Raw genomic sequence first — 60,948 nt, 5'->3', positions numbered from 1 at the left:
AACGGTAAACGCAACTGGCGCTGTAGTCGTGCGTAATTTTGATTTTATCGACAAGTGTGACTATAATGTGGCACGGGCATTATTGTGCAGGTTCTATCTACAAAAGAACTTATAGGATAATAAAATCGTAAAAAATATGAAACGGTCCCATGAAGTGTTCCAGATTTCCCAGAACCGCTCGTCTGAGGGAAGTTAAAATTAAGTTTTTGGTTAATACGAAAATACTGTTTGAGCAGGAGTGCGAAGATTGAAAATACTTGATCTACGTGATTGAAAAAAGTTGGTTTTGCCTGGAAATAGATCCTACAAGTAAAATGCTATTTTGGCTTTTTCTTTAAATAGAAAGACCTTCAGAGGTACCAAGATTAAAAATAGACACAAGGAAAATAGGTAGCGATAGTGAAAACCTTACGATTTTAAGGCAACAAATATAAATCATGAAAAAGTGATTAAGAACACTATCGCCTTCAAATATTGAGAGCTACTTAAAATTTCGGTGATTAAACTGTTTAATTCTATTTCATAGGAGTAAGCTTGAACTTTGAATAATGCTTATAAATCATTTTGGTAAAATTCTGCTTTAGCTACTTTTGACTATCTTGGAAAGGGGTTAGGTTAGGAAAATGAAACTTTTAGGGATGGGTTTACCAGCTAAATATGTCCTGGGAAGGTATTTTGAAGCACCTACCTCCACTCCTTCTCCCTCTAGAGAGTCCTGACCTTTGATGACCTTTAAAAAATCCATGAGCTATAGAAGTGAAACCTTGCAAAATAGATCTTCTGCTTAAATGAAGTAGGCCTATAACAAAATTGTTTTCAGCTTCACAACTTTGCTCAATCTCAATTTATAAGGTTTTAAAGATATGCAAATACATTTTCTAAATTTTGGGAATAAAAGATTGATATAGGCTAGCTCAAAAATTCTGCTCAAATAGCCTAACTGAAAATTAAGGTAAAATGTTGTTTTGTCAAAATTTGGTCAATATATACCAAATCATATTATTGAGTTTCAAATAAAGTGAATACACCATTCGATGCCTTTTTTTATGCTGATTACGAATATAATAAGTATTTCTATCGGAAATTAATTTCAGCCCCCCCTATATAGGCTATACCTATACCTAACCCAACCTAACCCTGAAGTGGCATATATAGGGGGGGGGGGGCTGAAATTAATTTCTAATAGAAACGCTTATTATATTCGTAATCAGCAGAAAAAACGGAATTAAATAGCACATTCACTTTATTCCTAACTCAATAATATGATTTGGTATATATTGACCCAAAATTTCAATGGGTATATAGACCTGTCATGTAGGAAAATTTCAGGACCCTCTAGAGGGAGAAAGAGTGGAGGTAGGTACTTCAAAATGCCTTCCCGGGACATACTTTAGCCTATAGACCTATCCCTGAAAGTTTCATTTTCCTAACCTAACCCCATTCCAAGATAGCCAAAAGTAGCTAAAGTAGAATTTTACCAATGTCTAGCCTAGGATATTTTGGCTATTTTTTTTTTTTTTTTATTGAATATTTTAATATCAAAAGATATCTGATGTCTTTTAATATCTAAGAACTAGGGTAGAATACTGAACATAGTAATGATGTATTTTTGGCAATTCTTAAGCCTTAGGCTATAGCTAATTACTTGGCTAGTAGCCTAGGCTAATTTATTAAATCTAGCTTATACTAAATGTACACATGATCAGTAAAATTCGATACAAGCTATAATTTGCAATCTTAAAAGGTGGTTAGGTTAGGAAAATAAGACTTTCAGTATTGAATCTTAGGCCAAAAATAAAGTTCAGGAAGGTATTTCCAAGCTTCTATGTAAACTCTTTTCTGATTTCTTAGTATTAGAAATTTGCCTACTTGACAGGTCCATACCTATTGGAATTTTGACAAAACAACATTTTACCATAATTTTCAGTTTCCTTTTTTCTGGTTTTAGACTTTAAAAATGCAATTTCTGTTATTTGAGTAGAATTTTAAGCCATATCAAGGAGATTTAGGAAATGTATTTGTGGATCTTTGAAACCTTGTAGATTGGGATAGAGCAAAGTTATGAAGCTAACAGTTTACTTATACTTCATTTGGCAAGACTCCCAGTACTCAGCCAGTGCCTAATCTTGGCCATATGTTCTGATTAAAATCTTTTCTATAGCCTACATAGACAGAAGGCTCCTAATCTTCAATCCTATGTGTGTAGGGTTAGATAGTTGTGATTAGCTGATAATTAGGACTAGATGAGTTATAATCTTGGAAAACATCTGGTCTTTGAATTTAGACAAAAGTTAGCTCCCAACCCTAGTTTATATTAATACAATTATTTTGTTTCACATCATTTGTCTCACATTAAGTCCACCCAAGACTGACTGTGTCTGTCATTAGGTTATATTGTATAAACTTTAAGATCCTGTGTCAAAGATTAGACAGCATTTTCTATGATTATGCTCAAGCTTTAAATATGTGGCTGCTGTTGCCTATCAGTAAATTTGATATTGTGAGTATTCTGTATGGTTAAAATATTCAAACTAATCACATGCTTGTTAAAAAGATTTTGACACATCCAATGGTGAAACAATCCAATTTCAAGGTGATATGATAGAGATTTTACAATGATTTTGCTATTAAACAGTGGATTAACTGGCTGACTGCTGGGTATCCTACCTAAGCAGACAATTTATTTTGCAAGGTTTCATTTATATTACAAAGATTTTTAAAGGTCATGAAAGGTTAGTACCCTTTAGAAGGAGTTGAGGTAGGTACTTTAAAACACCTTCTGGGGGCATATTTTGGTCTGTAGATTCATCCCTGAAAGTTTCATTTTCCTAACCTAACCCATTTCCCAGATAGTGAAAAGAAGCTTATCTAAAATTTTACCCTCTGTGTTTTTGTTTTCTCTGTAAGACATATATAATGTTGACCAGAATAAATATATAGCCTACTCTTTGTATACTAAATAAATGCTTATTTATAAGCTAGAAAATAGGAAATATTCATGTTGTTGGCCATTGCCTACTAATTGCATTTGTATATATGTATGTAGGCCTGATTAAATTATTCATTACCATATTTTTTCAAGGAACTATAATTTGATTATAATGATTTTTAAATCAATTACAGATATTTTTCAATTAAAACTAGTAAAAAAAGCAATGATAATTCATACCTTACTCTATGTGATGCTTAGAATATACACTCAATAAATTTATAATGACCAGTTTGTTTGTTTAGGAATATATCTTTTACATTAAAATGTAACTTTTGTGTAAAGAAAGTAGGATAGCAAGGGTTGTGAAGTTACATCTATTTTATAGGCTGATTAATATTTACCAAGGAGCAACATTTTTTATGCTTTAAATTTAGGCTTCCTTTGGTATATAATAAGTCACTGTTGATAAAGGACAGATTTATGTCTGACATTATTTTTATGATTCACATACCAAGTGTGTCAGCTTTTGTATTCCAATAATCTGGGTTCTGAATACCCCAGGGAACATTCAGAGTTATAAAATACATGCACACTCTCAAGGTTAATTGCAGTTCATATCAGCAGTACCATCCTATAGTAAGTTATTTTCATCTAGCATAACAACCAGCTCCAAAGGTTGGAGCTGCTCTGGTATTACAAGATAGTTTGGGTTTGTGTTCCATCACAAACTCCTTTTTCCATACCTATCCTCAGTGGTGGCATTAGGCATATGTGCATGCATCTCAGTGTAGGCATAAGCTAAAAATACAAGTCCATGTGAATTCTCTGCCATTTCTATGCAGCATGGAAGCAGCATGCACAGCACATAAATTTTACTTGAGACCACAAGAATACCCACATAGCAAGATTTAATGAAATGAATGACATAAATGTGATTCTCTGGTCTCTAGTAATAACCCTTGTGCCCTGCAAACTGATTTTGTACAAGGCTCAAAAAGATCTAGCACCATCACTACCAATCTCCTAATGGGAAATCCTGCTGACCAGGCCTCATAGTGGCATCAGGGCAAACATTTCACAAGTTTGCCTAACCAGAGCTATGATGACAAACAGTTCTGTCATGGGATCTTGAGGGGTGGTGCACCTCAAGGAAATCATAGCCTAGTAAACAACACTGTGTTTGTACTGTATTTTAATGAATTCTTCTGGGTTTGTTTGTTTTAGTTGCTTTTTTTTGGGTTGAGAAACCTTTTCCTAGTTAAGTTATCTATTATGGGTTGCCACCCCATAGTAGCACAATATTTGTAGGCATGAAAATAGAATGAGTCAGAGGGAATAAGCTTGAGATTGCTTGTGGAGGATTTTGACTCCTGTTGATGGAAGAGCATTGCCACATGTGGAAAACCATGTTTTGATCAAGACGTGTAGGTGGTCTCTTAAAGAGGAAATTTAGAAACTTAGCTATGGATGCTAGTGAAAATGCTTTAAGTCATGTAGAGAAGAGACAGGAAAGTATAGAAAGCTTGAACATGTGAATTTAAAATATATGAAGGGAAGGCCATGGATAAAATTACTGGATATCTAGAAAATGTAGCCAGACAGCAACAGTAAAATATTGTATTGACATTTTAAAAAATTAAGAGGGAGTGCTTGTCCCTGTTAAAGATAGGAACAGGACCACAATTCTTGATAAGGAAGATTTAAAGAGAGATGGGCAGGACATTTTGAGAATGTGCTAAACTGTGATATAGTTACAGGAAATGGTATAGAAAAGAATGAAAAAGTTACAACCCTTTGGAACTGAAGAAAGATTTATTTTCTACGGAAGAAATAGAGACAGTTCTAAAAGGATTAAAAATAATAAGGTCCCAGGTGCTGATAGTGTGGTAAATGAAAATTTCTTAAATAGGGCAGTTTTGCAGTTAGAGATAAATTACTGAAGATTGTGAATATGATTAAAAAAAGGGTAAGTACTAAACAATTTAGGAAAACTTTATTGAAACTCCTCTATAAGAAAGGTGCTAAGAGTGAGTGTGGCAATTATAGAGGCATTAGATTGGTTTCTGCAGGAAGCCAATTGCTTAGTAGGATGATACTATTTAGACTTATAGAGACTGTAGATTAATTTTTAAGGGAAGAATAGTGTTGTTTGTGGAAGGAGAGAGGATGCATTAACCAAATTTGCACTCTAAGGTTAATAATTGGGCAGTGCCCAAGTCATCAAACCCTTTTGTCCTTAGTTTTATATGTGATGAGCAAGCATTTGATTTAGCCAATAGAAGAGCTTTGATTAACATCCTATCCTTGTAAAGTATTCCAAATAAATGCATTAAAGTGATTACTGCTATGTACAAGAATAACATTGCTACAGTTAAGGTAGGGAATGAGGTTAGTAGCTGGTTTTGTATTAAATTAGGAGTTAAGCAGGGTTGGGTTTTATCCCAATTTATATGCATCATTTTGATGGACTTTGTCCTAAGGAGCACAATAAAGGATATAGGATAGCATGAAATCCAATGGGAAAGTAAAACTCTCTTAGACTTAGATTATGTTGATGCTTTTGAGTGTCTTAAATGAAAATGTTAGAAAAATGATAGATCTTTTGGAGGTTTTGAGAGTTCAGGGCATAAGAATAGGTAAGAAAAAGACGAAAAAAGACTAAGTTGATTAAATTGGGAATAAGTGAGAGTGATGAAATACTGTTGGGTGACAAGAAGATTGAAAAAGGTCATCCCTGAATGGAGTGAGAGGAGATGGCATGGAAGGATTTAATAGAAATTGGAACTTTGTGGGAGGGTGTAAAGAGGAAGGCTTTGAATAGATTGGGGGGGGGGGGGAAGTGTGCATAGGTGTGTTGGCCTTAACAGCTTGGTGCTGCAGTGAGTTGTTAGTAGTAGTAGTAGTAGTATAACCAACAAATTATTGAAAAAAAAAATTCAATTCTGGTTCCATTACCATTAATGTTCATCTGACAAAATTGACTACAATTCAATTGAAAAACAAAGAATTACTTGCAACAGCAGTGAATTAGGGTATGAGTGGTGCTTCCTACCCTAAATTTTTGTGAGTTGATGCTGCAATTGGATAATTATTTGATAAACTGAGCATTATCTCTGCTTGAATTCTTTAAACTTCTTTATTGGGCCTTTAATCAGCGTGTATTGAGTGTATAAAATAGCCTATGAAATGCCAAAATACAAAAATCTTTAGGCAGGCTTGTAAGCTAAAAGCTTAATCTGTTCCTGATGCTGAGGGCATTCTAGCATAGGCTTTTGGTGCTTGAATCTGAACTGTTGATCCCTTAGAAACTCATGTATATCTAGGTGGGCCTGTTGATAAAGTGCTGTTTTGAAAAGGCTCTGAAAGGTACAAACACCTTTCTCCATTGTATTTTGTCCCTATTTATTTTCATCTGACAACCTAAAAAGTAATATTTGAAATGTTGCTGATTACCCTTTAAACTATTATCTATAAAGACATATGTGTTACAAAGACTAATGGTCTGAATGTCATTATTATTATTATTTTTTTATTTATTTTTTTGAGATGTAGATGCTAAGGCAGCTAATCCCAGCCTATGATATGGGCATCTCTTGGAGACTAAGGTGAGGTAGTTGGATGGAAATAAAATAATAATCCAAATAAACCAAAACTAAAAAAATGCAGACATAAAAAAAACTTATTGGTGATTCAGCATAGTCTTATTTTCAGTTGTTGGTTTACCCCCTTTGATACTTATGTTTTCCTTTCTAGCTTATATCTTGTACTGCCTTCAAGTTAAAGACTAGTCAAAAAATGAGAGTTGGAATATCACCTCGTAAGTTAATTTATTGGTATTCCATAGTTTTTCATTGTCCTTACTGTCTATAACTGCACAAATGCATAGACTGCTTCCAAATCTTACAACCCACTCCTGCCTTTTAGGTCTAGACTGTGTGGACTTGTAACTGTGAAGTATCAGTAGGCAGTGTGGGTTTAACACTATCCTGTATGTTTTACCATTTATTTTTGCCAATTCTCAAATAGGGGTATGAATTGGAGTTGGGTGAAAGGAGAATTTTCAGCCCCTGGACCCTTTGCCATCCTTTTAAACTTTTAAAAAATGCCTTTTTTGGTATTTCATTGAAACAAACAGTAAAATTGCCCCATCCACCTCTAGATTTTGAAAAGTACATCCCTAATTTTTTGTGGATTGATCCCAGTATTATCAAATCTGAATGCTTGTAAGGGAAACATAAAACTCTTCAATGAATTTAAGAAAGGGCTAGGGTTGTTCTTGGTTGTCATGGTGACAAAAAAAGTAAGAAGATTCAAGCCTCTGAGAACTAACATGCTAGTATTCGTTTGTATTTTTGCCTTCACTGTACTTATTTCTTCTTAGGCACCAAATGACAAGAATATAATCAAAGTCTTCTCTTTATTTAAAATCACCATTCTTCTCCCTGTTTTTTGGGATATACTAACCAAATTTCTTTTGTGAATTATTTAATAGCTAAATTAAGGCTAATTTTTGCATTCATGACCTTGTACAAAACGAGTAAAAGGAGACGAGATTTTAACCGAAAAATAAGACCTTGAGTTCAGTGACCAAAAGAACACACAAATCAATTGGTTTAAGAAGTGTAAGGAGAGATTAACTATTAACTTGCATTGATCTGTTACTCAATTTCAGGGTCAAATATCTAGATATTTTGTTATAGCATTCCAGAAGATCAAGATTCTTGCTTTTAATTATTGCAGTTTAAGAAAAAAACTTAAGCCTGAGTTTGATGTATCTTTCCTGAACAAAATAATTGTTTACCTTTTGCTTGGATTTGCTATAAAGTGTTGATAAGATTTTGCTTACTACTAAACCATTTATTAGACTAAACTGCCTTTCTGTTTCCATAAAAACTCTGGACATTCCGGCTTCATGCTCAGAAGGCTATACCAATGGGAATAAAGAGAGAGAGAGAAATAAAAACAAATTAATTTAAAATAAAGCAAATATTTAAAGAAAAGTGGAAAAGAAAAACCCGAAGTTCTTTCTTTTCTTTTTTTCCTGTTGACAAAAGCTTCTGGGCGTGAAGTCAAAATATTCTAACTTTTATTTTGATTAGAGAAAAAAGTTTTTTTTTTGTTATTTTTCCAATGCCTTAATAGAAATTATACACGTTTTTCTATATTTTCATTTTGTTTTAATTGCTTACTGTGTTATTAATAAAAAAAAAGATTGTCATGTATTCCCATGAGTACAGATGTCCGGAAAATTGTCCTTCAGTGCATTCTACATTCCAAAAAATTATTTTTCTTAATTTTTTCTCAGCCAAGAGAATAAACCTAGAGAATACAGCACAGGAGGCAAATAAGACACTGGTTGCTTATAAGACACTCAGGATTCTGCTTTAAAATCTCTAAAAAAAAAATACCGCCTGTTTTAGCACTAGGTAAAACACCCCCCCCCCCTGAGAGTACACTAAGTTCCCAAATAATTTAGTTGAAAGGAAACTTGCATTATTGGAATCAAAGTTGGAATCTATACTTTTAGTTATTAATTTAAAAAACAACTTTTCACAAAATAAGTTTTTCAAAAAAATAGTAAAGAGTTCCATTAAGCCAAAAATGTGCAGAAATAACGTCAAATAATCTTCCAATCGTAAAACTACCACAAATCACTATCAATAAATAAATGAAACCCAAAACCAACAGAAATTAGAATAAATAGTCAAGTCAAACTCAAAACAAGTAAAAATTAACATGAATAGTTAACCCCCATGCCTTCTCAGGATCAGAACATAATTTGCGCTTTACTGAAAAAACAAGAAAAATGACCATGGATTGTCAGTTTAATTTATATATACTGATATTTATTCCTTAAGGTTTTAATAAGTTTATATTCCTTAAAGTAAAAAAGGGAAAACATTAAAATGTACTTTGTTTTCAGTAAAGTGCAAATTATGTTCTGATCTTGAGACCAGAGAGGCCTGGAGAAAAACTGAAACAAAAATAGCTTTTATTTTTTTTAAATCAGTATTGATCGGAGCGAAAAGAATTAAAGTATTAAAGATCAGATCAGTCCAAAGATCGGATTTATACTCTTTTAATCAGAATTTATACTATACGTATTCTGGTTGACAAAATTGAACTAATATTAGGAGATTATTGTTTCCTCCGTAATATTAGGAGGAAACAATATATATATATATATATATATATATATATATATATATATATATATATATATATATATATATATATATATATATATATATGTAGTACACTGCTACTGTTACTATTACTACTAACAGCTCACCGCAGCACCAAGCCGCCTGGGGCCAAAAACAGCTACGCACGCTCCTCTTCCATCTCAATGTATTCAAAGCCTCCCTTTTTACACCCTCCCACGAAGTTCCCATTTCCTTTGAATCTTTTTTTATGACATCCTCCGACCCCAGGCGAGGACGACCTGCTTTCCGTTTAGCCCTAGTCGGTTGGCCGAAAAGAACAATGTTCGGCAATCTGTCATCCTTCATCCTCATAACACGCCCTAGCCACCTCAACTTTTCTTTCATTATAGCCCTAGAGAGTGGTATTGAACCACATTTTTCGTACAGCCTATTGTTTGAAATGCGGTCAGTCAGCCAGGTACCCAGAACAATCCTTAAGCTATCTCTCTGGAAAATATCTAGCAAATCTTCATCCACTTTTCGGAGCGCCCTTGCTTCAGAACCATATTTGACCACTGTCATCACTGTAGCTTCTAATAATCTAATCTTGGTTTGCAGACTTATATTTCTTTTCTTCCAAACTTTTTTTAACTGCGAAAAAACACCCTGAGCCTTGGCTATTCTACTTGTAACATCTTCACTGCTCCCACCAAATCTACTAATAATACTACTAAGGTAAATGAAGCTGCCCACCTGATCAATCTTTTTATTACCCAACGTCACCTTTTCCTCACTTATTCCTAGTCTTAGTGATTTAGTCTTTAAAAAATTTATTTTTCGAACCTATTCTAGCACCTTGAGCTTCCAAAACCTCTAAAACTTCATTTATCTTGCTCAAACCTTCCTCTTGGATGCTTAAATCATCAGTATAATATAATTCCAGGAGAGTTTTTCCTCTCCATTTGATTACGTGGTCTCCCATTGCTGTTCCTGTACTCCTTAATACAAAGTCCATTAAAATAATCCATATAAAGGGGGATAGAAACACAACCCTACTTAATTCCTGATTTAATACAAAACCAGTTGCTAACCTCATTTCCTAGCTTAACCGCAGCAGTGTTAATCTTGTACATAGCACTAATCAATTTAATGTATTTGTCCGGTATACCATACAAGGATAAAACCTTTACTTAAGTTCTTCTATCAACAGAATCGAACGCTTGCTCATAATCTATAAAACTGAAAACTAAAGGTGTTTGACAACTCAGGCACTTCTCAATTATTAACCTAAGAGTGAAAATTTTGTCGACACATCCTCTATCGCACTGTTCTTCTCTTAAAACTTTGTCTACGACATCTCTCAGTCTAAAAAGTATCATATTACTAAGTAACTTGCTACCTACAGAGACCAGACTAATGCCTCGACAATTATCACACTCACTTTTAAGACCTTTCTTATAAAGTGGCTTACTTAAGGTTTTCCTAAAATCGTTAGGTACTTCTCCTTTTTCAAAAATCATATTCATAATCTTCATTAACTTATTTCTAACCTCAGACCCACCATATTTAGGAAACTGATTTACCACACTATCAGCACCTGGAATTACTATTTTTAATCTTTTTAGTACTGTCACTAATTCTCCCTCGTCAAAAAAATCTTACTTTACATCCTAGGCATCACAAACTTTCTAATTTTCTATTATATATATTACTGCACCTCCATCTTGCTTTAGCAAATTCCCAAAATCTTCTGCTCATCTCTCTTTAATTCTTTCCTTATCGCTAATTGTGGCCCCATTCCTATGTTTAACTGGACCAAGTCTGGATTGACTACTCCCTCTAAATTTATAAAAAAGTCAGCACAATATTTTACAATTATGCCATCTAGCTGCATCTTCCAGATCTTTGGCACTTTCATCAAAGGCTTCCACCTCACACCTCCTTAGTTACATATTTTAATGCTTTTTTCACTTTCTTTCCATTCCTTTGGTTTTTATATGATCTATCACTAAGATAATACTTGTTCAAGTCCTTTCTCCTTTCTATTAAACATAAAGCTTTTTCAGTAATATTCCTAGCTGCAGTCCTAGCTTTCTTTTCTAAGACACCTTCAGCGACTTCACAAATTATTTTTCTAAAATTATCCCAACCATCTTCCACATTATAAAATTTTAAACACATTATTAAATTTTAAGTATTGTATTCAACGGTTCCTGGAAAGTTTCTCTCAAATTCTTATCCTTGAGTCTACCAACATCATAACTTCCCGGGAGGTAGCTACCCTTCAAAAATTTCAGCTTTAAATTAACCCTTGACATCACTAGATGGTGATCTTTACTTTTAACATCAATAACAGAACTCCTATATACCCTAGTATCTTGTATTGATCCTGCCAGTCTTCCGTTTACTATAACATAATCAATAAGGTTTGCTGTCTTACTATCACGTGAATACCATGTTAAATTATGGGCCATTTTATGACCAAACACCATATTGGTTATAACTTGACTGTTATACCTACAAAATTGCAAAAGTCTGTAGCCATTACTGTTTTCTTTTCCTACACCAAATTTACCTAGGCTAGGATACCATCTATCCCTATTTCTACCGACCTGGGCATTAAAATCTCCTAGTAAAACATCATATTTCTACCTGGGAACCTGTCTATTTGCTCCTGTAACTGTAAATAGAATTCACCTGAGTCAATAGTATCTCTGTCAGTCGATTCTACAGGGGCATATACTACTATAACTGATAACCTGAACTTTTTAGTCATAAAATGAGCAATTATTATTCTATTATTAATACCTTCCCAGCCTAAACAAGACTTGGCAGCTTCCTTATTCATCATGAGCCCTACTGCCTGTCTGCACACCATCCTTCCTGCCTGAATAAACAAATTCTATATCACCTAATTTCATGCTTCCTACCCCTGGGATAAGAGATTCTGAAACTCCTAATAAATCCAGATCGAATCGTCTGAATTCGCCTGTCAAAATTGCGATACGATGGTCATTTTTTAACGACGTAATATTCCAAGTTCCAATTTTCATGTTCTTTAAATCATTGAAATTATTTTGGCCTCAGAAAAAGCAGTGATGCTGGATACCAGTGCAGGACGGGGATCACATATCTTCTCAAGTCTACACCGAAGTGTTTAAGCCGGCTTAGAACCGGACAGTAAGAAGTCACTGGGACCTCCATGAATGGGGACTTTGTGCAATTCTGGGCCCATCTTGGTCACAACATGGTTTTCAGCACTTGGCGATGCTGTTCTATCAACAAGAGTCGAAATCCTGCACAAAGTCTCAAGCCTATTACCTCCGACTCATTATATATTCATGCATACAAATATTATGCTACTACGGGGAGGCAGCCCATGGTAGATAAATCAGATAGGAAGAGGTTTTTCACCCCGAAGACGCCCCTCAAAACAAACCAAGCCCAGAAGAATTGTCCATTAATCATAATCTCATGCGAATGCTGTATCGTTTACTAGGCTGTAATTTCCTTGAGGGGGTTCCACTTCTCAAGTGGGGATAGAGTTGACCGCAAGGTCCCCAGTCTTGCAGGTACCCCGAAAGGGTCGAGATAGCCCTTTGCAGAGGCCGTTGTTCATAGATCTGGATCTTACGCCCTGCCGCGGTTGTCCTCCTATAGAGGATCCTCCCGTGATGGGTTCTGCATCACCATGCAATTCAACCCATTTCTGGGAGATGGTGTGTAACTCACGGGACGTGTGGACACACCAGTGGGCCATATTGAGTGTACATTTGAGGGGCTTTCTTCCTCCTCCGCCTGTATTTATGACCCCAGTTGAGGGTGCCCCAGTTTTTATTATGGACCCCCAGGAACAAGCTCCCCCCTTGGTCAGTGTCTCCTATGGAGGTACCCTACATATTTGAGGATCTTCTCCTATTGCCTCCTGGGGACACTCCCAGTGGCATAGGGAAGACTAGGAGTATAGGTTAAGACAATAAAGCCGAAACAATAAAATGAAAGTAGATTTCCGAAATGATGACATAAATTATGGTAATTAGGCTCAGGGGTGGATCCAGGATTTTTTTGGGGGTTGGGGGCAAAGTAGGTTGATCCGAAGAAAAAAATTTTAGGGGGGCACAAAATAGGTTGATCCGATAAACTTGCATTAGGAGCAAGTTTAATTAACGCAAACTTGAGTTGATTAAGTAAATTACACTACTTTAGACTACGCTAGGGGGGGGGGGGCTTGCCCCCCTCTGGACCCGCTACTGCTTAGGCTACATGTAATAGCAACCACACCAAAGAAGTGAAATTAGTCATAGTGAAATATGCCAAAATATGATGAAAATATAATACTTTAGCAACAAAATTATAGAAACTACAACAGAGAATTATGGAAAGCAGGTTGCCGAGAATGCATCATATTAAATACTTAACCTAATTATCTCAATAGATTTTTTAGTTAAAATATACTGACATAGATACCATTATCTCACTCAGGCTTAGCTGATTATCCCCAAGGGGACACATAAAACTGGTTTCAATACAGATTAAGAACAAACTAAAAGCTAAGTACCTCAAAGCATCTAACATTGCTAAGGACAACATACGCAATTCGACCTTATGCATCCTTGTTTCTCAAACTAAAAGCTAAGTACCTCAAAATAATCTAAGATTGCTAAGGATAACAGATGCAATTTGACCTTATATATAAATATATATATATATATATATATATATATATATATATATATATATATATATATATATATATATATATATATATATATATATATATATATATATATATATATATATATATATATATATATATATATATATATATATATATATATATATATATATATATATATATATATATATATATATATATATATATATATATATATATATATATATATATATATATATATATATATATATATATATATATATATATATATATATATTACATATTTTACTTAATCTATTTTTTTCCAGCCATGCCGTGGTTTGGAATGGACATAGGAGGTACTCTTGTAAAGCTAGTTTACTTTGAGCCGACTGATAATGTAGATGATGACAATGAAGAAGCTGAAACTTTAACAAACATAAAAAGATACTTGAAAAATAATGCAGCTTATGGACGAACTGGACACAGAGATACGCAGTTGCAGGTAATTCGTTCAATATATATTATGATGTAGGAATGTAGCTTTTCATTAAAGAAAAAAGATCTCTAACAATTACCAACTCTTACGGATTTCTGGAAAGATCAATGCCATCATTCTGACGGGAATACCCTCTATGAAGGGATGGGAGACGTGGTTCCATCTCCTAAGCACCTTGTTTCCTGTCTATCTATGTTGCTCATCCACTGGCAATGCTTTTTTGCTGGAACATTTTATTTAAAGTATTGTTTACATGGTCGATGTATTATCCAATAGTCAGGACTATTTTATGTTCCATGGAAACTTTTGACTGGTTGTTAAAAAATATATTTTTTAGTGGAGAGATGTTTTTTGGTTTATCCTTTTAATTCTAAAATAACAATGTGTTATTTTGTTTTAAGCCTCGATACACGTTCAATGCAGCTTATTCATTAGTCATTGTAGGGTTTGTTTTTGTTGAAGGGAGGGGAAGGGGCTAAATCATGTTTACTATTCCTTCCTTTTTGGATTTCCTCCTCAATTCTAAAATTATTTAGCATACATGTTGACCTCGTAAAAAAATAACAAAAACCTATGTACTTCAATGGTTGGCGATTTTCGGGTAAACAGGGCTATGGCCCAGACCGTAGACATTTTCTTTAGTATGTGTAGGGTCGTATCTAGGCTTTATTGTTCGGGGGGAGGGGGGTTTCTCGGGGGAGTTACAATTTTTTTTTATACGTATATAAAATTCGTTTATATGCATTTTCGTTACATTTTACGAGTTGGACGGAAATCGGGGGGGGGGGTCAAACCCCCTAATTTATCCCCCCAAGATACGGCCTTGGGTGTATGCTGCAACATGTCAGCTCTGTAGGCTTTTAAGAGTCCCCCCTCACTTTTGCTTAGTATATGTACAAGGTAATTGACCATTCTTTGTCTTGTGAGTCATTGGTATCTCTGGAGAATTCTCATCTGTTTTATTGGCTTCTAATATAAGCCTAGTGAATAACTACCGTATCTAATTCCTAACACCAGCGGTTTGCAAGTGGAATTTACCTTGGGACTTACATGAATAAAAAAGAAGAAGAAAAGAATACATCTACTCGCAGTTACTTTGATTTATCTATCCTAAATTTACCCAGTTGCTATTACTTTTTGTGATGAGATGGTTCTAATTGTGCTACAGGAACAAAACTCTGAGTTTGTCCTGTTTTCTCCCTAGACGGCCAATTTCAGCTTTTTGCTAGAAAGCGGTAAGGGTCTAACCTTGACGGCTTTAATGGAAGGTGCCAACCTCAGGCGAGATCGATGAATATGATTTTATATTTTGAAAAGCTGTATATAATTTTTCCTAGTGCCAAAAAGTTGGTTTTCGCTAGTAATTCGGCCTGAGCATAAAGTGTGTGAGTTGAAGTGGAACTTTATAGTCTTATGTCTCAAAATGTCCTAACAGGACTAACTAAGATTATACAGGCAAGCTTTTGTCCCGTCTTGTCATGTTTCTGCTTCGACTCAAAATGTCCTTTCTCAGTTGTAATCGAGGATTGACTAAAATTGAAAAATGCTGAAGATGTGCGACGGTTAGCTGGCTCCATGGCCGAAAAATTTGGAGCATTCTCTTTGCTTTTTTCAAAGTAGTGATATCAGAAAGTTAGCCTGTGGCAAGAAAATCAACCTTTGGACCATTTTTTTCAATGCTGGTCGATAGTCAACGATAAACTAATGAATTTATATGATACCTGTTTTTTCGTACAAAAATTTGTTAATGCGATACACATTTTTAAATTTTTGAAAGGCTGCAAAGTCAATGTTTTGTTTCTGATGCATTTAAGGGTACATTATATATATATATATATATATATATATATATATATATATATATATATATATATATATATATATATATATATATTTATATATATATATATATATATATTATATATTTATATATATATATATATATATATATATATATATATATATATATATATATATATATATATATATATATATATATATATATATATATATATATATATATATATATATATATATATATATATATATATATATATATATATATATATATATATATATATATATATATATATATATATATATATATATGGATATTTAATGTTTAATGTTTCTTTATGAAACATTCAACTAATTTTAGAGTCTTCATTTTTGTTATATTCAGTGACCAGGCTTTATCATTCAGAAACAACCAACTAGTTTTAGAGCCTTCATTTTTTGTCCTTCATTTTATAGCCGTCTTTTCACAAGAGTAACAGTACCTGTGTAAATTTAGGATAAACAAATCAAGTAGACACAAACCGATGATTGTTTTTTTATGAAAGTAATTCTTTTTGCTGTTAGCATCAACTCAGACAATTAGTGTTTATTTAGTGGTAACTAAATTTTCACTTACAAGCGCAAATTTCCATTTGCAATATTTACAGCGCCATCAATTGCCTGCTGATATACCCCTTGTCCTAGCAATTAGATTAATGCCAACTTTATTGGTAGTCAATAAAAAAGAGGGGAACTCTGCAAAGACGACATAAGACGAGCAATGGTCATTGGCATTAAAAATATCCTCAGCAAAGGTTTCAGTTACCCTCACCTAGCATAAAAGCACATGAAGGTCCGTTGTTGTGAAGGCAACTTGAATATTGTTATGCTAGGATTGAGAGAAGTATGAATTAAAAAAGAAAGGGGTTTTAAATAAATTCTAGTCCCCTTCCCTTCCACAAAAACATAGTTTTGACAACCATTCAAAGCTTTTCAAGTATTATGATAATGTATGGACCAAAAGGCCCAAGATCCCCCTTGGTGGGCACTTGGCTGGTTAATTCCCTGGTTGGTAGACTATTTCGAAAACCCAGAGTTGGTTAGTTTTTCACGAAGAAGAATAGGGAAAACCATTGTGTGCTCTTTTGTTTTTTCGATCCCTCCCCTCCCCCTGCAAGAAACCTCTGCCCCCCCAACATTGTGGCCAAACCTGTTTGCTCGTATGCTCTTCAACAAAAAGTAGTCCCTTATCAAGATGCTTAAAAAACTATGTTGGGGATGACTCATCTCATATCAGCTCAAAAGCTAACGTCAGGGACATTATGAAATGTTCATAGAATAAAAAAAACGATGCATTGTGTTGAACCTTTTTTAAACAAATAATCTCTCCCTGCATTTTCATCTGTTTTGTGTTTTTTTTTTTTTTTATATTTTATTTTATAACCAAAATTTGATTTGTTTTCATAAAAAAGACGACAAAAAGCATGAACGTATAGAGAGAAACAGCATGTCTTAAAGAAGGCTAATGGGTAAGATTGGTTGTATAAAATCTACATAAATTTCTGACAAAACATTTATTTCTTTGAATTTTAGTTTAAAATTTCCTATTTTGTTTTTGCAAGGAATTTGTTTCATTTTTAACAACCAATATTTTTATCTTTTTTCCATTTATTCTTTTTCTTTCGCTTCTCAATAGTCAAGGTTGGTTAAAAGTTTTTTTTAGCTTCAATTTTTTTTTATGTCTGAGTTGATTATTTCTCATGTTGGCTTATCTTTCGCCTGGTATTTATTGGTTTACTATGGTTAGGAATAGTAAACATTAATTCGGCAATAAAAGTTCTTCGTGATAAGACTGTAAACCAATATTATACTAATTTATTACGTGATTTCTTCTTTTTGTTTAAATAGCGCCTGGATAGCATGTTAAATTAGCTTTAAATATTTTATATGTTTGTTCTTGATGCAAAATTATTTAATAGTCTTCCCTGAATTCTGGGTAAGATACACGAGGTGTGTTCAAAACACGCAGAGAATTTTAATTAGGATGAATTAATTTACTTACTTAGACTTCTTTTTCATACAAAAACTTTGTGTCATTGAAAACTACAGGTTTTCATAGAAAACCGTAAGGAATAAAAGACATAGATAAAAAAGGTAGTTTGAACCGGGCCAATCTGTCTCTTACCACTCAAGTCTTTCAAAGTACTTCCTTTAGACTGTTGACTTTATGAAATATTGTTTTTGCTAACTACTATTTTTTCAACTATCAGAAATAGTCACATTACATTTAAAACGGCAATAAACGACATTTTTTCATGAAAAAAAAAGGATTATTTCTTATAAGAAGAAAGAGACAGAAAGAAATAAATACAAAGGCAAATTAATAAAAAAAAGAAGTAAAAATAGTTAGTGTTAACCAGGTCAATCAGGCGTTTAGCGCTAATTTCTTTCAAAGGAACAAGCTTTGTAGATAGTAGTGTGCAGAGGTTTGGCAGCTTAAACCGCAACAGAAACTTAATTTTTTTTCTGGATTGGGCCAAACCCCAAATCCATACGAACGGTGTAGCAATTAAAAGTCAGGTTGGAATTTTGTGAAACCTTGTTTCTATACTTTCTAAAACGCTTTTTGTTAATTATAATGTTATGGAGTTGCCATCCAGTTCCAGGATGAAGTCTTTTTTAGTATCAACCAATAACAAAGAATGGAAGCTGGGTGAAAATTTTCTCTTTGGAGCTTGTTGGTGGGGCAGCACCGACAAGTCCCTATCAAACTGAAGAAGAGCTTAAAGATCTCAGTTAAGCTGAGTGTATGGAAAAACAAATATTAGGTCAAGCTGGACTCAAGCCTCCAGCATCTTCCATGTCGCCAAAATTCAAAATTATGACTGAAAGAGTAAAAACTGAAGTCAGCTGCTATCAAATATCAACTGCACACCGTTCAAAAACAGGAATGCTAGAAATTTTCCACAAATGACTGAATCCTCAAAATAACATATATGCTGTTAACTGATTGATCAAATATAGTTATGTTCATTAAGTCCTGACACTATAAAAAATTTCTTGAATGGTACTATTCATCATGTTTGTCGTTGTAAGGGATATAGTGGCAGTCGGTTTGTCATGTCCACTCCCTTGAAAAGGCTTCTTATGATTCTAAATTTTTGATAAAAACGAGGTTGCTTTCGAAAAGAACTCAATGAAAGCCGAGAGAAGGTATGAGTCCCAGGTAAAAAGGCCTTTGATGGACGAATCTTTAATAGAGGGGAAAATGAAGAACATTTTTAGGTTATGATCAATCTGGGAGATACCTGTTCTGACCAATTTTAGGACCAGAGGCTTGGGTTCATTCATTTATGAAACTTGTTGGATTATTTTTCTGGAAATGTCATTTTAAATAGCTTTAAGAATATCGTTTTCCCTTGGTTTTGTATTTCTTTAAGTCTGAATGGAAGTCCTAGTCAAAAGTTTTGGCAATGCATTTCGTAACCATAATAAAAACAGACTATGCTTCATTCCTTATTTGTTAAGCTTGCGTGGTTGAGCTTGTTTTTCAATGATTGGGATATGATGATTTAAAAAGAATTATGTCATAAGGCGTACATTGTATGAAGGTACGAAAGAATGGAAAATTGACTTTCTTAACCGATTTATTTTGTCTATTGTCAATGATTACCCGTTGCGCTAACATAGAAGTTTTGAAGACCTTCAAGGCTCAGCAGTTTGAAGGCCTTTGAGGCATCCAAAGACAACTTGCATGTTAAAAGCTTTATTTTCCAACTATTTCTGTAAACGAGAAACGAGGGAAAACTAAGTAAAAAAAATCTAAAGTATTAATGACATTGGCAAACAGAATAAACTTGTTAATTCTTGTTTAGTTAATGGAATATAAAGCTTAGAAATGGCAAACAGTATCACAAGTTGCTTTTTGAATATAATCAGAGGTGAGTTTGTCTTATTTAAAATATGTTTTTCAGCTCAATGATGTCACAATGGGAAACAGGAGGGGTACTTTGCACTTTATTCGATTTCCTACTAGCCAAATGGGTGCATTTATGAACCTCGCCAAGTCAAAAGGTATGGCAACACTGACATCTACGGTTTGTGCAACTGGTGGTGGATCTTTTAAATTTGAAGCAGACTTCCTTAGGGTAGGTATGTACGTTTTAACTTCTTTTATTATTTGATTTCAAGCTCAAAGTTAAGAGTACTGTTATAAAGTCAACAGGAATAGCAGAGACAGAGAGATATTGCATGAACAATTTTATTATTTTACGTTAAAAGACTTATTTAAAATACTAGTACTACATTAAAAGACATGTCAGGGATATTTCAGAGATCTTCTGAAGGAAGTTAAGTTATTCTAAGTATGTAGTATCTATGAACTCAAAAATCTCATTTGCTCATTTACTGCATGTGAAAACCCTATACACTTAAAAATACTACCGGCAACGTCCTGAATATCAGATGGATTAGAAGTATTTGACTGGAATGTTACAACTTCTCATAAATTTTGATTAGTCCTTACAATTACTTGAACCTCGGATGATTTATTTTTTATTTGTTGAAGATTAAGATAAAAGAAGAGATATGACTTGCATTCTATACTTGTATGTCTATACTTGTATTTTCTGTACTTGTGTTTTATATCTTGTATGAAAATTTTCCTTAGTCTCAATTCATGGTTTCGAATAGAACCCAATATAAATGTTCCATATCTTGAAACCAAATCACCCTAAAGAAAGGATTATATTTTTTTTTATGACTACCAGCATCATTTTCGGTATTTTTTATATATAATTCGTCTGATACTTCCTTTTCACTGGTAATGCCTTATCATGAACGAGGTCGGTCCCAAGTTATACGGTATTTATGTATGTCGAGAAGTTTGCTGAATGTAAGATCTGAGAAAACTGATTTCATAGCCACAAAGACAAGTGACGTGTGACAGAATACATTGGACTTGTATAATCTGGGCTATATATTTGCACATTAGACCTTACCTAGACATCAGTTTCTCCAGAGCCAGGTGTGGCACACAGGGCATCAACAAAGTCTCGCCAGACGCCCCGAAGTGGAGCAGCAGCCATGACGTCCTCCCATTTTGGTTGTAACGACAGCTCAGCACTCCGCTGATTTCGGTCGTACAGTCGTTGGAGGGTGTGTTTTGGACGCCCTCTTTTTCGCCCACCCTCGAGTTGCCACTCATAGACAGCATTCGGAAGACGGTCTCCTGACATTTGGAGGACTTAACCAAGATACGACCATCTTCTCTGCTTCAGGAGATCAGTGACTGGCGGTTGACCTGTTCGTCTGCGGACCACTATGTTCATGACCCTATCCTACCACGAAATGTTAAGGATTCTTCTGAGGCAGACATTTTCAAATGCTAGGATACGTTTTTCTTGCTGGATATTCAGCTTCCAGCTTTCACTTGCGTAAAGGAGAATGGACATGGCGTTGCTATTCAACAGACGGAGCTTTAGACGTAAAGAGTAGTTTTTGCTTCGCCATACCAGTTCCGCCATCTTATTCGATCCAACTTCCAAGATATTTGAGCTCCTGGACTTGTTCGATCGTTTTTCCGTTGCATTTAAGGATCAAAAGTGAGTTGGATTTGGCCATGCTTTTCGATTTACCAACATTTTCTATTAGTCCCACTTTCTCAGCCTTGTCCGCTATGGTGTCAAGTAGTAGCTGCAAACGTTGCTTCGCCTCTTCTAGAAGTACTACTTTGTCTGTGAAATCTAAGTTTGTGAGCTGCTGACCACTGACTTATACACCAAAGCCTGATACTTGCCGTAGGACATAGTCCATTTCTGGGACAAATAGGAACGGTGATAACACACATCCTTGTTCCACCCCAGAAAGAATCTTAAAGAATCGTGTCTCCCCATATTCCGTTCTGACACAACATTCGCTCTCTCTATAGAGGGCCATTATTATGTGGACTACTTAATTAGGCACATAAGAGGGGGGGATGGGGATAAGGTTAGGTTACTTTAACCCACCCCCTAATGTGCAAATATATAGCCCAAATTATATTATTATATAAACTAAAGTATTATATTTTCTTCAAGTTTTGGTATATTTCATTATGAGTAACCTAACTTCACTTCTTGAATGTGTTTGCTATAATACATAAGTACCGTTATTCTACAACTACAGCTACTAACAAATCACTTCAGCTTGAAGCTGCTCGAGGCCCATATAGTATGGGGCACTGCTCCTAATCTGCCTCAATCCCTTCCAAACATCACTCTTTACACCCTCCCATATAGTTCAAATTCCCCTTAAATCTTTGTTTACGGCCGCTTCCTATGCTATTCGAGGAGTATTTGCCTTTCGTTAGAGCTCAAATGGATGACAAAAAGGAAAAATCATTGGCAATCTGTCACCTTTCGCCGATAAAACAGCCTTACCCATGTTATAAGGACCTTTAGAAATATTGAGTTCAAGTTGAACCAATAGTTTTGAACTTTTGAAGAAATTTAAGGTTCTGTTGGTGTATTATATTAATGGACACAAAAATCTGATGTTAATCCTCCTGATTAGCCAAAAACAGTAAAAAAGAGGAAAGATTTCAAGAAGCGCGGTTTGAAATTGTGTGGTTTGACGTGTCAAAAAGTATTTTAAGAATACTTTAAATGTAAAAAAAATAAAAATATTTTGCAAGAAAAAGTTTTTGGAAAATGCTCCAGCCGAAAGTTAAAAATTTGGAATCTTAAATGGTATTGCTGAATTGTAAAAACTAAAAAGAATGAGTGTTATTTTGAATTTTGAATGTAACTAACTTTTGACTAAATTTGACAGAAATTGCCAGACTAAATATACTCCATTGTTCAGGTAATATAGTGCACTTTATAGGCTTTAGCATTTAAGATTTAATGGTATCCCAAATAGGGAACATGATACACTTCCCTGTAATTTTATAAGAAGTAGAAATAGAAAAGGGGTGACTAGGACTGCTTTCAGGTCATGTTTTTATTGAGGATGCAATATATACAATATAAAGATGAGAACCCGGTGCTCGGCTAGTCGCTAGGTAGTTTTGGCTTCCACTTCAAGCTATTTTTGCAAGCATTTATTTTACAAAGGAAGACGCAATTTGTTTTTGATAATAAAATCCGAAGAAACTGTGTGGATACACAACAAAACCTACTCTTTCTAGAGTTACATATTTTGAATATAGCTCGAATTCCATAATTGAGGTGTTAGATGGGGTTATGGGCTATACTCGTAATCAGTTTTCTAAGACTGAACAATGCATAATAAATTGTAATTAAGCAAAATAACGCAAGTCAGAAAAAAAAAATCAAATCGCTTTGAAATAAACAACATAGAAATAAAATTAAACGCGGTTAACTAATATATATATTGATTCAGGTGTTGGCTTGATTAATTTTGACTTCATTTCTAATTCCGAATGTGATGGAGAATTTTAAAGTATTTGAATAAAGTTTTTTTTTTCTCCTTTGTGTCTAAAAGTATATTCCAGACAAGGCCCTATCAGAGCTGCATTTGTATGCAGAAGATACACTACTCACTTTATCTTGAAAAAAAAAACAAAACAAAAAAACTACTTTGCTTACCAATTCCAAATCAATGACTTGCTATGCAACAGTCTATTAGAATTCACTTACTTTTAAGAGAAAGAATTTGAAAGTAGACGCAAGAAAATTGGAGTAAACGCAAAAAAAGAAGATAAAGACATATATGAGCCTTTAGAAGCTAATCTGCTGCACAACGTAGCCGTATGTCCAACTATCAGCTATGTGCAATATCAGGCTATGGGCTTTCTGGGTTATCGGGTTCCTGATATTTTTGTTGCTTTGACTGGTGGAAGATCGCTTGGAATAAAGCTGCCCTGTAATAGTTACTTCTCCAGTCACTCCTAGCAAAACAACTAAAGACCTTTGATCTGCTTTATGCTTTATCTTAGACAGAATTGAGCCATTTTGTAAGCTTTTCTAATTTCTACAATGGAACATGTCAAAATCTAAAAAAACATCGAGGGGGAGGGGCACTGACAAATTTAGGCCCAGGGGCCATCGGCAGGCAAATCTGACCCTGCATTTAACGAAAACTGCCTTCGGTTCTTTGTTGTTTTGTAAGTGTCAAAGTTTCATAAATCATTACAATTTGGGATCCTTTATCTGTTTCCAGGGTTAGAAATATTTTAAAGCGACAGACACTTTCATGACAATAATGAGATGAAACAAATTTTTATAGAATGTTTCCTTTGTTTAGCTTCTATTTTTATGTTTTCACAACATACCTGCACTGATGGAGAGTGCCGAAGAAAAAACCAACAAAATAAAACGCAGAAAGTCAATGTGAATTTTAAAGAACCAATAAAAAAACTAAAAAAATTAAAAGATGAATAAAATTCAATAAAAGCCAAAATTATAAGAATTAAAACCAAATACCTAACAACCATAAAAGTGAGTCATTCATCAATATCCACGATTTGCAAAAAATCCAAAAATTTGAACCGCCATCGACAGATACTAGTGAATAACTGGGAAATTCCGCGTTTTATTTTGTTGGTTTTTTCTTTGGCACTCTCATTGAATGTATTTTTTCGTTTCGCGCTGAAGAAGAGAGGCGTTTGTCCCCTCGAAATATTCGCTTTGTTGTGTTTCGTCTGTATTTTCATTTGGCCTTTAAAAACCCTCGTTTTTCTTTCTTTATGTTATGTCAGGCCAGTATGGTTTATGAAATTACAATTAAAATTAAGTAAAAGAAAACAGGTCAAAGGTCTTTTAGCACAGGTATGTTTGAAAAGGGTAAAAAAAAATTTTACTTTGTATATCTGGTTGAAAATTTCATTTTCTTCTTTAGTTTTAGAATTATTCAACTCTGGTAAAAGAAGAAGGATTCTTATGCATTTCGCCACCAATATTTGATTTCAAAACCCATTTAATCCCTGATTGAATTTATTTTAGACATGAAAATCATTCGTTATATTTTATATGTGTTGGGGGAGAAGTGTTTGCGGCAGTTAACTCGGTCTCTTCATAAATTGAGATACCGGTATGTGATTTCAATTAAATCGTGTTAATTAATCTATTAGTAACTATCAAATACATTGTCTTGATTTTCCACTTATTTAAATTTTCTGGAATAACTTCCTTTTCCAGGATGATCACAGTAGTTTCTCTGATTTCAGTTGGGCAATGAACATTTTGTATTGATTTTTTTTAATGTCTTAGATCGTTGCTATTCCTCGCTAATTTAAAATTCACTCCACGTAAAATTCAATGGATTTTAACTAGGTCATTTGCATAACGCTTGCCACTTCACTTGCATTACAAAACAGTTGTTTTTAAACTTTCCAAGAGTAAAACAAAGCTTCTTCTCTGCATTGCAAAATGATTCTGACTGAGACTCTTCTGGAATATGTTGTAATAAGTGTCAAGTAATTCTGTTCAGTTTTGACTTATTTTTCTTAGGATCTTTTGTACATGCAATAATCCTCATTACTTTCTGCCCGACTAAGGTTGTCATCTGTCCCAATATGTCGGTATCGTCTCCGTTATGAACCTTCATGTCCTGGCAAAGTCCAATTTTGTCGGGCTTGTGTAACATGCTGTTACAAGCTCGGCTCGAGTATTGAAGAAACACTACTTTGAAAAGAGTAGTGTTCATGTAAATGAACCCTCGTGTAACTGAACCTCCTGCAACTGAACCCCTTTTAACTGAATCTCCGTTTCACTGTGCCCCCGTGCAACTTAACCTCATTTAGCTGAACCCTCGTGCAACTTCACCCCATTTAACTGAACCCTCCTTTAAATGAACCACCGTTTAACTCAACCCCTCTGCAACTCAACACCGTGGAAGCCAACCTCATTTAACTGAACCCTCATTCAAAGAAAAAAAAAGAAGACACATCGGAGTTCAGACACGCTTTTTCGGAGTTCCTAAGAATTTGTTTCGTAATTAATGTCGTTATCCGTCTTTCTTCATCAATTTGTGAAGTCTGCAAAATTTCCAGATTTTTTTCTTTATTTTCCTGTCCTGGCTCAAAGCATGATATTTGCTGTCATTTTTTGGCGCAGCCTAGTGACTTAATACCTTACTTAATGATTATAATGTTTTTTTGGAAAGGAAATGTATTCTGGTTTTGGACGGCCAACATCCATACTATGCTTTTTTGGCTTTAATTTAATTTTATTTGTATTAATTTGATGTCATTCTTATATCATGAATATTTTAGGAGATGAACATTTCATTGCACAAATATGACGAATTGGATTCTTTAATACACGGTATAGAGTTTATAAAAGAGCACACATCTCATGAAATATACTTCTTTGAAAACCCTTCAAATGAAGCTCTATGTCGAAAAGTAGAATACGATTTTAAAAATCCCTATCCCTTCATGGTAGTAAACATTGGATCGGGTGTTAGTATCCTGGTAGTCCATGGTCCAGACAACTACAAGCGTATCTCTGGTAGTAGGTAAGTCATTTTCTTTTTCTTCTTCGTAAAAAAGAGCAAGTCAAGACTAGAAGGTATTGCAAATTTGTTTGGCTCAATCGTTGAATGTCAAATTGTATTTTCTTTGCAAGACTACTGACTCGTACACTCGAAACTAACTTTTCCCTATACAACTTAGTGAGAACTTTTAAGGTGCTTGAAGACTGCTGATGTTTAGCCGTAAACGTCCTTACCGTAATTACTTGTAATTTCGTTGGTTTGAATGGAAAATGGACGAGGTTATAATATTGCAGCAATATATTACAGCAATTATATTACATTACAGCAATATTACAGCAATTATATTACAGCAATGGCACAGAAAGACAGAAACGCAAGGATTTGGAGACGGAGAAGCAAATGCATGGAAAAAATAAGTGAATAATTAAAACGAAATTTGCATATTAATTCTACCTTTTTTGGTTAAATGGTTTTCTCAAAATTATTCCGTATATGAATGGGGCTGTCCCCTCCTCAGCGCCTCGCTCTTTACACTAAGCTTTTTATTGTTTTAAAAAGTAGAGTTGTGAGAAAGGGTCAAACTTTAGCGTAAAGAACGAGGTGCTGAGGAAGGGACAGCCCCTTTCATATACGGAATAATTTCTGTTCGTTTTAAGTTTTAATGTTACTCCTTACTTTCAGTTAAAAAACTTGTTTTTTTTTATTTAATTTCTGAACGTTTTTGAATTAATATAGGTTTTCAATTTGGCTCACTGTGCATGAATAATTAAAACGAAATTTGCATATTCATATTACTTTTTTTGCTAAATGGATTTCTCAAAATTATTCCGTATATGAAAGGGACTGTCCCCTCCTCAGCGCCTCGCTCTTCACGCTAAAGATTTTTATTGTTTTAAAAAGTAGAGTTGTGAGAAAGAGTCAAACTATAGCGTAAAGAGCGAGGCGCTAAGGAGGGGAAAGTCCCTTTCATGTACGGAATAATTTCGGCTTGTTTTCAGTTTTAATGTTGCTCCTTACTTTAAGTTAAAAAAAAATTTTAATTTAATTTCCGAAAATTTATGAATCAATACAGGTTTTTAATTTTGTTCACTGTGAATAAATAATAACAATGAAATTTGCATATTAATTTTACTTTTTTTGCCTAAAAGGCTATCTCAAAATTTTAATCGGACGATTTTGAGAAAAAAGGGGCAGGGGAGTAACTTTTTTCGAAAATAGGGCAAATATTCTCAGGCTCGTAAATTTTAACGGGTAAGACTAAACTTGATGAAACTTATATATTTAAAATCGGCATAAAAATCCCAATCTTTTGATGATCTATTGGTATCAAAATTCCGTTTTTTAGAGTTTCGGTTACCATTGAGCCAGGTCGCTCCTTCTCCCCCTTTATGGAAATTCTCTCCCCCCATGGAAAGATACTCCTACTTAACCACCTCCCCCCCAACCCCCACCAGAAAAAATCCCCCCTGAAAAGTCTATATACTTCCCAATAACCAATACTATATGTAAACAACGGACAAAGTTCATAACTTGCAGCGCTTCCTCCGGGGACCATGAGGGATTAAGTCGTCCTCAAAGACATAGTTATTAGATTTTTAGACTATGTTAAATAATATGGCCATCTCAACATTTTGATCGATTGACCTTGGGAAAAAATGAGCATGGGAGAGGGCCAAGTTGCCCTCCAATTTTTTTTGTCACTTAAAAAGGGCACTAGAACTTTTAATTTCTGTTTCAACGAGCCCTCTTGCGACATTCTAGGTCCGTTGTGTCGATACGATCACCCCTGGAAAAAAACAACAACAAATAAACACGCATCCGTGATCTTTCTTCTGGTAAAAAATACAAAATTCCATATTTTTGCAGATAGTAGTTTGAAACCTCTACAGTAGGGTTCTCTGATGCGCTTAATCTGATGATGTGATTTTTATTAAGATTCTGTGACTTTAGGGGGTATTCCCCCTTTTTTTCGAAAATAAGGCAAATTTTCTCAAGGCACTTAACTTCTGACGGGTAAAACTCAATTTAATAAAACATATACATTAGAAATCAGCACACCAATCCGATTCTTCTTATATATATTCTTGCACCTAAACTCCGTTTTTTAGAGTTTCGGTTACTATTGAATCTGGTCGCTCCTTACTTACAGTTCGTTACCACGAACTGTTTGATCTGCCAATTTATCAAATTCGTCAAAAATTCAGTATATACAATATATAAGAATAGTAAAAAATGTCAAAAGATTAGAAACAAGTAAAACTCGTTAAAATATAATGGTACAATAAAACTGAAAGGATTATTAACTGCATAAAACGGAAGAAAAACGAGCGGGCATATACAAAGTATAAGTAACGCATGTGCAAATAATAAAAAGAGAGAAACTAGTGGGATAATTTGTCAATTTTTTCCGTACAGTAAGGGACAAAAGTTTTCCCATATCAGGAGGTAAAAAAGCGAACCGGGGACAAGAACGAACTGAGAAGCAGACTAAGCGGGTGCAATTTAGCTGGGGTTGTCTATTGAGAAAATGTTTTCCGTGCGAGGGCTTGTCATTGCGTGTTTTGAAAAATCGAGGCACAGCATACTCTAGCGTTTCTAACCTAGCTTTTTTAGAAGAAGGAAGTATAGAACTTTACCTTTTTTGAAAGTTAATTCCGTGAGGGTTTTTTGGATGAGTTCAGTTACATCGGACTCTTCCCTCTAGATAACAGGGTGCCAAACTGGATAAGAATATTCGAAATCAGGGCAGAAAAAGAAATATAAATCCTTAAAGAATGAGAAAAGGGGATGCCAAATTTAGTTTAGGATCTTGAGGAAGGATATAAACGGAGTAACTTTGCTGAGTATATTTTTAACATGGATACATGACTTCAATTCAGAAGAATTTGCGACGCTAAGTACTATAAACGCGAATACAACAATTTCTGGAGGGATAGAATTAAGACAACGTGGCGGGGATTTAAGGAAACAAATTGGCATTATCATTGATTTAGAAGGGCTTACTCTCAAGTCTGAGGCATCATTTGCATTTTCATTGAGGGTGCTCATTCGATTTTTATAGGTTTCTATAGGTATAAATCTAAAGGTTGAATTGTCCAATTCAAAAGACATGAGAGTAAACTCAGAAGAATTCAAAATTCCACCGCACACACTTATAGTTTCATATCAGTATTGAAATGGTAGGGATAATAAAATTTAAAAGCCAATTAAAAGAGTAGATAATGCCACTAGGTAATACTAAAAGGATAATTTTGTATAAAACAAGACAACACTAGATAAACAGACGCTTTTTTTCAGGAACACATATGTTGAACAGCCCTACTTCTTTTCTTCTTTATATTAGCGGCTATTCCGTAACTTTGTAAACTAATCTATTGAATTTAGCTTTAAGATATAGAAAAGATTTTTGTTCCCATTTTATTTATTTATTTATTGAACAAAATATTTACGGCATACATAACAATATAATGCTCTTTTGTCTGCCCAAGAGCCTGACTCCAAGGCTGCCCGAAGGGGCAGTTCCGTAAACATGGAAAAACAAATATACCCTCATCCAAATTTGATTCAATCCAAATTTCACTAATTGACCTATCAACTAACAGTAAAGTCTCCCAATCACTTACAACATATACCGCTAAATTATCAATTCATCATCATCCTCCAATTCCCCAACTACAAAAAAAAATATTTGTAGCTTCATACATGTTTATATTTTTTCTTTTTTTACAATTTAAAAACTATATTTATCATATAATTTGCCCTTTAAGCAATATTTAAATTATTCAAAACCTCATTATTCTTAACTTCACTATCCAGCCCATTCCATGAACTAATACCTCTGTGCACAAAGGAATGTTTCGACCTGGATGTTATCACTAATGGAGCATGGAACTTACTCGTCGCTCGAATGTCCTGACAATGAAAATCTGAATTCATTTTAAAGTTATTCCCAGAACAACTTGGCAATAGACCTCTAGCATGTCTCTGGATGAATAAAAGGGTGTGAAAAGTCCAGTGATAGGTATTATTTCATTCAAAGACATGCATTTTTGGTTGTAAGTGTTCTCCTAGTTGTGGTTTCACCTTCTTGGCAATACATACTCTAGATTATAAACTGTATGATATAACTTGTATGGACGATGTTTTTTTCTGTATAATCATAGGAGTGTTTATTGATTTATTTTTAAATCAAGAGATTGACGTGATTATTTTTTACTTTATTTTAACTTTTGATATAAAAGACTGGAAGACTTTGATTACCTTAAAATAGGCATAATTACGAAGAATTTAAAGAAGTTATATTGAAATTATAAGAGCATTTTATAATTATGTCTTGGAGTTGGGAAAGTTTGTGTCAAATGATTTTTTTTTTTATATATATTCCCCCGGAAAGAATTATTTCTTTCTATTTTAGAGTTGGGCAGAGAATTCGATTTTAGGACTCGCATTTGGCTCCAATATATAATGTAGACCGAAAGCCATCATGCAGAGGAAAACAAGTATAAGTTCTCATCTTTATTGATTTAATCACTAAATTTGCCAAGTTTCTTGACCTCTCTCACGGCCGAGTTCCTTTAGTTTTTTTTTCAAATATGATTCGAATGCTTAAAGAACAGCCTACAAAATTTTATTGGAAATAAAATTATTATGTGCACAGTGTTGTGAAATTGATTGAAATACTTTCTTAGTCGTCTGCTCAAATCCTTTATCGCTCACCCAAGAGTGCCTGCACCCCTTGTTGATAAACCCTGATTTGTAATCTACGCCCTTGCACACATCGCCTGATGTGCTGTTACGCGGTTATATTGGTAACCATGCTGAGGATGCTATATGAATTAACTGCTTTCTTTTAGAAACCTCATTTTTCCATGTGTCGCAACTTCTGGCCTAGCTTGTACTTGAATACAAGAAAAATCTGTATATTTTTTAATCCTCTTAAATATTCTGTAATCTTCTTATATATTTTTAGCTTTTGTAATCTATATTGTTATTTTTAGTTTAATTCATATGTTTTGTAATTTTCTTATATTGTGTAATTTTTTAATCCTCTTAAATCTTCTTTAATCCTCTTATATATTTTGCTTTTTCTAACCTATTTTTTTAGTTTAATCTATATATTGTGTAATACTCTTATTTTTTTTAGTCTTGGTGGTGGCACTTTTTACGGTCTATGCTGTCTTCTAACTGGGTGCACGTCTTTTGAAGAGGCAATGGAGCTAGCAGCTAAAGGGGACAATAAACAAGTAGACAAACTTGTCAAGGACATTTATGGAGGAGATTATGATCGATTTGGACTACAAGGCAATTTAGTAGCTAGCAGGTACAGCTGAAAAGAAAACTATGTGTGCTAAATATGCTGATCTCCTGTTATGAAGGGACATTTATCTTTTAAGAAAAGCTATGAAACAAACTTAAAAATAAGAATTACAGCTCTAAGTTTTAAACAACGGAAGTCCTCAACGATCGTTATAGAGGAGTAAATAATAATATATGGTTTATGCAACTCAAAACTTTGAAATTATATTTTGTGTGTGGGCGTTTTGGACGATATTTTAGGGGTTGAAATAACCCTGTTTTTTGCTAAGATACACACTTTTGAAGGCTGTCCCGTTCTTGGAGTCTCAGAGAATACAATGGTCGTGCTCGGTCGTGTCAATCGTTGTGGGGAGGGGGGGGGGGATTCGCTCTCTATTTTTTACCCCCTCCCTAGTATTTTGAAAAATACCGTTCTTGAGGGATTGGGATTGGTATTGGACAATTGGCATTTTCAAAAAAAAAGAAAAATCAACAAATTTGCCCCCCCCCTCCCCCAAAGATTTTGAAAATACACTTTGCGCTTAATTTTCGGGAATTGACGCCACTGGCCTAGCTAGCCCAACTCCTAATAATGCTTTGAGTTCAGTGGTTGAAACATCATGCAGAGTAATCTTAGAAGAGGTGATATTAGATAAATTTTGATGTAATTATTATAATGTCGTCCATTGAAAGTATAATGTAAAAAATGATTGAATTGATTTATTTTTTAGCTTTGAGTTAAAACGACTTCTAATAATCATCATGAATCTAATTCGCTGTGTTATGAAATAAGACAGAAGGCTCATTTAGTAAGACCGGATCTAGACTTCAGTTGTGTCAGAAACGGCAGAAGCGACTACCAAAGCCCAGCAATGAGATAAAGAGCGTGTTGGTCATGTGTATAAATTTAAAAACCTCATAATATAATTACCTCGAGTTGCATTGCTTTTTTTATTTACGTCTCCTGAAAGGCTGCTAGAGTTTCTTGTCGATATTGTGTTTCACAGTGGCAGATCCAGGGGGGAGCCTGGTCCCCTAAGATTTTTTCTGGCAACCTCATTCCTTTTTTTTTCCCTCTTTTTTAGAATAAATTTGTCAATTTGATCAGTTATTGGCACCCTTGTCATATTGCCCCCCCCCCTCCAAGATTTTTCTCTAGATCCGCCCCTGGTGATTCAAAACATAGTTCTAGTATTTTTATAGTTTTATGTACAAGTAGGCATGTCAAAATATTAACTAAGGAAAACAGTTTTAACTATTTGTCTAATGATTTCTAAGAATTATCTAAACATCTCTAGATTAATACAGCATTTTGATTGCGAAAATATTAGTAAAGAAAGGTAAAAAATAAATCTGACGATCGAATTTAGTGAACGACATGTTGAAAAATAAAAGAATAAAAGAATAAAAGACGACTAAAAGAAAGAAGTTATCGAAAGTGAAACTCATCTAATATTGTGTCACTTAACATTTGATTTTATCATTCAACCATGACTAAGGTGAATTTTAAAAATGTTTGAATGTTTTCTCTCCATATGCACTAAAGAGCAAAGAATAATAATTTTTGTTTCTGCTACCCCAGGAAAACCGCGATTTTCCCAAAACTAAAAATGAAAGCGGAAGGAGGTTTTGAAATAGAGAGTCGTCTTTGAATAATTATAAAATAAGTCAGGACTCCCCCACACTTCTATTTCTAGTCTTAAAAAAAAATCAGTTTTCCGTGCTACAGGAAAACAATTTTTATTAATTTTTAGCGCAATTGGAAATAAATTTTTTTTTAATTTAAGATGTTTTATTCTACTGTTTTTAGGCTAGTATATCTTTTTGGACAGGTAAGTAAATGTTTTCACGCCTAATCCCACGAATTGTAAAAGGCACAGCAGATGTTCTTACGACAGTCTGAAGGTGAAAAAAAAAAGAGTGTGAAACAAAGTAGAACAGTTCGTAACCCTGAACCATTCATACTTTATTGCAATAGAAAACCTTTCTTGTATAACTTGATCCTGAGACTATGTCTAAGTCTTCCTCGAGCAACCGATAGCAATAACATTGCTTGTATAGCATTATATATAGCAATCAGGGTCGTATCCAGGGGAAAGGGTGGTTACCCGGTTTGCCCCCCCCCCCAAAAAAAAATGTATGACTTAAAAAATGACAATTTTTTTTTTGTGCTTTGTAAAATTTTTACCAACCCCCCTCCCCCCCCTGAACCATAATCCTGGTCATTGTCCTTATAGGCATAACAGTGTATGATGAATGTCATGGCTATACATGCGTTTTTCAATGTCTAAAAAATTTATCTTTGAAGGCTTGATCCTCCCTACCTGTACTATGACATAAAAGCGTTTTAAAAGACGAACCTTTCAATGTTTACAAATTGTAGTTTGATAAAAATGGTTGAAGCCTTCAATTAAGGCACATGGACAGGAATAACTTACAAATTTGAACAATTTTGTAAATGCTCGTTTTTGGGGGAGAAGTAGGGGGAGATAAAATCATTAGAAAGTACATTTTTTAGGCTACTAGTTTTTTTTATTTTCCTGGAGTTCTTTGAACCAGTACCAGGGTCGAAAGTGGGGGGGGGGGGGGTACCCTCCTATGCCCAGGTAAATTTGTAAATGATTTTTTAATTTTTGTCGGGTTTTTAAAACTGTCTGCGAATCTTTGGTGTTCAGTTTAGTGAATACTGAACGTGCATTTGGTGTTCTTTGTAAGACGTTTGAAAATAAGAAGTTTACAACTTGGAAAAACTTAAGAAAAAACGATTAAAAATAAAAAATTTGTATTGAATATGGCCATTCTTATGAAATACGAATACGCTTTGCTTTAATAAATGTTCTTTCTATCCAGAATTTGAAAATAATTCTCACATTGAAAACCATAGTCTTGGGTGCAGTGATTTTTTTTGTACATATGATTGATATACTTGTATCCTAAATAGGGACTTAAACTTTGTTGCCGTTAAAAATTTTAAATAATCTCTTTTTGAAGATCCCATTCTGTGCTCAGGGTACTACAACATGTACTACAAACATGCATATGGACGAGGGTCTATATAGCCTTGTTTGGTTGTTCAGCACCTAGGTAAAAGGGCTAAAAGCCAAGCACAATGTCTTCAGAACAACCCAAGACGGTCAGAACAACCCAAGACGGTCATGATTGTGATTAATAAGTCAAAATTTTAAACAGCAGAGATATATTGCAGCCATTCAAAAGAATATTATACTGGAACAAAAAATTGACAATACATTTTAGGGCTCATCAGACAATACCCCCCTTCCCTCCGTTTCAATGGGTTAGGGTGGTTTTAATTTCTTCCTCAGGTTCAAGGGTGTGGGATTTTCTGGAATAGGCCGAGATTATGAGTAAAATGCATTCGAAAAGTGATTGTGAATAATTATAAAAGAACCTGGAAATGTGAGAACATAAAGAAAGGCTTCGTAGAATGTTCAAGAGAGCCAACTGAGTCAACTCTTGTTAAAATTTTATGTTGTTATTATTATTTTCTTTAGTTTTGGCAATATGAATTTGGATGACCGTCGAGAAGGAGCTTCACGGGAAGATTTGGCCAACGCCACACTTGTCACGATCACAAACAATATTGGCTCTGTTGCAAGGTTGTGTGCTTTGAACGAAAATGTTGATAGAGTAAGCAAGTTCTTTTGTCTTTTCTGTCTAAAATAAGCTTAAACCATGTCTACTCTTAGGATTAGGATACTTGCAGCTTTGAGGGCCTACTACCAGTCTGGATAAGCTAGGCACTATCGATGTCTTTGCAGGTTCGACTCTTTCAATCTCTAATAACCCCTAAGGCTTTGTACTGAAGTGAAACTTTGAATAATAAAGGCAGTAAGTGAGCAAAGTATTTCCGCATTTGAAATTTAATACCTCCGCTGCTTAGCAACAATTATCTACTTTGACTGGGTATCAAATGAAGACCTCCGCAAACTGATCCGCTTATCCTGCACCATCCTGGACCGAATCAAATGCAACAGCTCTACTAGTAGGTACATTCAACAAATAACAGCAAATCTGCTATCAAAAATCACCTTTGAAAGACTGGTACACAGTGATGTCAAATGGTGGTGGGGTTGCATGTGTCCTTCCCTAGATTTTAGTTGTTTTGGGGGGTGGGGGATTTATATTGATAATTTCTTTTTTGTAAGTACATTGAAATAATTGTAATAGACGAAAAATTTGTCGTCACCCTTGATTTTGAAAATTAAATTCTGACCCCTCCCCCGTAAATTTTGGTGAATTGAAACCACTGTGGGTACACACAATGTGCTCCCAAGGCTGAACTCCTAAGAGATGGACGAATAACTTCCAGACCTATAACCACCACAAACTTTTTTGAATAGCGCCAAATATATTAGAACATCACCATCACACGCATCGCATTACCAGAAAAGAAGAAGTCCCAATACAGCGACAAAGGGCGGGTAAATCCTATTAATTTATTTTTTGTTGATTTTTGAGTAACCAAATGGGTATTAAAAAGGTTTTAGTAGTTTATTTGTGTGTTGTAAAACAAGGATTAGAATGACGTGCCTAAAGATATTGTAAGGGCACAGCTTTCTACTCCGCATAGGTTTGTTTTCGGGTCGAGGGAAGGTTGGGAGGATGGAGGAGGATATATAGTTGATTGAGAACAAGGTTTTATGAAAATTATTTGTCTATTATTAATGTATTTCCACGGTGAAAGGGGTGCCCTATGGCAGAAGGGAACCCTGCTAAACCGGGAATGGTACTTTTTTTGCGGTTTTGAATTTTTTTGTAGTATACCTTGTCTTTGTCAATTATGTTTGGATACCCAAACCCAAATTTCAAAAACTAAAAGTTGTTTTTAAATTAGTGTAGGTGACATTAAAGTTTGAAATTAAGTGAAAAAGATTATTATGTCACCGAGAGGAGAGGAGGTGGAATTTTTTAAATAATAAAAAAAAAAAAAAAAAAAAAAAGCGGGTGGAACTTATGTAAACTAAGTCAAAGTATATTTTTTCCACCAAATATAAACCTTTCAATAATTCTGCAAGATATATTAATTAGAGTCATCCAAACGTGCATAAACTCTGACAGAGAACAAACTTCAAAACTCAGTTAAGCAAAAAAAAAATCTTGATTTTAAGTGCAATTTTAGACACATCCTCTTTGGCTAATAGAACATTACTAAAACACAATATTCTCCTTTCAGGTCTGATTTCAAGTGTAATCTACCATTGTGTCGGGTTTTGGCGGGGCTTAGAGATTTACATTCTGCTTATATCATGTTTCATTGAAATATAACTTAAGATGAATCAGAATAAATTTTTTAAAGAAATAAATAGCGAATAGTCTAAGCTCTCGCAATGAAAAAGTTTGATACTGTGATAATGTGTGTCATAAACAACGTAAAAAATTTCAGTATAAGTTACCCTATTAACCCAAGCTATGCTAAATTACCTTAACCTTAGTTGACCTAATTTACTTTCAAAATGTGTGGGAAAATGTCTGAATGTACTAGTAAATACTTATGGGTAAATTCATTCACAATAGACCCCAGGGACATTAATATCGGTTTGGTTTGATAATGTAGATTTTTCTGAACAAGTAATGTTCTGCTCTATAATCTTCTAGAATAGCCCATTCTCTGTTAAAAAAACTCTTGATGAAACTGTGTAGAATGGGTTAACGTTATTCGTTAGCTTTTCAAAGGTATTGTAACTGTTCTGTCCCAAAGTCTCGTTTCCATTTATGTTCTGAAATTAACTATTGGGAGCCGTGTACCTCTTTCTGGGCAGTTCAATCTCAGTCTTAGATTCCAAAAAATATATTTTTCAGCAATTAAAGCTTACCTTAATAATGTTATTACACTGTGCCTATCCTAAGAAATAAAATACACCAATCTAACTTTTGACGTCCATAAAAATTGAATCAGTCAGTTGCACAGTCAAAATCATAAACAGGTGTATATTTCAGCGGGAAGGGGGGATTTACTCCCCCTCCCCCCAAGAAAAAAATATTTGAAATATATAGTAAACGCCTAGAAACTGGAAATTTTAGGGGCCCTGGACCCGAACGATCTCCTTTACCTTCCGATTATGTGTCTAATTGAGATGTTCGCTTTGTCGGAGGAGGTCATTACGTCTGTACATAGAGTTATTAATGCAGAAAATACAACCGTTTACTCTGTGTTCTTCCAGATTTACATCTTCTAAATATCTTGTTAGAAATGCTATGTGTAAGAAAACAAATTAAACATTGTTTCCTTTGTTTTGTGCCAGATCAAGAATTTAAGCTTGATCCCCTTCTAAAGCTAGTTCTCTAAGATTTGTTTTGGCAGGTGAAAACTTTTTAAATAAAATGCCTAATAATCATTTGAAGGCAGGAAATTCAATGAAGATGCAAATCAGGAAAGAGTGTCCTCATCTGGCCTTATCTGCCGAAAACCATCAAACTGATTTTCAGCTTTTCGAAAGTTCTATGCTGGATAATGTGATCTTTTGTTGTGTAGTTTTGCCGTGTTTTGTTTTATATCTCATTCTAGCTGGCCTGAAAAACCAAGAAAAATTTGAATTAGCTCTTTAGTTCTGACCTGTTATTGTCATTTTAAAGGGGTCTTAGCATCTGCGTATGTTTTCTAGGAATATGTCCGAAAGAACCAATTGGTTAAAATGTGCCTATCTCTTATTGTCTAGCCTTCTATCATTTACCATATTCTTTTCTTTAGGTATTATTTGTTGGGAACTTTCTGAGAATGAATAAAATATCAATGCGGCAATTGTCATCGGCTATGGATTTTTGGTCGGATGGAAAAATGAAAGCTCTCTTCTTGTCGCATGAGGTAAGATACAAGTGAATAATACAGCTTAAAAACAAATAACTAAAATTTATTATTTTTTATTGCTCCTAAAAATGTTAAAATATTCGTTTACTTTGACGAGCGGAATTTGTCGCTATTTTTTTTTTTTTTCATTTCTTTCTGACGACCATTCAAAGCTCACAAAATGTGTACTAGCCTTTTCATGAGCTATTACTGTGCCGGAAATGTTTCAAAAATATTTCTTAAATAATCACTTATTACGATACTATTCTATCAACGAATATTCTGGCTCTTTTTCGCATTTGCTCATTAGCGAAAATAAAACAGTCAAGTTTTTTGCCTTTGCTCTTTTTAATAGTCAATCCAAAATAACTTTGACATTTACCTTTTGAATTTGTGAATAGACGCCCCACACAGATACAGGGTTGTCACCTGGTGGGGAAAAATCACTAGATTTTAGTTATTTTTTGGTTGATTTAGTGATTTTCTTACATGTTCTAGTGATTTATGTACTGATTTAGTGATTTTTTATTTTTAGGCAACATAAAAATCGCTAGAAAATGTGATAAATTACTGGGGGTGTCAACCCTGGATAGATACTATGAAAGCTGGGAAGTCCCTTTACACAAAAAGGAAAACACTGCTTTGAATAAACAATATTGTAAAACCCTAAGCACAGGTACGACAAAAGCACAGGTTTCGACCAACGTGAAAAAAAATTAGGGAGGGTGTTGCCATAAAAACATATTTTCTTGGTAACTGGCTTTGCTAAAGAATAAAAGTTGAAGATTGAAGCTGGAGAATAAGCTGTAGAGACAGTGAATTTTTAATCGTTTCTCAAAAATTTGCTCCACATTCTTTTCTAGAAATTAGATCTATATTAGATTTGAATCAAATGCCAAGAAAAATATGGTTTGCACATGTTATTATTGATAAGTTAATGTATATATGTGGCATAATAATAATCGACTAACCCCCGTTGATTACCTGGGAAAAGGAAAATATGAATTACTGAATATTTTTTCATCTTTGAAGGAAAATGGCTCGGTTTGACGAAGAAAAAAGTTTCATCAAGGCAATGCATCGGTGCATAGGAGTGTCGTTGCCGAGACAGTATTTCACCAGTTCAAATTGAAATTCTTTCTACATCACCCATATTGAATTGATTCGGTTTCAATAATTAGTTCTTATCTGGTAGCCTGAAAAAGAAAAAAAATAAAAGGGTATGGCAGGAAGATTTATGGTTCCAATGCTGAAGTCATTAATGAAACAATGCCTAGTTTGTTGGGTTAGAAAATCTAAAAAATTTGACGGATGTTACAAGTGTAATAAGCTGAAAAGAGTTTAGGGTGAAAAACAAAATGGATTTTACTTCAATTAATTTTTCACCCACGGTCAGTGATCTTCTTCACTCTTCTTATGGATGCTTTTATTCCAGGGTTACTTTGGTGCTGTTGGATGCTTGTTGGCTTTACTCCGAGAGAAACTACTTAATGGTGACCTTTAATTTGTGTTAATGTTATTTTGTTCTTTAATACGTTGTACTTCTTAATTGGCAACTGTGTTTTGCTGTGTTACTGCCTTCTCTGCGGACGCGCGCACACACCAATGAAGAATTTTTTGTTTATGTTTTAACCTCTTTTCTCTGTGTGACATTTTATCTTGGTGTAATAAAAAAAATTACTGTCTAGGCTTTGAAAGTTACTACTTAATATTATGTAAACGGGTCTAACTTCGAGCTATATGTCATTTTTCTTTAATATATATCCTCATGAGTTTTTTTTAATTGCGATATAGTCATTTTATTATATTTTTTTTTCTGTTTGTGCAGTAATTCACCCGTCAAACTGCTAGTTTTGTGTAATTTTAGGGTAATTTTAAGTGAAAACGTTAGCTTTATAGCGTGTAATTAAAAAATAGTTCCTCTGCCTAAATTCGTTCTGAAATGCAAATCATTCTGGCGTTATACGGCTATTTGTGACTGAAAACCCTCTAAGAAGTTGGGAATATTTTAGCTTTGTAAAAATCTAATTATAGCCTACCTGCTCCTCCCGTTTACATATTTGAACAAGAGGGGTTGGCAAACTCATTGAGAGGGAGGTGCCTACCTTTGCCCATGGTGCTTAAGCATGAGTTTAATAAAAATTAAAGCCTTTAACACTATTTAAAGCGTGGCATTAACTAGCAGAATTAGACAAACTCCAAAAAAAGCTTATAGGTGATTTATCAAAATTTGGATTTCAATTAAATATGTAATTTAATATGGATTCAGCCAACAATTTCACGAAAGTACGTAGATTTTTAGTTTTTTTTTAATATTTACTGATTATATAAAAAGCTAAGGTTAGGTTAGAATGTAGAACATAAGTCGGAGTTGTAATTTGATTATGCCAATGAAACCATAATCTCTTCAAAGAGTGTTTCTTTTAGAATATAGGATAAAATAGGAACACTAGTAACATTTGTAGAAATTACTGTTCCAGAGTAGCCCCAAAATACCGTCTTCCCTCCAACCTTAGGGAAGTATTATTAATACTTTCATGAGCTTCAAACTCATGTTTAGAATTTTATTTTGGTATCAGTTTATAAAACTGCATTATTATATAATTTTAGCTTATGAGTTTAGCGCCGTAGATGATTGAATTGTTTTCCAGGGAGGTATGGCAGGCTGACGAAATCCCAATTTATTGGGATCTCCCTCTATTTGGCAAGTTTTCATGGATATTTAATCTTAAAGGGAATTTGAATCTACATATATATATATATATATATATATATATATATATATATATATATATATATATATATATATATATATATATATATATATATATGATACATTCTTAGACCACACTGGCTATACATGACAAATGAAACTCAGAGAGGAGAGAAACTAACAAAATGAAAAATAAAATCAAAAAGGGTGAAAAAAAGAGGATATTGTCAGCCAGTGGCGAACCATGAAGATGAACAAAATATAAGAAAATATTTCCAAACGGACCACCGCCACTTCATCATAATTGAAAAACAAAAAACAAAAAAACAAAAAACAAAAAAAAAACGAGAATCTAACCTTTCGAAGTTTACTATACAAAGACAGAACAGACACTGAATAAAAACAAGGCAGGATTCGATGAAAATGAATTTGCCAAGATGATTGGGCAAGGATCTTTTGCCTTGCAATCGTTTTAGCTGGTCTACAATTTCGGTTTTCATTAGATATGCAAATAGGTTCTTTTAAGTTATACCGGGTGAAAATATTGATTGAGTCCTTCAAGATTAAACTGTCGTAAATTGGGCTTAATGAAATATCTCCAGTATCTCTATTTATTGCTAAATTTTGGTTCATATATTTTTTTTATCTCAATTACCTCTAAAAGTTTGTGGTACGCCATTCACAGATGATATCAAGATTGCCTCGTAAAAAAGAACAAGATGGGTCGGATTTACGAAAATATGTGAAGCCGAAGACGAATCAAATTTGTCATTGTTATTTTTTAATTTCAGGGACTTATCTATTGAAATTTTGTGGTCATGCAAACGTTCCTAGTTGTTGATGGGTCCTACCAGTGGAAAATTTTACATTGGTAGGACCCATCAACAACTAGGTGAACGTTTGCATGAGCACAAAATTTCAATAGATAAGTCCCTGAGATTAAAAAATAACAATGACAACTTTGATTCGGCATTGGCTTCGCATATTTTCGTAAATCCGACCCATCTAGTTCTGTTTGACGAGGCAACCTTAATATCAACTGTAAATGGCGTACCACAAACTATTAAAGAGGTAATTGAGATAAAAAAATATATGAACCAAAATTTTGCAATAAATAGAGTCCTGGAGATATTTCATTTAGCCCAATTTATGACATTTTAATCTTGAAGGCCTCAACGAATATTCTCACCTGGTATAATTTAAAAGAACCTATTTGCATATCTAATGAAAACCGAAATTGTAGACCAGCTAAAACGATTGCAAGGCAAAAGATCCTTGCTCAATCATCTTGGTAAATTCATTTTCATTGATTCCTGCCTGTTTTTTATTCAGTGTCTGTTCTGTCTTTGTAAAGTAAACTTCGAAAGGTTAGATTTTTTTTTTTTTTTTTTTTTTTTTTGTTTAGCACTGAGGACGACTTGGTGGAGGTCCTTGTCGAAATATTTGCTTATATTTTGTTCATCTTCATGGCTCGCCACTGGCTGAAAAAATCCTCGTTTTTTTCACCCTTTTTTATTTTATTTTTCATTTTGTTAGTTTCTCTCCTCTCTGAGTTTCATTTGATATATATATATATATATATATATATATATATATATATATATATATATATATATATATATATATATATATATATATATATATATATATATATATATATATATATATATATATATATATATATATATATATATATATATATATATATATAAATATATATATATATATATATATATATATATATATATATATATATATATATATATATATATATATATATATATATATATTTGTAATAGGTTTTGTAATAAAAAAAATCCTTTTAAATAACTAACTATTTTGCGTTCGCCGTTTGAAGGGACTTATTTTGTCTCGACTGTACAGAATATGAGCTGTCTCTCGCGTCTGTCTGCTGGTCTACATTTTCATTATAGCTTGTTTTAGCCATTGAGAACCACAGTAAAAGGAAAAAAAGGGATAAGAAAATCCTCATTCAATGGACATTGAATCACGGTGAATAGATTCTTTGTAAGTCGATCTTTACCAACCCTGAAAATATGCTTTTATGCCGTTTCCTTGGAAAACAAAACAAAAAACATTTTTCCCATTTACTAACGGAATCTTAACGGTCAAATCGAAAGCCCAATCGATTTACGAACGGAATTTTGGAGTAATTTTTTGTCACGCAACTGCATATCTCATTGCTAGATTTTCGCCCACCGATTTGATCATATTTATTTTTATAATTAAAAAAGGAAGACTTAGAGATTATAGTGTTATTATTTATTTATTATTAAAGATTTTTTCTAGATGTTAGTCATGAGCTTCTAATGAAGTTCATTTTGTCATTTTAGTTATGTCTATGTGTCATATTGTATATTTTATTAGTGGGTAATGGTGTTAAGAATAATAATGTATTTTTTTTTTCTATGTGGTTATTATCATTCCAATTGAATTTTATTATCCCAGTATTGTTAAAAGTTTAATTGTTAAATAAAGGATTTAAATTAATTATTTTTTTTTTGCTGTATGTAACTGAAGTGTAAAATTGTGGTTGCAGTGGCAGCTACAACCTACTAAAAGACGAACACGGCGAATAGTAACCAAAACGATAGCCTAAAAATCGTAAAAATGGTGTTGCATTGAAACACAAAGTACACCTTGGAATCGCCTTGGCCGAAAACTCGATACAGTAAACTTACAGCCCCTTGGTTTGAACCACAAGAAAAATCCCTTTTTTTGCATGGGAATCACCTTAAATGGTCTCTTCCGAACGGGCAACTACGAGTGAATACTTCAAAAGAACATCATTCCATTTAAAGAATACTCAGGATCTAAACAAAGAAGCAAATGATTTAAGAAAGGTTCAGAGTAAACGGAGAAGCCCCCCCCCCCCAAAAAAAAAAAAAAACAACAAAAATAATAGACACCTCCACGACTGTTATTAAAGAAGGAGATTGTCCTGTCCATGGCCTGGCTTATTTGAAAAATTATATGGCAGTCAGAAATGGAAGGTGCGTACTACCAAACGGTGCAGAATTTAAAACATGCTGAACTCAATTGGGTAAAATCTTTATAGAAACGAGGCGACTCTTCCAAAGAAACTACTCCAAGAGAGTGTTATTCCAGTTGAAGTATTCTGCTGATTGAATACAAAGAAACTAATAATATAATATCTATATAATACATAATAATATAATAATAATACTAAATATAATAATAATACTAATAATAATAAGAAACTAACTAATAATTGAATACAAAGAAACTAATAATAAAGAACACAAGTACGTAGTCCAAGAAGCAGCGAAAAAATGGAAGACGCTTCAATGAAATTTCTTATTAAATGAAATTAACCTGTCCATGTAGAAGGGACACAGATAATACTTTGTAGTCTTCTGGAAGAAGAAAATGTTCATGTAGGTCCTCAAAAGCAGATGTTAGAATGGATGTCTTCCAGCTCAGATGACACATTTACAGACGACAAGGAAAAAATTAATGAAAAATGCCAGCATTCAGTTTGGTCTCGTTTTAAAATCTATTTAACAGACAAGCTGGGGAGTAGTGTACTGATTCAAAAAGAGTCTGGTAAAGGAAAAGAAGGAAAGAGCCCTAAGAAAAGAATGAAAGTATTAAATTGAGCTAGGCCGTATCCAGAATTTTTGTTCAGGGGGAGGGGGTGTTTACAATTTTTTAAAATAAATCTCTGCAATTTTTTTTTATATGTATTTTTTTTATACTTATTTGCGATTCGGTCAAACAAATTTTGGTTTGGGGGGGGGGGGGGGGTTAACAGGAACTCCCCTTCATAGGTTAATAAATAAACCCGGGACCAGTATAGACTAATGAATATATAGCTCCGGTACTAACTATTTTTTATTTACCCATCATAACTACCGTAAAACCACCTAACATAGGATACAGCCCAATCTAAGGACAATTATCTAGGAAAGATACTAAGGCCCATATATCTGGAGAATTTTTAAAGATATTGCAAAACTGACATTACTGACAGCAAGTCCATATGCATTTTTACATATAATTGTGCTATATTTTTTTTAATTTAGTGATTTTTCATGTGCTTAAAAAAAAAAAAAAAGAAATATTGAGTAATTTTTAATTATTTTTTATGTATGGAATTGCTGTATGATGATAAAAATGGACAACTGAAGCGGAGCTGAAAGCTAGATAGACGTAGCCTATAGCTATATTGTCGAGGATGACTGTAACCAATTTTCTAAAGAAAAGGTTTAGTTTCTAATTTTTATTTTATTTTTACTAAAATCTGTCTTTTTCAGGTTGTAAAGTGCTCAATCAAGGGACATGATTGTAAGAAGAAAGTAGGTGGACAAGGATGCCCTAGAACATGCTTTAGCCGCTGTTTACAACGGAATTTCTTATAGAGAAGCTGGTGATAGATTTGGCATCCCAAAAAGTGTCCTCTATAGACATCACAGTGCAAGAAAAAAGGGTCATAGAATCTCAAAGATGGGAAGACCTCCCGAGATTGACGAGTTTCAAGAGGAAGAACTTGTGAAAAGCTTGGTGACATGTGGACAGATGGGCTATCCCATGACAGGTTTTGACTTGAGGTGTTTTGTGAAGCATCACCTAGATCGCCAAGGGAAATCAACTGGCAGATTCAAGGACAATGTTCCTGGCCTGCGGTGGGTGAAAAAATTTCTAGAAAGAAACAGTGGTGAACTGTCAGAGAGAATGGCCTCAAACTGACGAAAACTGCGGTGAACTTCAAGACAGTCTTGTTTCTTATCTCAGAGAAATCAGGTTTGGTCCTGAGGAGCCCTTGGGTTTGGGAGATCGAAACAATAACGAAGCAGGCCATGGCAGAAAAAAAAGGCTAACGGTGCCTGCCGGCCGGAGTGTCAGAGGAAGGGATACTGGCACAACCGGGGAACAGTCTATTGAAGAATCAGACTCCGAGTGCTCAATGCCGGTAGACAAACCAGTCGATCTCCCATCTAACACACAGTCACGTTCTGCCAAAGAGAAGAAAATGGCTAATCCTAGAAAAAAGAAAACTGGTGTGTGTGGTCAGAAAATCACCCAAACAAGCTTTACGGAAATCAGAAACAAAGTTATAAAGGCAAGAACTTCAAGCAAAGAAAGTGATGACGACCTAGTGGCCTATTTTAACAAAGACAGCAGCACCAGTGCTGCACTTGAGGATTACAAATTGCAAGGCTCAAGTTCTTCTGACTTGGGTACAGAACCAGAAGTTGACAGAGAAGAACCAGAAAGAGATGCCAAATTGACTATTGGATCCTGGGTTATAGTGAGCTTCCAGGACCCCAGTGACACTTGGAAGAACAAAAGCCAGAAGCTTTACATTGGGAGAGTAAGTGAAGTGGAGAATGGGAAAGTCACAGCTGAATTTGTAAGAAAGACCACATTGCCTTACTTTGCATTCCCGGCAGAGGAGGACAAGGCCATGTTCAGAAAGTCTGACATTACAAAATTTCTCCAGCCCCCAGAGTTGACTCATAGAGGGGCTCTGAAGTTCCAAGATATTGGAATTTTTCCAATTAACTACATCAGTGCCTAAGATAATTTATGTGATTCAAAGTGCATAAGATACTGTAATTTATATGATTCACTACATTTAACTTTTTTTTTTCAGTTGTTTTGGAAGAAACTTGAAGTTGTTTTGGAAGAACCTCGTGGTCTAAAAGTGTAGTCTATAAGCAATAGTGCCATATTGCTCCTGTAAATTACAGATTACAGATGAATAATTACAGATGCGTGTTCATTTGTTTTCTAGCCCAGAAGGTGCTACAATTCAACCTAGGGCCAGACCTAGGTTGGCCCCTTCTCAGACAATTGACTAGTTATCTCTCCATTGTTTTCCCTTGGGTTTGGCATGGTTGACCAAGCACAAATTTATTAAGTAATTTGGTTAAGACTACTGGTTTGGTTTATTCCCTAAGTTTTTTTTTTTTTTTTTTATGGATGTTTCCTTTCTTAAAGTTGCCTTATTTGTTTATATTTTGATATAGGTGACAGGTTACAGGTTAAATGCATTATTATTATAATTTAGTTTAATAAAACTTGTATTTGCTATTTGATAAGGTATTTGCATCATTATGGTTCTTGTTTATAACTGATGACAGGTGCTGATGGGGTTAACCCCTAATATAAGCAAGATAAATGGTAGATGGCTCCATATCATTTTAATATTGATGGTCATGATGCCCCTCCCATATTATTTTATTTTAGAGTTATCCTTTTTTCTATCTTATTTGTTTTATTATCCTTATCTATCCTTTCATATTTTATCTGATTAATTTTTATATATGGAGGTATGTAATAGGTTATAATGTGAAAATGTAAATGTATTATATTTGTGTTGTATATGTATTTTAATTGCTGTTTGACAAAGCACAGTTGCATTATTTTGATTCCTGTTTTTCAATGCAGGCAGTTGCTGCAGGGGAATTACTCCCTACCAACAACAAAATAAGTGATACATGACCAGGGTCAGTGAATATTGACCGAAGTGACACCTAAGCAAGCTAGTGATCACAGAAGGCACAGAATAATTGAGTGATACGAACGCATATGACCTATTGGTGGAACCTGTCAAACCCCAAACAACAACAACATTTGTTTTCGCCAGGGTGATCGTATCAAATCAATGGTCCTAAAAGATCGAGAGAGGGCTCATTCGAACAGAAATCAGAAGTTCTAGTCATTCGAGCAGAAATCAGAAGTTCTAATACCCTTTTTTCAGTTAACAAAAAGATTGGAGGGCAACTAGCCCCCTTCCACGCCCCTTTTTTCCCAAAGTCATGCGATCAAAATTTTGAGATAGTCAATTTTGAGTTTCAGCATAGTTGAAATATCAAACAAAAACTATGGGGATGACGTGATCTCCCACAGCCACAGGTTTATGTGTGTGGGGGGGGGGTATTTCCAAGGGGATAATTTTCCATGGGGAGAGAAGTTTATCCAGGGATAAACGTTTAAAAAAGAAAATTTTACATAGGGGAATTTTCCGCGAGAGAAACTCTCCATAGGAAAATGTTTTGGCGGGGAAAGCTCCATTGGGAATTTTCTGCGGGAGTAATTCTTCACGGGGGAATTTTCCACGGGAGAAACTTTTCATTGGAAGGGGAAATTTTCAGTACAAATTTTCCACAGAGGGGACATTTCTGACATGATTTGAAGAACGATTAGAAATTGAATTACAAACAAGTCTTTTTTCAGATGAAAGTAGGTTGAGGACTTTCCAGACGGCTTTGTTCACAAGAAATTTTCTGCGGCAAACTTTCAGCGAGGATGTAATTGCCCGGGGGGAGGGGGATTTTATGCAGAAGGAATTTTCCATTGAGGAATTTTCGTGGGGGAGGGATTTTCCATGGGTAATAAATTATACTACTACTACTACTAACAACTCATCGCAGCACCAAGCCGCCTGAGGCCAACACAGCTACGCACGCTCCTCCTCCACCCCAATCTATTCAAAGTCTCCCTTTTTAAACACGCCCACGAAGTTCCCATTTCCTTTAAATCTGTCTTTGTGACGTCCTCCCTGCCTAGACGGGGACGCCCTTCTTTCCGTTAACTCGAAATGGTAGGCCTAAAGCAACAATCTTCAGCAATCGGTCATCCTTCATCCGCACAAAATGCCCTAACCACCTCAACCTTTCTTTCATTATAGACCTAGAAAGCGTTATTGAACCACAGTTTTCGTATAGCCTATTGTTTGAAATACGGTCAGTCAGCCGGGTACCCAGAACAATCCTTACGCAATTTCTCTGGAAAACATCTAGTAAATCTTCATCCGCTTTTCGGAGCGTCCATGCTTCAGAGCCATATTTGACCACTGTCATCACTGTAGCTTCTAAGATTCTAATCTTGGTTTGCAGACTTATCTTCCTATTCTTCCAGACTTTTTTTAACTGTGAAAAACCACCCCGAGCCTTGGCTATTCTACTTTTAACATCTTCACTACTCCCACCATCTTTACTAATAATGCTACCAAGGTAAGTGAAACTGCCCACCTGATAAATCTTTTCATTGCCCAATGTCACCTTTTCATCTTCACTTATTCCTAGCCTTAGTTACTTAGTCTTCTTGACATTAATTTTCAAACCAATTCTAGCACCCTGAACTCGCAAAACCTGTAAAACTCCATTCATTTTGTTCACACTTTCTTCTAGGATGCTTAAATCATCAGTATAATCCAAGTCCAGGAGACTTTTTCCTACCCATTTGGCTCCGTGGCCTCTCATTTCCTTTCCTGTGCTCCTTAAGACAAAGTCCATCAAAATAATCCATATAAAGGGGGATAGAACACAATCCTGCTTAACTCCTGATTTAATAAAAAACCAGCTGCTAACCTCATTTCCTACCTTAACCGCAGCAGTGTTATTCTCGTACATAGCACTAATCACTTTAATGTATATGTCTGGTATACCATACAAGGATAAAACCTTTACTAAAGCTCCTCTATCAACAGAATCGAACGCTTGCTCATAATCTATAAAACTGAGGACCAAAGGTGTTTAAAAACTTAGGCACTTCTCAATTATTAACCTAAGAGTGAAAATTTGGTCAACACATCCTCTACCTTTTCTAAAACCGCACTGCTCTTCTCTTAAAACTTTGTCTACGGCATCTCTCAGTCTATAAAGTATCATATTACTAAGCAATTTGCTACCTACAGAGACCAGACTAATGCCACGATAATTACCACGCTCACTTTTATCACCTTTCTTATAAAGTGGCTTAATTAAGGTTTTCCTAAAATCGTTAGTTACTTCCCCTTTTTCCAAAATCATATTCATAATCTTCAGTAACTTATTTCTAACCTCAGAGCCACCATATTTAAGAAACTCATTTATTACCCTATCAGCACCTGGAGCCTTATTATTCTTTAATCCTTTTAGTAATGTTGCTAATTCCTCCTCACAAAACAAATCTTCCTTCACATCCAAGGTATCACAAACTTTTTCATTTTCCTCTATATTTTTTCCTGCAACTCTATCTCGGTTAGGCAAATTCTCAAAATGTTCGGCCCCTCTCTCTTTAGCTTTTTCCTTATCGCTAATTGCCACCCCATTCCTATCTTTAACTGGGACAAGTCCGGATTGACTACTACCTCTCAATTTGTTAACGTGCCAGTACAATATTTTACTATTATGCCGTCTAGCTGCATCTTCTAAATCTTCGGCAATTTTATCCATGGCCTCCATTTCACACCTCCTTAGTTCATATTTCAATGCTTTCTCCACTTTCTTTACATTTCTTTTGTTTTCATGCGATCTATCACTCAGATAATTCTTGTACAAGTCCTTTCTCCTTTCTATTAAACCTAAAGCTTTTTCACTAATATTCTTAGCTGCAGTTCTAGCTTTCTTCCCTAATACACCTTCAGCAAATTCACAAATTATTTTTCTAAAATTATTCCAACCATCTTCCACATTATCAAATTTTAAACTCTCAAGTTTAGTATTGCCATTCATTTATGAAGTAGAGCAGTAGACAAATTGCTTTCTTAGTGCTAACGAAAAGCGACTGACAATGCTGAATAGTTCGCTCACGCCTGGATTGATATATTATAAAAATAAGGTCATATTCCCAAAATTTTTGAGGGTAAATTTTAACTTCTACAGCATGTTTAAGGAAAATCAGACCTAAAAGCATCGCTAGGTTGACATGTTTAGGACTCAAATACCTATACTAATAATGCTTTAACGCAAGGTGTCCTTGAGTAAACAACTGGATATTTTTGTTCACTGGAGATTCGTTTTTCATGTTGTCAAGCATTCTTTCATAGAATATTTTCTTCGCACTGATAACTTTTGAAACTGATCATTTAGATTCCCACATATTTCCAAAGTCACAAGATTCCGCATGATTTTTTTCTCAAGTCCAACCATTTTTTTTTTGTTCTTGACACTCACACTACCAATTGTAAAATAAGCTATCAAATCATTCAAATCATATTATCAAATCATATTTGAGACTGGATTTTTTAATGGTGTTTTTGTAAGGGGTCAAAACTTAATGAAAAAAATAAAAATAAGTCCAGGTGTATTTTCCTGTGGTATATATGGGACCTATTTCTCTCTCCCACCTAGAAAAATAATGCCACCCTACATCTGTAAACTTCTTCTTTGTAAAAATTGTAATTTTATTTTCTCGTTCATCAAAACATGCCATGAATAAATGTCTTCAGTTTAGGCATCAGGAAAAGCCATGAATAATCTTCAGTTTACGCTACTATAATCAAAACTTGGATAGGTACTCTTGATGTAAAATGCTGAAATTAAAATTTTTTACTGATCAAGTTCTTAATGCGCTTTCTCACCACTGCGCGGAGTAAAACTAGTTAGTAAATCATGTCTCAAAAAGAATACCGGATTTAAATCTACTCTAAATCAGATTTATGACTGTACATACCAAACAGTAACCTTAAAAACAAAAGCACAGTATCAAAACATAACCTCAATTATCAGTAACAATAAAACATGCAAAAACAGTGTTGCCAAACAACAAATAAAAATAACAAGTTTTTTTTTTTAAATCCAGCTTCCTTTTTTAGACACTTGTTGGTTAGAAATAGTATTCAGCAATTTGTCAAACATTAATATATTTCAAAATTTCTAAATGTACTGTTGTCATTGGTTTTTAAACACATTTACTACCATGGACAAAGACTCTGAAGGATAACATCCCTTACATTAAGCATGGAATAGAATTCTATTTCTCTCATGTTGGCCTTCTGATCTCTCCTGATCTCGTTAGTTACTCGTCCAAAGTTATTTGACTTTACCTGTACTCTGGATTTATGTGCGGAAGAACACACCGCTATCAAACTTTGTAGGCAGCTATGCTGAACATGAAAATAGCTTCAATGACCTCAGTATAATGACATTTCTGGTACGTTGCTGGTGAATTTAAAAGAAGAACAAAGTCAAGTCTGGAGTGTCAGTTTTGGTTGGTATGATCTTTTTAAATATCAGAGGCATCGCTATAGCGTTGCCTATAGTAAAGGTCATATGGCTCCAAAGCTTTATTATCTATTTTTTTCCCCCAGGGGCACTTCATATGGAAGGGGTCGTCGCATAAACTTCAAAGGGGGCTGACTCGATTGAAAATCGAGAGTTCTAGTACCCTTTTTAAAGGTCAAAAGTGATTGGAAGGAAACTAATACTCTTCCACGCCCACCAGTTCCCCAAACACATCCAATCAAAATTTTGAGACAGCCATTTTATTCAGCGTAGTTGATTTCCAGATAGAAATTATGTTTTTGAGGTGGACACTCTCCCACAGCCCTCAGGGCAAGGGTCGTAAGTTATGCCCTGGGGGAATATAAGGTCTTTTATAGAAAGTTTTATCGTAGAAACTTCAAAAAGGACTCATTTGATTGGAATTTCAAAGGGCTAGTGCCCTTTTTAATAGTCAAAAGTGATTGGAGGGCAACTAACCCCCCTGTGACGCCCAACTTTTCCCCAAATACATCCAATCAAAAATTTTAAATTGCGTTTTTGTTCTACGTAGTTGAAACTTTTGAAATTTAGGTATTTCAGGATGACCCCCTCCCCCCCAGAGCCCTCTGGGCAAGGGTTGTAAGTTTTTCCCTTGGGGCATATAAGGTTTTTATAGAAAGTCTTGCCGTACAAACTTCAGAAAGGGCTCATTCGATTGGAAATTTAAATGGCTAGTTCCCCTTATAATGACCTAAAGTGATTGGAAGGCAACTAACACCCCTTCCACGCCCACCAGTTCACCAAACCCATCCAATCAAACTTTTGAAAGAGCCATTCTGTTCAACGTAGTTGACAGTTCTGGAAATTATATGTTTGAGCAGGACACTCCCCCCACAGTCTTCAGGGCAAGGTTTTAAGGCATACACTGGGGGCATATATTGTTCTTATGGAAGGAATGCTCGTATAAACTTCAGAGAAGGCTTATTTGGTTGGAAATTGAAAGTTGTAATTCACTTTTTATGACTAAAAAGTGATCAGAGGGCAGCTAGCCTCCCCGCACACTCAATTTATTTTTTCTTCAGAGGCACTTCATATAGTACGGGTCGTCGTATAAACTTCAAAGGGGGCTCATTCGATTGGAAATCAAAAGTTCTAAGACCCTTTTTAAGAGTCAATAGTGATCAGAGGGCAACTAGCCCCCTCCCAAGCCTTTTTTCCACAAATATATCTTGAGGAAAATTTGAGGTAGCTGTTTCATCAGATAAAATTCTTATGCGAGGGATGCTCGTATAAACTTCAAATAGGGCTCATTTGATTGGAAATTGTTAGAAATGGTTCAAAGTCCAGAATAAAAAAAAACACCAGTGTCGACACAACCCCACAGAGCCCGAGTGCAGGCATTGTAAGCTGTGCCCCCGGGGCATATAAGGTTCTTATGAAAGGGATGCTCGTATAAACTTCAAAGAGGGCTCATTTGATATATAATTGAAAGTTCTAGTTCACTTTTTACAAGTCAAAAGTGATCGAAGGGGAGCTAGCCTACTCCCCCACCCCTTTTCCCCCAAATGCATCATATAAAAATTTTGAGATAGACATTGTGTTAGAAAAAGTTCAAAGTTCAGATTAAAAAACACCGGTGCCGACACGGCACCACAGAGAACGGGGGCAGGCGTTGTGATTTATGTCCTAGCGGTATATGGTTTTTATGGAATGAATGCTTATATAAACTTCATAGAGGGCTCATTTGATTGGAAAATGAAAGTTGTAGTTCACCTTCAAGAGTCAAAAGGGATCGAAGGGCAGCTAATCCTCCCCCCACGTCTTTTTTCCCCCAAAATGCATCAAATAATAATTTTGAGATGGCCAATTTGTTAATAATAGTTCAAGGGTCAGATAACAACATTTCCTGTGTCGAAACATCCCTGTAGGGCCCGGGGACAGGTGTTGTAAGCTATGCCCTGGGAGTATATATGGTTCTTATGGAAGGGATGCTCGTATAAACTTCAGAGAGGGCTCATTTATTTGGAAAGTGAAAGTTTTAGTTCACTTTTTAAGAGTCAAAAGAGATCGGAGTCCAACTACCCTCCCCCCTCCAAGCCATTTTCCCCCAAATATATCAAATAAAAATTTTGAGATAGCCCTTTTGTTAAAAATAGTTAAAAGGTTAGATAACAAAACTCTAGTGTCGACAAAACCCCCCAGGGCCCAAGAACAGGCGTTGTAAGTTCTGCCCTGGGGTCATTTATGGTTATTATGGAAGGGATGGTCGTATAAACTTCAAAGAGGGCTCATTGTTTGGAGAGTGTAAGTTTTAGTTCACCTTTTAAGAATCAAAAGAGACCAGAGGGTAACTAGCCCCCCCCCTCCACGTCCTTTTCCCCCAAATGCATCAAATAAAAATGCATTAAAAAATTTAATGCATTAATAAAATAAAATCAAATAAAAAATAGATCAAACATCATATATTAAAACTTCTGGGTTTAACATTAAGTTAAAAATTGTTCAAAAGCCAGATAACAAAAACTCAGGTGTTGACACAACCCCCCAGGGCCTGGGGGCAGGCGTTGTAAGTTATGCCCTCGTGCATTTATGGTTCTTATGAAAGGGATACTCGTATAAACTTCAAAAAGGGCTCATTTGGTTGGAAATTTAAAGTTCTGGCTCACTTTTTAGAGTCAAGAGATTTAAGGGCAACTAGCCTCCTTCACCCTTTTTTCAGCAAACCCATCCGCTACAAATTTTGAGATAGCCAGTTTTTTGAAAACTGTTCAAAAATTAGATAACAAAATCTCCGGTGTCAACACAACCACCCAGGGCCCGGGTTGTAGGCGTTGTAAGTGTTGTCCTGGGGCGTATATGGCTTTTATGAAACGGATGCTCGTATAAAGTTCAAAGAGAGCTCATTTGATTGTGAATTGAAAGTTCTAGTTCACTTTTTAAGAGTCAAAAGATATCCGAGGGCAACGAGCCCCCCCACACCCTTTTTTCCCCAAACCCATCCGATAAAAATTTTGAGATAGCCATTTTATTAAAAATAGTTCAAAGGTCAGATAACAAAAACTATGGCGTCGACACAACCCCCCGGGGCCCGAGGGACAGGCATTGTAAGCTATGTCCTGGGGCCGTATATGGTTCTTATGAAAGGGATGCTCGTATAAAATTCAGAGGGCTCATTTGATTGAAAATGGAAAGTTATAGTTCACTTTTTAAGAGTCAAAAGATATCCGAGGGCAACAAGCCCCCCCCCAACACCCTTTTTTCCCCAAACCCATCCGATACAATTTTGAGATAGCCATTTTTTTAAATAGTTCAAAGGTCAGATAACAAAAACTCCGGCGTCAACACAACTCCCCAGGGCCCGGGAGGCAGGGATTGTAAGCTATGTCCTGGGGCTGTATATGGTCCTTATGAAAGGGATGCTCATAAAAACTTCAGAGAGGGCTCATTTGAATGGAAATTAAAGGTTCTAGTTCATTTTCTCTGAGTAAAAAAAAGATCGGAGGGCAAATAGCCCCTCCCGCCCTCAACGCCTTTGGTCTATCCAATGGATAAACCCATCCAATAATTATTTGAGGTGATCATTTTGTTAAAAATAGTTCAAACATCAGATATTAAAACTCCGGGGCCGACACCCCCCCCCCCAGGGCCCCGGTACAGGCGTTGTAAGTTATACTCTGGGGGTATATATGGTTCTTATAGAAGGTAAGGTAAAGAATACGGCATTGGACTTTACAGTCCCAGCCGGCGGTGCTGATCTCCGTTTCTTGGCCCTTCAACCAGGAGTTACAATGGGGGGTTGGGGGCCAACCATCCTGTGCTTTTGCACACCCTTCCTGTTTATCTTCCCCAGATTTCTCCAGGAAACCATTTAGAGCTGAGTCGACTCTGGCTGAGCTTACAGAGTCACACCACTGACCCCCGTCCCAAACCAATAGAAGGGATGCCCGTATAAACTTCAGAGAGGGATCGTTTGATTGAAAATAGAAAGTTATAGTTCAGTTTTAAAGAGTCAAAAGAGACCGAAGGGCAATTAGTCCCCCCACGCTCTTTTTTCCCCAAACCCATCCGATAAAATTTTGAGATAGCCATTTCGTTAAAAATAGTTCGAATACCAGATAATAAAAACTCCGAGGCTGACAGAAAGCCATTTTTTCACTTTGATACCAGTTTGGATACTTTGATTAACATTTGATCTTTTTTAAAAAGTTTGGTTTTGAAATATGGAATTTTTAAAAACTTGAAACTTTTTGAAATCAAAAACGAACAAAATTAATTTAAAAAAACTTTCCTAAAAATAAGTTTTTCAAAGAAAAGTAAAGGTCATTTTAAACTTAAGCTCAGCAGATAAAAATAGCTGTTAAAATTCAAAATCAAAACGACCAGAAATTACTACTGAAGAATAAATGAAACCCAAAACGAACAGAAATTAAGCATAGCAAAAAAACATACAAGTAATAATATAAATGAATAAATAGATCTTAAAGCAAGTAATGCTTTGATTGAATATGAAAATTAAGCTGAAAACGAAAAAAGATTATTTTGTTATTGAAGTAAAAATGAAACTTAAAACGAACAGAAATTAAATAAACAATCAATGCAAACAAACATACAATAGATATTAATGTAAATGAATCAATAAATCTTAAAACGAATGAAACTTAAATAGGATATGCAAATCAAGCTTGAAACGAACAAAACTCACTACAAACAAGAGGTTGGGTATCGCCTCCTTCTCTCACTGTAAAAATCCAAAACCTACTGCGTCATTGGCGCTTTACTGAAAACTATATGCGTCTTGAACAGTCTTGGAAAGTGTAAAAAACATCGAGTTGAATATTTGGTGTATAATGATATTAATTGTTGAAATATCCATCAGTTCAAGAATTTATTTCACTGCAATTTTATTTTCAATGCTGCAAGAACTGGAAAAGAAAATATTTGTAATATAATTCGTTTTCAGTTAAGCGCCAATGACGCAGTAGGCTTTTGGTTTTTATTTACAGTTAAGGAAGGGGGCAGTATCCAAACTCTTGTCTGTAGAGAAACTGTATGCGTCTTGAACAACTTTAGAAAGAACTAATAAATTAAACTGAAAACTTTATGTATAATGATATTAATTGCTGAAACCTCATCAGTTCAAAATTTTCCTATAATTTTAATTTCTATTTTCAATATTAAGTACAAAAGAAATATTTGTCATAAAATTGGTTTTCAGTAAAGTGCCAATGACGCAGTAGGTTTTAGACTTTTACAGTGAGAGAAGGAGGCGATACCCAAACTCTTGTTTGTTGTTATTTTTGTTCGTTTCAAGCTTGATTTTCATATTCAATCAAAGCATTACTCGCTTTAAGATCTTTTTATTCATTTATATTATTGCTTGTATGTTGTTTGCTATGCTTAATTTCTGTTCGTTTTGGGGTTCATTTATTCTTTAATAGTAATTTCTGATCGTTTTGAGTTTGAATTTTAACATCTATTTGTATCTGCTGAGCCTAAGTTTAAAATGGTCTTTACTTTTCATTGAAAAACTTATTTTTCGGAAAGTTTTTTTTTAATTAATTATTTAAAAAGACCAATATATATATATATATATATATATATATATATATATATATATATATATATATATATATATATATATATATATATATATATATATAAATATATATATATATATATTATTTTAATGCACGTTCATAGTAGACCTAGGAACAGGTTTGAGTCATGCTAGGTATGTAGAAGCCAGCAGGTCGGTTTCGGTTCCATCTAAATCAAGCCGCATATGCTCCCACAAGTAGCTCTCACAACATCTTAGTTCCACCTCTTGACAAATTTATGAGTTGACAAGAACCGTGCTAAATTTTATTTGTGTGATTTCAAATTGACGTGGCTTGGTATAAATCACAAGTGACAAAAGAAGATCGCACGTATTTAAGCAGCTGTTTCGCTCAAAAGTCAACTCAACAACAATGACAATGATTCTAGATGAATTTCAGTTGAAATCAATGAACATGATCTTGATTGCTCAGCAAGATACGCTTTGTGGTGAGGAAAGCCTTGAGAATATCGGCGTCAGTGGTTGCAATATCAAAGGTAGTGCAATATCAATGCGCGGTATAATCGGTGCTGTGTGCTTATGGACATCAATAATTTCTGTTGGTTTTTAAATTACTTACACTATTTCCCCATAATCTAGTTATTCACCATGATATTAACACAAAAAGTGAGAACATAAAAAGTGAAAGTCGAGATGGTTTCATGAATTCACGAAGTTTACTTAAATGATCTAGATAAAATGAAAGGTGGCAGATTATAGATTCTACGACTGAGAATCTTACTAAGTTCATGAGCCGAAAGTAAATAGATTAAATTAGCAACAACTCAGAGATTAACAGATGTTTTATCCGGTCAGTGGCGGATCCAGAGGAGGGGCGAGGGGGGCGCTCCCCCATAACGTAGTCTAAAGTAGTGTAATTTACTTAATTAACGCAAGATTGCGTTAATTTAACTTGCTACTAACGCAAGTTTATCGGATGCCCCCCCGCCTAAAAAAATCCTGGATCCACCCTTGTACCGGTATCAACGTAAAGGGTCCAGGCTCTATCATAAGGATCAAATGGAAAATCGAGCCATTTTCTAAGAAATTTCGGCTGTGGTTGTGTGAATTTTTCTTTAGAGTCGAGGTTTAGACCCCTTCTCTCTAAACTGAGTTGTCTGAGTGTTTCCTTTTTTCCACCAACTTTCTAGCATCTCTTTTGGCTATCAAGATTGTTAAGTCATTCTTTTCAAGAAGGCTTTCTTATTGGCAGGAATGTTGGTTAACGAAGCTTTCGATACTAAAGTATCGATTTTTTTTTAAGTTTGTTTTTTCAATCAGGTTTAAAATAAATTCCTTGCAAAATGATGCCAATAGATTTACCACAATCCAGCTGCCCACACAAGCACTTGCTTATTTAATATGTCATTTACAAGTGATTTTCGGGTTTTCGGCCACCAGCGTTCCCGGACTTTACAAGTTCTTCCGTTAAACTATTCAATTTTATCCGTATTTCTTGTGTTGAGAGTAGAAGAACCAAAAATTGGCAGTAAATATACTGGAAACTTTGTGAAGAGCAAAGAACTTCTACTTCATCTAGGCATCAGCTGTAATCTTGAGTCGTATATCATAATGCATCTGCATATTTCAGAGAAAAATTTATCAGATGAATCTTTTTCTAAAATTTACAAAAATGAATCTTCGGTCGTCTCTTGTGCTCATTCTGAAACATGATTACCGATTTGACTGTACTTATGATAGGGTTAATTCACTTTTCTGCTTGTTAAATTATTCGGCCATTTAAAGACAAAGAAATTAAAAATGACAAAAAATCCATCCCTCCGGTGTCACAGCTCTCCCTCGGACGATTTAAACCAGATGCCATTTGCTTTGCTCATAGCTCATGCGTCATGACTGTTGAAATATTTTTGCACGGGCTGTCAAAGGATATATTGTTTTAAAATTCTAAAATTTCCCAAGAGGGTGAAAAAATAGTTTCCTTTCCAAAAACCTTTCCTGCCTTTTACTTGCAAAGGCAAGATCAGACTTCTCCTTTACAACTGTTAATTTCTCTTTCTAGTAAATTTTGCATTTATGTTATTGTTGTTTGTGCTTAATACATACAACAGAGCTTCTGTATTGGCAGTTAAGCTATTGCTACATCTATTATGCAGTTTTTCTGTTTAGTTTAGCTGTGTTAGCCGAGAACATTTCTTGAATACTTATCCAAAGTTTCCGTCTTAGGATTTGGGAACTCCATAAAAGCCAGTTGGAAATGGAATTCTGAAATTATTCGAATGTTAACCTGTTCTTACTATAAACGCGAATAATAAAGCATGAATAATAGTTAAAAATTAGTGTAAATGGCAAGAGGAACTAGTTCATATAACCTACTTTGGTTACAAAAACTTGCTTCAAATAAATGTTTATTTCGTCAAATAACATACAAAGAGAATACAAACACAATACGTGAAAACCCATTGATTATAATAGACTAAACCTTAATATATCACACAAGCTGTTGTACAAAGCCTTTTCAATTGGTTAACCAACATTTTTTTTTACTGCGATACATCATACCGACGCTAACTTAATACTGAAAACTTTAAATAATCGAATAAAACAATATTGATAACGATTATTGTACTTTGCCTTATCTGCCACAGAAGAAAACAAGAAAAAGGGTTTATCTTCGACTTGTTTTGTTTGAATACGCTTCCATTGTTTATTAAGATAAGATAAGGGTTTATTCCAAAAACAACACAACACAAAAAAAACAAATGACCTTCCATAAGCTAACGCTTGTTCGGAAGTATTTACCCTCTTAAAATTAACACTTATAATAACATACTAAAAAAAAAGAAAAAGAAGAAAGAAAGAAAAAGAAAAAAAAGAAGAAAAAATGAAAATCTTACACTCACTCGGCTCCTGGTCGCAATAACCAAAAATCAATACTTCACATACTCCAAAACTTCCCGCCGCCACCCCATAAATAATAATAATAAAAAAAAAAAAAAAAAAAAAAAAATAAAAAAAAAAAAGGAAAAACGGGAAAAACGAGTTCCGGGCAAACCTGAGTGCGACTCAACTATACCACCCTTTAAACAAATTCATACAAATTCATACCTATGGAGACAAAGGGCTTTAAGGGCCCGACGGAATTCACATAGATTCGCTGACCTTTTTAAAGAATTTTT

General features: G+C 34.6%; 1 protein-coding gene across 2 annotated transcripts; it reads left to right on the top strand.

Moving 5' to 3' along the window:
* Positions 1-429: 429 nt before the first annotated feature.
* On the top strand, positions 430-40,232 carry fbl (pantothenate kinase 3 fbl). 2 transcript variants are annotated; one of them, XM_089092972.1, is made up of 9 exons: positions 430-496; positions 6,686-6,749; positions 14,062-14,237; positions 19,982-20,155; positions 26,224-26,468; positions 31,591-31,767; positions 35,255-35,390; positions 38,452-38,565; positions 39,983-40,232. In XM_089092972.1, the coding sequence occupies exons 2-9, from the start codon at positions 6,728-6,730 to the stop codon at positions 40,049-40,051; spliced, it is 1,113 nt and encodes a 370-aa protein (XP_088949098.1). In that variant the 5' UTR covers positions 430-496; positions 6,686-6,727; the 3' UTR covers positions 40,052-40,232. The 2 variants fall into 2 exon arrangements, with proteins under 2 accessions (XP_088949098.1, XP_088949099.1); XM_089092973.1 differs by lacking the exon at positions 430-496 and adding an exon at positions 510-528.
* Positions 40,233-60,948: the final 20,716 nt, after the last annotated feature.

The sequence above is a fragment of the Artemia sp. Qi Xiang Cuo genome, chromosome 8 (assembly GCF_049724085.1).
Source record: "Artemia sp. Qi Xiang Cuo chromosome 8, ASM4972408v1, whole genome shotgun sequence".
Lineage (NCBI taxonomy): Eukaryota > Metazoa > Arthropoda > Branchiopoda > Anostraca > Artemiidae > Artemia > Artemia sp. Qi Xiang Cuo.
Note: the sequence above shows the minus strand (reverse complement) of the source record. Positions and strands in the feature narration are given on the sequence as shown.

Excerpts from the sequence above, each read along its gene's own strand:
- fbl (XM_089092972.1), top strand. The coding sequence starts at position 6,728 with ATGAGAGTTGGAATATCACCTC. Across the intron at positions 26,469-31,590 it reads AAGCGTATCTCTGGTAGTAG|TCTTGGTGGTGGCACTTTTT; the intron begins GTAAGTCATTTT and ends TATTTTTTTTAG. Across the intron at positions 35,391-38,451 it reads TGAACGAAAATGTTGATAGA|GTATTATTTGTTGGGAACTT; the intron begins GTAAGCAAGTTC and ends TCTTTTCTTTAG.